Raw genomic sequence first — 57,831 nt, 5'->3', positions numbered from 1 at the left:
CAATTTGTGACGGGTTGCAATAATTGTATTGTGTGTCGAAACATTTTTGTATAATTAGTGCATTTTTAAAAAATAAATTGCAATGTTACTGTATGTCTTACTTTTGACAGTAAATGACACTTATATCATTGTCGCGAGGTCACAGGTTTAGGTCAAATATGAACACAAAACAACAGCCATATTCAATTTTACCATCTCGTGTACAGGTTAACCAAATCAAAATTACACACATGTAACAATGGCATACTTTAGATTGATGCACGCATTCATTCATTAAGCATTTATCATTGTTTATTTCCAGCATGTGATTCGCCATCTGTGATAAATGCTCGACTAATTTCATGCTCGAATGGTATGAAATATAACAGTAGGTGTACATATACTTGTAATAGTGGTTATACAGCAATGTCTTCTTTGGTCACAACTTGTGGACTCAACGGTCAGTGGTCAAGCATAATCAATTGTAGAGGTGAGAGACTTAATGTTAATCAATGTGACATAGAAGTGGTCAGTGCCCCCGTATTTTCTTTTTTTAATATACTTTCACATACATTAACACATGATTGACTTGATACCACATTATCTGCCAGTAGATATTTAATCATCCAGGAATTGAATTCAGCGACTGATGTTTCAACTACATATTAAACACATTATGTTTTGTTCGTTATTTACAGTTATTATCTGTGATATACCACCATCTGGGTCAAATACTGAATTGTCATCATGCTCAAATGGTGTGATGTATGGCAGTCTGTGCCGATACACATGCATCAATGGGTACGAAGCGTTCACATCGATGGTTACAACATGTGGGAGTAATGGTCAATGGAGTTTTACTAGTATCATATGCAACAGTTAGTCTTGTTTACATGCAATTTTGACGAGAGTAATCAATTTACAAACTTCATATATTACGCCAGGCTAAATACTCTCACCATAACCATAATATTACATTTACCATGTCCATGTCATGTCACAATGCCTATTGTATGTAATGGTGTAGCTATTGTTCCACTTGGCTTAAAATCCAATTGTCATTGTTGCATTTACGTCTTCTGCAATGAATTATTTCGTCATCCAGATCTCAGAAACGAATAATCAGACTCACATAAAACGTTGTCAATTTCCTAGGCCTTGACTTGATCGTGTACAGTGGCGAATTCCTTTCACTACCTTGTCGACGATCTTGAAAACACTTTTTATTTAAAATACTACGCCAACGCCAGAGAGTTTAAAAAAAAATCGAATCAGTCACACGATTTGGCCACCATCTGGATTTCATGAGTGCTTAACCAATCGACTTGAAATTGTGCATATAGTATCTATGCTGAATCTTCTTATGAGAAGAATAGAAACGAATTTGCACAGGTACATGGTTTTGCCCCTGTCTTGGATTATGTATTTGAGTACACCGCTGAACGTCATATTTCAGGAATTGGTGTGCGTATTGCCCCCTCAGTGAAGTGGTATCTGAGGTTCCAAGACCTGTCCGAGGTCCTAGGCATTTTGATGTGTTGTTGTCGCATTATTGATATATAGCTTTTTCGAAAAAAAAAAAAAAAAAAAAAAACATGTTGCAGCGTCTCGTATTCAAAATGTCTGTCTGTATTACAGATGTACAGAATCCTCTACGGTTTCATTTAGTGATATAATACATGAACTGGATTTTGAATTCTTTAAACTTTATATACACTATGTACATTGTCGTTCCGTATATACATACATTTTTTTCTTTTGTTGTAAGGCGAGTATCTGCCTTCTTGATACAAACATATTCTATAGAGTATTTGTTTATATTAAAATATATTACTTGCTACAACGTCATCATATTAATCCATTCTCGCACTTCTAGTTATGTTCCGCGGTTATACAAGATTTGTTACAAATAACACTTATATATGTTTGAACGTACACAGAAGACAGTGGCAAAAACAGAACTGGGTCGAACCACCCTCTTCGAGCACTGTGCAAAGCAGTGGCGGAGGTATATTTCAGCGCTCGTATCTACAAAGAAAAAATAGTAAAAAAATGACATTGACAGTCAATGTCGGATTGTACGTACGTACGTACAACGTTAATGTATGAAATATATTTCGAGCACTGTAAATGTGTTAAACATTTTTCGAAACATTTTTTTCAAAGACATTGTAGTTTCAAATATTTGTGATTGTTGTGAACCGCGTTATCTATTATGGCGGCACTCGCCTAGAATGAAATGTCTATTTTATTTGTTTCCGCATAAGCAAATAATATATCCGTGAGCAGAACTCCAGTAATTCACATTTTTAAAAAGATGTAATCCATGATTATTCCAATTATGATTATTATAAATTATTTAAATTATTCAAATTAAATTATTACTAATACTATTATCCGTTTTTGGACTTGTATCTACTTCTCCTCTAGTCATATTTAAATATCACGTAATTTTTTGTATTTTAAATACAGGTTACGTACCGGAAGTGGGAATATGACCTCTTTGAAGAGAAATAGCATATTTGCTGGGGCTAATTAACGTGTGTATAGCAAAATAGTCACCTTCTCCATTGACATTAGATGCCTTAGTGACTTTCGATCCACGAAACGCCTTGGGACAAAACAATCCATCAGATGTTCGACTGTGCTGAACTAATTTTTGTATTCACTATGTTAAGCAAGTCAATTGAAAGTGGAATGTTTTCTATTATGTTGAAGCGTGAAAACATTGTTCCGATAGGGCAAGATATTCTCACTCTTTTGTAAAACGTGATATTACTTTTTGGTATTAATTTTGAGGACCATACACCATTCTTTCTTTTGCGAATTGCAATTATTGTGAATGTTCAGCGACTGATCGTTCATCTCTAACACGACTATTGATTTTGGAATAATGGATGGAATAAATAGGGTATTTAACTAAAGGTTGCAACTCATGATTTTGATCTGTGATTACATTGGCATTTAAATATTTAACCAAGTGAAAACATAACAAGTTACTAATTGCAACTAATGGTTATCAACATTCAAACACATTAGTGTGTCTAATGCCGTTTAAATATAAAATTAAAGTAGTGTAAACTAAACTTGACAGATACAGTTGATGTGTACAAATAAGGGTATCCGTTTTGTGTGTGAAATTGTTTGATGCTAGCAGAGTGCTGACTATATTGCCTGTGTACCAACTGGTCATGTGACCTCATTACTTGCCAAGTTTTATAAATGTTATTATAAATAGTAGGCTATTATGTACAGTACATGTATTTGACCTCATTAATTATGCACACATGCTTTTCCCAGAGATACAATATAGACACACGTTTATTACTAACTTGGCACTATCGAAAAAAATGTAGGATAAGATGGCCGTGTGACCGATTAATTATGCATATACTAATTCTTAGATATTTTATAGATGTAAATTTTGTGGCAGATTTGAATAATGCTGGTCATGAATGATAGGCAAACATGCTTTTAATATTAAAATAACGTTTAGCCGAGAAAAGATCACTGGAAACCGTTAACATGTCCACAGCAACGTTGTTCAACAGCCTGTCTGAATTTAAAATTATTGATAAAACATAGTTATCACCGACATACACTGCATGTCATGTAAATTGTTTTACAAAATTGCATAAAATTAATCTAAACATCTTAAGAAACACTAACCACACTGATTTGGTTTAAATTTGGTTTGTAGCATGCAAATGCGAGTGCACAAAACTTTCAATTTTCAGAGTTGGTTTCATAGTTCGGCCTTTAGAAGTATCCTATTTCACACATTTCTTGTATCATCCGTGATCTGTTGTTATTGCATCATTGGCATATAAACTGAAAGTTGAATTAAATTTATTAGTGCAATAAATTCAACGATTTATCATGTTGTGACACTTTAATCAGTATTTGTATATATAAGTGGTTTGATAAGTGTTTGGCGGTCCCTGTCTTGAAATGCAGATACATTAGTATACATTATCTGGTTATGACACATTCCACATTTCAGACATAAGTTCGAAACAATGCATCTCTTAATGTTCTCATATTAACGGTTATCAATTAAAGTTAGTGTTATTACTTCACAGCATGAGATTATCCTGTTTGTACCAAGATCCAATTAATAAGCTAACACTATTACATTTATTATTAGGGATCACATGTGATGTACCGCCATTAGGGACAAACACCGGATCGCCATTTTGTACAAATGGAGTGAACTATGGTAGCCAATGTCAATATACATGTGATACTGGACATGAAGCTGTGACACTATTGGTTACATCATGTCAGTCAAATAGCGAATGGAATGTAACTAGTATCATATGTAACGGTATGTACAAAGGTTTATGTTTATTAAGGAAATACAAAGAAAGACATAATAATTTTTGTCAAAGGTATTCGTTGTTAGTTCATCCATATTGTTGACTTGATAATATCTGTAAGTTGTCTTCTTATCCATCGTCCGCCTGCACAGTGTTGTTCCGTTTTGACATTCCTCCCTCAGCAACTCCGTGCGGTAACTCCATTCATAACCGTGTATGTCACAAGGCCGGTAAAGCATAATAACGTAATGATTTACCATCTCCAGTGCAACTAATAAACGAACACATAAGACTTGGAAACTAAGTAGCTTGAATAGCTTTGTCTAAATATCCTCATGAAATACTTCAAGATGATAGTGCAGTGCTTTGCTGGAACATTCACCTTAAAAATTAAAATGCTTCTTATCCATTAGGATCTTGATTGAGTAGTCCGACCCAAGCCTTTACAATAATATATCTGTTTATTTCCAGTTGTCACATGTAATATACCACAACATGTAACTCACGCTAAACTATAACAGTCAGTGCAAATACATAGGTATAGTATCAAATACGTTAACACCTGCATTCACATTAAAGTGTCATCTGACGTATGTTATATTGGTTTTTCATGCCAAATATAATCCCGTGACATCAAACAATTACTTGCAGTTACCCATTGTGATATTCCGCCACCTGGGTCAAATACTGAATGGCCATCTTGCTCAGATGGTGTGAATTATGGTAGCCAATGTAATTATACATGTATTAGAGGGTATGAAGCTGTGACATCGATGGTTACAACGTGTGAGAGTAGAGGTCAATGGAATCATAACAACATTATATGCAAAAGTAAGTAGATGTTATATTGCAAAACTACGTTAATAACTTCGCCTTCCCTGTTTGAAATTTTACATTCTTATGACGATATTACCGACTTAGCTATATAACATGTGTTTGTGTCCATAGTTCGCATGCATTTGTATTTGATGGGTTTTAAAGGGCAGTAGCCGTCGCGCAATGCATGCGCGAGATATGGGTCTCGTATAAACAAAGATGGCGATTTTAACTGTAGCACACACCAACTAGAACAAACTGTAATGTTACCAAGCTTTAATTAAGTGTTTTGTTTTGGTGTCTGGGAGGTATCGAAGAAGTCGCCGGCGGTGATTAGTGCAAGCAACACTCTTATCCGTGATTTCATTAGAAAAAAGCATTGGATTGTGAGAAAATGAAATAAATATAAACATAAAATGTTGCACGAGTACCGCCCTTTTAAGCAGGGGTGTCGTCACCTACGCATGTGTCAGATGGTCATAGCGTGTCATTGTCTACAAACAAGCGTCTACCCATTTACGTTTTTAGCGTGTGTTATCATCGCTTGGGATTCAATTCCAGCGCGTGCGCAGGTGACAACCCTCCCGCTTCAAACGCAATTATTTTACCTTATTGCATACTTTGTATTTCTTCACACAGGAATAGTTACTTCAACATTGCACCAGAGTGAATATAGTTCACCGATTACAGATATACCACATTCAGAAGAAAGTCTTGGAACAGTATCAATAGGTTATAATGTATTTATTTCCGACACTCGAATACAATAGTTTGATATCTTAAGTGAATATTATTCAACTGATAGTGTTACTAGTATTCGAGTCATACGACTTACTTGTACCAAAACAATCAGTAGCTTATTTAATTTTGAGAGAGGTGAAATTCACTTGACATTATAAATTGTGATTTTAATCGTCAATATTATTCCAATAAATGAGTATAACTACTAACATTAAATATTTTAGAATAGAATATAGCGTAGTTAGTTCCCTCGAAGTACGTCGCCATCTATGTCAATTCCATTACTATTTCCTTCTGATCTTAAACTAGAATGGCTTAAACTTATGATTTGCACAATGGGATGAGCATTCATCATTCAAAGTATGAATATATACTGATAAAGGCAAATGTCATTACAAACATGACCAAATTGGGCAAAGCCTGATGCAATCTGGGAACTGATTTCTGTACTTATCTGAAATACCTTTCGGTGTAAAAGTATAATGGGGGGAGTGCATGTATTTACACATCTAATAAATCAAATAAATAAATCAAGTTTACACATATAACTAATTTAATATTTATAGACGTGATAATCTGAGGGATTGTCAAAAGTATGTGCACCTTAAATCATAGTGATATATTACTTCTTAGATGGGAAAGGTTTAAACTTCTTTTCTGTGATAACAAATGGCTACGTGTTGCATGTACCAAACATAATGTAGATAAATCAGTGATAAACGTGCATAGCTTATTGACAAATTTGCTGACAACTTTTCTAACACCACATATTTTAAAGACTAGTTCATAAATTACTATCCACATAAATTTAGTTTATTTAGGTCATTTTTGATATCAGTCGAATACATATTTTTGAAATTACAATAAACACGTAGACATATCATTAAAATATTGGTGGCGCTGGACTATAACTGTAGAAGCCAATTGTTTCGTAGTGTATTGACTCCAGTCGTACATTTATCCACATGAATTCAAATAACGTATGTAAATTACTGAACTTTGAACATTTTTTTTATCAAGCTACTGATCCGACTAGGCCGGCACACATTTTTGAAAACACTCGCAAAGGCTATTGCAGTGATACCACACATTATTAATAACCACAGTTGGTTAAGAAATGGACTTGATATATGACATATAATGTGAAGTATGACAGTTTCATCATAAAATGCGCAATTTTGCCAACATTCACAAATTATTTAGTCCTAAAAATCGTTATCCCAAATCAATTTATTAATTATTACCATTATGAATCAGTAAGTATAACCAAGCTTGTACAGTTTATAATCTGATCTAATTTATTATGTGTCCCAATTTCTTATCCATTTCTGGAGTTCGCGTTTGAAGAATAGACACAAACATGCACATTGCCAAGTTAATAATCTGCTTGACAATGACAATCACTTTTGTTTTGTTTACAGGCATGTTCGCTGGTGTGGCTGTGATGTGTCTGTGTTTGGGACTTGCCGTGGGCCTGATAGTCGGTTACTTTAAAAATCGGTAAGCATTATTTTAATCGTCTCTTGTATGTTAAATAATAATATATTATAGGTACATATTATAATACAGATATGTTCACACTTGCAGGTCATTTTCCAACTGTACTGTTAAGCTTGTGAATTAATCATTACTTTCAGAAATTACAAGGATACACCCACTCAAGCCGTCGATAAAAATAATGCTGTTGCTGTTGACGAAAATAACTATGCAACCCTCAACTTGCATGATATTGTGACAAATGTATATGAAACGGCACAGAAATGAGAGTTCCCCACCTCATCCAGTGCGTCCGATTCACGCGCTCCGCGATTACTACTACCACTTTCCTGGACAGGAAGCAATATTATAATAACACATATTATTAGTTGCAAATAACATATGTCTGCATTCAGGCAAAATTTCTATAGTTGTGTGATATCGAGGTTTTGCGATGCAAGTATTTTTTTTCTTCATTTTTTATTTGTTTGTGTTCAGCTATTACATTTTGACCCCTGCCTACAAATTGGTATGTTAGTTAAGTTTAGCATATAGTAATAGGTAATAACGATATTTTATACAATTTTCTAACCCTAATTTTCATCTTAAAGTTAAGACAAGAACCAACTAAACAATATTTCTTAGAGTGTATCTTAGCAAAATAACCAGATATGTTGTGTATTTTATATTTATTACATATGTACTGCAGTTTATTTTAATTCGTCCCTGAAATCAAAATCGATATTTCCACACTTCGTATGCAAATGAGCTTTGAAAGCAAACAAAGTAGTCCCTCTAGGAGTATCGTTTTTTGAAACATAACAGAAATAAACAATATTTAGAAGTACAATATTTTCCCCTTGGGTTACACAAATATACTTGCCGAGTGAAATTAAATTTTAACAACAGTAGTGGTACTTTTAGGCAGTCACTTATTTTGACTAAAACTAATTTTTACATCACCCATGCAATAATGTTTTCGGTATTTTCTCGGTCGATATGCAAATGAAATTGTATTACCATTGACTACTGAACTATTTTTAGTTTGTAAACACATTTTCGTGCGGTTTAAATCATTCAGCAACATTTTTGACATATTAGGTGTACATCACATGGAATACTACGATTGGGAGAACTTAATGTAGGTTAACAACCTGGAAACGTTGTGGCATTACTCAGATCCAAATAAAGATTACTAACGCCAAATGAGCAATATTTTAACCGGTAACCAAGACTCTTCAATCCACTGCCAGCAAGGAACATCACAAACAAAGTTTTAGAGTGCAGCTCAGCGACGACCGTTGTCGACGAAAGTCATCCCGTCAGTAGAGTACCGCAGTTGCACGGCATGTTTGCCAATGCACAATGTGGGCGACATAAACTGAGTATCATAGTCGTCCAGTTCAAGTTCTGTCGCGGTTCCAACTAAACGTCCACGAGTTATTTATTCGGACAGTGACTCAGATTTTATTTTCACAGTGACACGCGTTCTACACTGACACGTGTTGCTAGGGCGTAACACTATCTTGGAACTTATTAATGGGCAATGGGGTTTCCCGACCTAAATTCTATCCCGGTTTGTTGTTTGTTTGTTTCTTTAATATGAAATAATCAAATATGGAACATATGTAATAATAACAGAACCCCACACCCTCCCTGTGGCTTTCGACGTATAGAGATGTGGTGTATTCTGCTGTACTTTCACTCGCTTTGTTCATGAAAGTACGGCCGCAGGATACACAGCATCACTTGTGAAAATAACTTCCATACGCAATAAAAGCCACGGGGAGGGTGTGGGGTTCTGTTTTATTATTTCATTATAGCTGGTTTAAATGTTTTTGCCATCTCCTTATGTAATCACAGTTTATTACTTAATCGTTTGTACTATCATTTGTCAATAGCGTAATAAAAATAATTATCAGGACAAGCTATTCAATAACTGCTCAATATTTGATTTGATTGGATGAATTCACAATCGGGTGGAATTAGTATTCCATGCTACACTTATTCCAAATTTTGAAAGTACTATACACCCACTTACTGTCAGTAATAACCCAACTTATTCATATACAGAGCTGTGTGGTAATAATTCCATAAATTATGTAGCAGTTCATGTGTGTGATATGATACTACACGGTTAGGTTTGCTGCTACTGTGAAAACGTTAATAACGTCTTGAAACATGTGGGGTACAAAACAGAAAAAAATGAAACATGTGCAAAACTACTTATATATTTAAAATGTGTATCAAGTTGTGCACCCCCCCCCCCCCCGCGTGTGCTATCAGTTCTCCTACACCAGTTTCTTGATGTAATTTGTATATATACAATTCTCGTGGGATTTCACCAACAGAAATAATGACAATTCGGATATAATCAAAAGTACAAGACGGTGTGTTATATTTATTTATAACATTTTAATTATTTAAATTGTTTACATACAAATCATTGCAGACCTTGAAAAATCTACCTTTGAAAATGTAGTCAATCCGTCAAAACGTCTGTGGGCTAGCCCTTATGTATGGTCAGTCTGAGAATGCGTATTCTCATGATAATGCAATCAGCGATGTCGCAGAATTTTGTATAGTTTTTCCTTGGAAGGACTTTCTGAATGACTGCATTCTCGGCTAGCAAGCATGCAGCACATAGCCAGTAGCACAGTACCCTCTACAACGTGCAACGACACAACTCCCGTAAACATGGCAAAACCATGTGATTGCCCCAACTGTACTATAATACAGCTTGAATTATTGCAGCTTTTGTACTCATAAAAAAACCTACGATCAAGGAACTAGCAGCGTAAACTTACAATCTGATTAAAATAAGATCCTAGCTTGAACTATTTATTTTTTTCTTCTATTTTTTTCAAAATGTTTCTAATTATTTATTTTTATCATACACTTTTAATTAATTATTTATTTGCTGTCAGTTTTGGTAATGCTGAACACCATGGGAATCACGTTTGAGGAACAGCCAATCATAGCTAGCATTTCATATTGGCCAACGGCGTGCTTAGGGGAGAAAATGATTAACAACGTACAAGAAAAGAAAATCATATTGCGTGAAGACAAAAGTTGGCTACTGGATATTCCAGTAAAAGGTGGTTAGACACTTTGAAGGCTAAAAGGATTGTTCTGTCGCAAATTTGCACATGGTTACGTTACGGACCATTTATTTTCAATTTAACGTGTTTGTGATCATATTTTTTGTAAGTTGCACAAACCATGGCCAGGCATGAACTATCTAGATCGTTATTCGTCAACAAGCGTGAAAAGCGGGCATTTCCTATTGTTTGGCAACTTGAAGACTTCATGTTTTCCTCTGTGTTGGTGATAATTTGTTGATTTCTGTCATGTAGTATGTACTCTGCTAGCTGGAACGCAGTCGAGAGTTTTGACCATTAAATTAAACGACTATCAATTTTAATAGCGCAACCAACTACGTGAAATTACATATAAATATCTGTTCTATTTTTATAGAAGAACTTTCCCAAATAAAAGTCACTAAACCATATACTTTCACCTTCAAACAACATGTTGGTGAACTAGCCTTGCACTATGAGTGTTTTATTGTTTGCAGTCTTTAAAATACCATTTTTTCCACAAATTTAAAAAACAAAGAACTGCAGACCTCGCATCTTTATATTTATACATCTTCCACCCACCACAAACATTTTAGCCATAATTGAACAATCATAAAATCCTCCACCCCTCCCAATACACCCTACAGCATTATCGGTTCCTATACTCATTAGCATCTATGTACAACAAGTTTAGCCAATAGATGCACCTGACTGATTAAACTTTTGACCAACCACTCATTCTAATTATAGTTGAGTGAGGGCGCTATTTACTAATGAGAAGAATCTTTTAAAGGAATTGAAAAGAATTCTAATGTTATAAGCAGTAAACATCAAGTGATGCTTTAATTAATGAATCAATATAGTGCACTGACCTCAAGACATATTGCGACAGAACTTAGAACTTATACCCAGGGGTGTGCAGTCTAACCACAGCTGAATTTCTGCAATATACCATTTCCCAAGCAATGAATTACATCTAGTGTTGAAATTAAAATAAAATATTAAAACTAATTCATTACAACTGTTCTATTTTTTTAGAAGAACCTTCCAAAATAAAAGAAATTCTAATATTTAAAAAAAGTTAGTCACTGAACCATATACTTTCACATTCAAGAGACATGTTGGGTGAACTAGCCTTGTACTGTGAGTGTTTTATCAACACTAGTCGTTGATTGGTTGATGCGTCACAGTGGTACTACTTTCAAAGGCACCCACCAAAACAGTGAAATGTTTTAGAATCCGGCGAAAGCGTACGCGTTGTTTGTAGATTCTGACTGTTTTCCAATTTAGAAGCTCATTTTTTACTTTCTATAGCCGAAACGGAGTGGCAGTAAGGTCGAGTAAGGCCGTCAATACCATGATATGCTTTCTTTGGTTTATATTTTCTCGCCTGGAATTAAAGCGGGAGGGTCGTCACCTGCGCACGCGCGGGAATTTAGACCCAAACGGCGATAACCACACACTCTATAAACACAAAGGCTCATAGGCAGACGCTTGTTTGTAAACAATGACACGCTATGAGCATCTGACGCATGCGCAGGTGACGACTCCCCGCTTTAACATCTTAGTAAATGCGTGCGCGATGACTTTTTTGTAAATTATAACTATTTCACCCCTTTCTCTGCATTTACAAAAACATCATTGGTAGCTATCAGTAAAATATTTTGAAATTTAGAAAGAAATACGCGCAGTAAAATTCTTGTGGCGTCTCACCTCAGAGGGATGTGTGGTGGCAGAGATACTTTCGACGTTCTTGTCGCAAGGAACTCTGGGAAGGGGAATGACAGCACTACTATCATCACTGCACAAAGCAGATTTGGGAAGGATTTATTTTCAAATTCGAATATGTTCGAACTACAAGTCCCTGTATGCTAACGCTGTAACTTTAACATATTCTTACGCACTAAATCTGAATTTCAAAATATGCATATCTGCGTTAAAAAGTGTAGTATTCCAAAGTTGTCACACATTATATTACACAATAAATGATAAATTTTAATATGTAGCAGACATTGCCTGGCGAGCGAGCACAGCCGAGCAAGTTTCTTGGCGTAACCATAGAATGCCGTTAACTACGGAAGCCAAGTTGTTAGTTCACGCGCGAGTTGAGCAGGATTCATGATAGCGTCTGGCTGATCAAAATGACTCAAAGGACTATTCTATGTCGAAATATTTTTAGTCTGTTGTCAACATCCTAATGACTTTTTATCATGAATGAGCTGTATCGTCACGCATAATTTGTGAAACAACAAACGTAATGGCGGTGTCCACTGACCGGATTCAAACTTCTTAGGGTACTGTAAAATACTTTATTTTCGCTCGGAATTAATTTTCGCTGAAAGAGTGATTCAGTGATAATAAAATCGAGCGAATATACCCTTTTCCCTATATTTTACATTCAATTCACCAAAAAAAATCAGTGAAAATAAATTATTTCACAGTATATAGATTTATTCCACTCTTATATATATATGCACATGTTGTCTATAGAGATCGCTTCGCGACATTTGGCTGCTCTCGATGCGTTCGTTATAATCTAACAAAATGCATTGAGTTCTATGGCTGTTAGACAAACGCAATTCGAATTCATTCAAGCCAGAATTATTTTTACATTAATCCCCGGAAAACTAGACAACAGGAATTGTAGGACAATTATTTGAGTGAAATAAGTGTTAAATATTTCCTTCCTTATATACATACACGGACGTTGTTTCCCCACAGTAAGGTTACCTAGCACAGCCTAATTGCCGATCAAAATTATTTGTATTTACGTTTCAACAGAAGTTATACATTAATAAATAGTTCTGTTGTCACATACAATAGCTGTGTATAGTGAGGTGATTGACCAAATAATTGAAAGCTGTCTGTGGAAGATGTACTGTTGCTTAAAGCGATAAAACCTATAGGAAAGAGATTGATGTGGGATATGACGTGATTAACGACACATTCCAACTCGAATTGTCCGATGATAATTTAGACCGATTACATCATTATATAGCCATTTTGTTTCACAGTAACCTTAGTTCATATCCGATAGCGCTACCACCATCACAACATTCCTTCACATACATTTATATTTATTCATCACATTATAACTTAGCAGATAAATATGTGATACGAAGCACTATTAAGTGATACATAATACTCCTAAATATCCCACTGGGGAACAATATTGACTGTAATGATGTCACGTTTTGCGTTTTTAGATCGTTGAATATATATGTATACACACACATGATTTGCAGAAACGTTAGCCTGTGCTACGTTACGGTACGGGCTAAATCTAACCCATTTTATAGTCTACTAGCAAGGGTTAAAGAGTGTGTGAACGATTAGCTTAATAATATAACTATATTAGATTCATGGTGAGAGAATGTACCAGGTGATCTGTGATAACACATGCATGTGTCAGTTTTTTTTCAGAAATAAACACTAATGAGCAAGAATACACCTTAAATATAATAAAACCTGCAGCTTAAAATGTATTACAAAATGTATTTTACTGTGGTATCACATTTGTTCAGTTAATGATAATGTGGGAATTGTTCAAGTAATGATTTAAGTTTGGGGCTTTAGATTAGATTCCTGTACTTCATCAAGTGAATACTGCCGTGTTTGCTGGCAAAATAAGGTTGTTGTTTTTTTGCTGACAAATAATGTATTGTTTTTAGTATCAATGTGATATGTCGAGAAAACAAGATTAACATGCTCAACGTTCTCGTTAACTTATTTTGTCGGCATCAATATTGTCATTTGTCCCTGGAAGGTGAGTGACTCACCTCCCACATTTTGCTTTCCTAGACGTCTTTAATAAGTATTAAATGACTGAATTGGATAGCTTTGCCAAAAAATCCGTAGTTTTTAACGTGTGATCCAAAAGTGTTTTCTCTTCCAAGCTTTATTGCCAGTAGCAATATATACGCCACTACAAGTGCAGCGAGAATAGTAATATTTATGGCAACACAATTCTCACAACTCGAGGAGAGCTGTATTCAGATGAATTTTTCGATATAATGCGTGCAGATTTTGTTTGTGTGACTGAAACTGTGACCCAAATAGTAACACTTGAACCAATGTAATACGAGACATACCAAGTGCTTGTACATGTCTTTGCATGTACTGCATATGTAAAGTAGAGTTCAAAGTATTATCAGGTGACTCGTTCGTCTGCGGCACAATCTGAATTTGGCGAGACCACTACACAGTACTTAATTTCAGCAATGATGTTTCCCCCTTGTTGGTCTGCAGTGGTTTTGGTATTGATGTGTAGCTTAGAGAATGTCAACGCGACAGGTGAGTTTAGTTATATCATTTTTGTAAATGATGTTAACAATTTTTGTGAAAAAAAACACATTGGACATTGTTGAATGGAATCGTATGCAGTAGTTAATGAATAGTCGGGACGAAATTGTAAACTCCACTAGTATCATGTTTTCAATGAAAATCTCTTTCCGAGTCAACGGTCGTTTTTTAGATCATAGAAACGAGTAAACTCGGGTAGTAAAAACCTACGAAGCACTCTTAACGAAAACTGTTGTCGACATTAAGCACCATGCTTAGAACAATAGGCACACAAGTATAAGGATATACTGCAGTTTATAATGTTATTATACTGTCAAGTTGTAAGTATTGCGAAAACACATACAATGTAATTCATATGAAGTTGATCATCTATACTTATGATTCAATTGACGAGGACGTGACAACCGCAATAGTGAATAAGTCATTTTTTTACCCACCTGTATTTGTTAAAACTACAGAATAATCTTCGTGACGTAGGTATTTCTGACTAACCTGTGACCTGATAAAGAAACCTAGCCTATAAAATGCTCTCCTTGATCAAACACTCTGTTTGCTGTTGCTAATTTTTATTACCATGTCAATAAATTCACTGAATAGTTTCGTATTTACAATTTATAAATCATAACGGAAGGTTACTACTATAAGCGTTGGGTGCGGGTTCAGTTTTATTGTGCACAAACAATGTCTGACACGGATGCTATTTTTTGTGTGTTATTTTTTATTGACAATTTGTTTTTGGTTTTCATCGCTATACTGATACTAAAGTTATATGCATGAAACTCGGCCACCCACGGTGAATTGAGAGTCAGTGCAAAACTACTTACCCAATTAGCTACCCGGCCCACAAACAAATCGCTACTAGAAGTGTACGCATCGATGATATCACTATTCTTTATTCTTTAGTCAACGCAGTCTTGTAATGTACCATAATTGTGAAATGTAAGCAGGAGAATTTCAGTTACGGCGCAGTTTTTAGTAAACTATCCGAATGAATGTTTGTTTATGAAAATGTAACTCCAATTTCGATCTTAACGATGACGCCAATCACTGCATCACATACTTAAAGGGTCACAACAAGTTCCTTGTTAGTTTCGTGATAACATGGCGTTCACCATTTATACACATATTTAATTGAAAAAATCTATAAAAAAACATGCACGATATAATCGTGCATTACGATGACATTATTAATACTATAGTCGAAAAGTATGTGCGATAATAATGATAGTATAATTATAGAATTAAAATACAAAGTCAAGTTGTAGTCGAGTAATCAATAACATGTAATCTTCGGTAGAAGGTATTTTGTTGGTCTAAATCAGAGTATTTATTTTGTTTTTCAACCAATGCCATGGGCTGGCGTACAGAGAAATATACTCTATAATCTGCGAAGAGGGTCGCACCGTTGTGTTATCGTCTGGTTTGTACACCGGCGATGTCGCTCACCCCGACAGACGAATCATCATTCCACAAAACCATTTAGTTTTGCTTGGCCATAGACTTATAATTCGATGGCTTGGCAAAGCACTCAAATCGAACTGACACTTGCCGTCATTATGGGACCTATGTTGAACTATGTCGATAAGGAAAAGCGATGATTTCATAAACACAAATCTATCAAAATATATACTAACTTATTACATATTTTACAAGTAAAAAATAAATGATTTATGAATTTTACGAATACAACTGCAATTTTCAAAAACAAAAGCTATTTTGTATTACTAGTACAAATTAGTTTTTACGAATACAAACAAAGATTATATGAGCACAAATAGAGGTTTTAGGAATATAAATATGTCATTATTAATGTAAATTCTTGCACATAAATATTTTTGATTGTATTGACACGCTCGGCCTTCTGCAGTAGAATATATACATTAATTAAGCAAAGACTATGTTTATTGTTATTCCCGGGGAGGAGGCCACCCCACTGAACGTTTTATGTTACTTAGACGCGCACCACTGTAATTTTGATTAAACTGTATAAACTGTAAGACAATTCTGAGCTATACGACTATACCCAGCGAACATTGTCTGTGTCGTGTCATTACGAAACCGGGCTGTCACTCAAATGTGCTTTTAAAGATGGAACGTCCTCGATTGACCTTCACGCGACCGATGTGCCTATCACGTGATCGGCATATGACGGCGCGGCCCATCGAGTCCACCCAATAAAAACACGAGGTGTAATGATGCAAAGTTGCATTTTGACACAAGAATCAGCAAATATTTGAAAAAATAGATTGAGCATAATGCTGCTCTGGATTGACTGGTTAGATCTTCCCAGCAGTGGGGTGATGACACTGAAACAAACACGTCGTGAGACTCGAACTCAAAATTAATTTACTCTTCAATACTGAACATACAATGAGTGTAACAGGGGAGAACTCGTAAAACTAGAACGCAGCTGCTCCTAATACGAAAGCCAAAAACACACAACGTTCCATTGAATCCCGACGCAAAAATACATACAACGTTGCATTAGATCCCTACAAGTAACAATTACATGTTTAGAGCGGGACGTTCTCATTGACTCATAAGAAATGCTTATTCCGATGTTCGAACAAATATTGGCCAAATTACCGCTCGTTGTGCTAGTTTCCCATAGTACTACATGCATAAATGATATACTGAGAAAACATATAACTGTGAAAATGATGATTCTTTGAAATATACTGTCAGTAAATGTGAACACGAACATACAGTATACTATAAACAGTCAAGGTTATATATAAAAATCGAAATTTAGTACACTTATATAATTAACAACTACGTTCTACTTCGGGGCGGAGCTATGTCACAGAGCATTCTATGTTGCTAAGGCGTGCATCACTGTAAAAATCAAGCACTCTGCGATGCCAGCTTGGTTACTTTAATCGGAAACCCCCTTGTCAGCTAGCATGCATCTGTAGCGATGTCGCAAAATACGTTAAATGTGGTATTTCCAGGCTTTGTCGTCTTGTCTGTAGTTGAATGAAACCTGTCTTGATTTACAATAGTTTCCCTTCAATTTCATTTTCAGGACATCTGAGCTTATTCTTAAAGCTTTGAATACTCGTACAATAACATTCGAAGTGTGAAATACTGACCGAGATTGAATATACGGCACACATTCAGCTTGACGAACAAATTAAAACACAAAACTATATATACGCCTGGACGCCCATTTGTTAATAAACAACTGATACACGTTGTGTGAAAGCTTCACTTCAAATAAACAACAATTGTGAGAGCTAATTAGATTTGAATTTTTCTGGTAAACTGAAAAAAAATAAGTGGGGATAATGGCTAATTTGCATAAACAATCACTAAATAAGAAGAATGTTAATGCTCATAATTAAAATAGATGTTACAGTTCCAAATTTAAACCTATTATCGATTTGTAAAAAGCTAAATATAGTGCATAATATTGACATCTTGTAATTACTTTTTTGCACCATGTTTCTTTTTGATTATTTATGTTCAGCCTTGCTAAATCTTGCTAAGCATTCAGAAGAGAGAATATTTGTATCTGTTTTCTATATTTTATAATCATCTTTTGAGTATGTTCCACTATTCACAATGCTGCGAAATTTATAATACTTTGTTTTCACCAGTGTTGGTTACCAGGGAGTGAAAACGCCCGAATGTTCGCTCTTAAGAGTATTATTACTCAAATCCAATAGACATATTCATCTGTTTGCAACTTCGAAAGCCAGTAATATCAGTCAAAACCTATATTATATTACCCAGACTAAAAGCTATCACATTTGATTTGATTTCAACAATTCTATGGCAATAATGATTGTGTCAAACCAGTTCTGCAAATGATAAAAATGTATTACAGTGTTTCTGGCAATGAATAATTAAAATATTGGCTTTTTACGTAATTCTGTTGAAAGGTCAATATGTGGTCTTACATAAACAAAATAGAGAAGTTACATGGAATCAGGCAAGAGAATATTGTAAGTTTAGTAATGCTCACCTAGCAGACATCCGTTCTAGTCAGGAAAATTCAGATGTGAAAGCATTGCTGTCTTCAGCTGAAGGTAAGCTACACATCAACAATGCCCGGGTACATGCAAATATGACTGGAAATTGCAATCTACAAAAAATAGCAATGAACAACTGTATGCAACCAGTTCATTTGCAACAATATTCTGATCTATATTCTAACTTTCCGAGCCATCAAATCGTGATATATTTGCATGGTGCCAATTTGACTATGTTTAATGAATGTAATATAGTAGTATGTTCAATGAACAGTATTACTTTTTTTTTAAAGATTCAACATTTTGATAAATCAACAAACAGATTTAAACAAAATAACGGGTTTTATATGTTTATAGAAAAAAGAACGTGACACTGACACTCCGAAAATCCCACTAGCCTTACATCAAATTACTAAGTACACCTACTCTATTGTTGGGAAACATGTTAAATTTTTCGAGAATGTGTCTGAATGATCCAATACAATTATTGTTTGTATAATTTCGATACATGATATGATGTTGTTTGTCAGTTAGGTATTTTTGGCTTAGTATATTATTACAAGGTACCTTTAAAAATGTTTTATAGGCAATGTTTGGATCGGTGTAAATGATCTGTACAAGGAAGGTACATTTGAATACATGACAGGGGGTCGTGTAACATATACAGATTGGTATTATGGTGAACCTAATAATAGTGGTGAAGAAGATTGTGGTGAGATGAGGTAATTTTAATATATAAGATTTATATTTCATTGTTTAAGGATGAACAATTTGATTTCATATTGATGTTTCATATTTGTTTGATTTGTTTCATATTTACTGTATAGCGTTATTATTTTTATATTACAGAAGGGAACTTGGGTTTAAATGGAATGACGAGTCATGCACAGAGCAAAATTGGGGTTATGTGTGCGAGTATTACAGTGAGTCGTAATTTTAAACTATTTATCTTTAATAGTAATATAGATAATTGTGCAATACAAATTGCAAAATATAAATAGTTATTACAAAATCACAAGAATTGTGTATATAATATTTATCTATATACATGAGCACGCCAATCTCAAATACTAGAACAAATACAAAGCTTATACAAATATGATTTTCTGTCATATATCAGTGATTATTCTGTACATTCATTGGACTAAACCATTCCATCGTCCGAATCGCACATTTTCGCCAAAGCCGGCCGTTCATAACTGGCCCATGAATCCGTGAGTGATCGTGTTGCGAAAAACTGTATTTTACTGCGCCTAAATTGAGTCATTTCAATGGGCGCGCTAAGAAGCTCGCGTCACCAATCAGAGTTGCTGTATCATAAATGTGAAGATCGAGAAGCTCATCACAGATTAAAACAATGGTGGCGTGTATGTTTTGCTGATTCACCTGGAGTCAAGAACAGAAGATCTATATTCGTTGACACGTTTTCAAAATGTCTTATTCCAACTGTGGAAATTATTTGTGGGCAAGTGAATGAGCAATGAATGATGTTTAAATATTTGTGTAAACTGTGTTTTAGTAAACTGACAAAACTTTTAACATATCGACTTGTCCGATTCGGTATTTTCCTTGCGACTGTGTTTGCAACAAACACGTAATTTTCCACAGATACAGCACTAAGAGCTTTCTTTTGATGATCAGTAAGTTCGTTTAGAGAAAAAGCTAGTAACACCGCCATCTTCGTCTAATTTTCTTTTTCTGAGTCAATATCTAAATGCAATAAATATATTATTATTATTATAATTTCCGAGTAATGTGTTTCGTGAGTTCTGATTGGGTGATGCAAATGAGCCGAAGTGAATCTTATAATCGTTTGAGGGCGTGCGACATACAGTAAATCGTGGTGAAATCTGCCAAGGGTTAATGTTAAGGCTTAGGCAGAATAAATGGTCCTTGGCTGGCGAATATCTAGTTGTTTACTCTTAGTTGTTGAACTAAATTATACTATCATATGCTAGATGCTAACTGTGCACGGTTATAAAATAGCGTGTTAGCTTCTCTAAATAACTGGTTCTTAACGAAAATTGAAAGGGTGCATGTGTGAAGCAGAGTTTAGTTGTTTACCCGCTCGTCTTTGTAAACAAGATACAATTTGTGACGGGTGGCAATAATTGTATTGTGTGTCGGAACATTTGTGTATAATTAGTGCATTTTTAAAAACTTAATTGCAATGTTACTGTATGTCTTACTTTTGACACTTATAATATCATTGTCACGAGGTCACAGGTTTAGGTCAAATAATTTAGATTGATGCACGCATTTATTCTTTAAGCATTTATCATTGTTTATTTCCAGCATGTGATTCGCCTTCTGCGATAAACGCTCGACTAATTTCATGCTCGAGGGGTGTGAAATATAACAGTAGATGTACATATACTTGTAATATTGGTTATACAGCAATGTCTTCTTTGGTCACAACTTGTGGACTCAACGGACAGTGGACAAGCATAATCAATTGTAGAGGTGAGAGACTTAATGTTAATCAATGTGACATAGAAGTGGTCAGTGCCCCCGTATTTTCTTTTTTAATGTACTTTAACATACATTAACACATGATTGACTTGATACCACATTATCTGCCAGTAGATATTTAATCATCCAGGAATTGAATTCAGCGATTGATGTTTCAACTACATATTAAACACATTATGATTTGTTCGTTCTTTACAGTTATTATCTGTGATATACCACCATCTGGGTCAAATACTGAATTGTCATCATGCTCAAATGGTGTGATGTATGGAAGTATGTGCCGATACACATGCATCAATGGGTACGAAGCGTTCACATCGATGGTTACAACATGTGGGAGTAATGGTCAATGGAGTGTTACTAGTATCATATGCAACAGTTAGTCTTGTTTACATGCAATTTTGACGAGAGTAATCAATTTACAAACTTCATATATTACGCCAGGCTAAATACTCTCACCATAACCATAATATTACATTTACCATGTCCATGTCATGTCACAATGCCTATTGTATGTAATGGTGTAGCTATTGTTCCACTTGGCTTAAAATCCAATTGTCATTGTTGCATTTACGTCTTCTGCAATGGATTATTTCGTCATCCAGATCTCAGAAACGAATAATCAGACTCACATAAAACGTTGTCAATTTCCTAGGCCTTGACTTGATCGTGTACAGTGGCGAATTCCTTTCACTACCTTGTCGCCGATCTTGAAAACACTTTTTATTTAAAATACTACGCCAACGCCAGAGAGTTTAAAAAAAATCGAATCAGTCACACGATTTGGCCACCATCTGGATTTCATGAGTGCTTAACCAATCGACTTGAAATTGTGCATATAGTATCTATGCTAAAAGCTTCTTATGAGAAGAATAGAAACGAATTTGCACAGGTACATGGTTTTGCCCCTATCTTGGATTATGTATTTGAGTACACCACTGAACGTCATATTTCAGGAATTGGTGTGCGTATTGCCCCCTCAGTGAAGTGATATCTGAGGTTCCAAGACCTGTCCGAGGTCCTAGGCATTTTGATGTGTTGTTGTCGCATTATTGTTATATAGCTTTTTCGAAAAAAAAAATAAAAAAAAATAAAAACATGTTGCAGCGTCTCGTATTCAAAATGTCTGGATTACAGATGTACAGAATCCTCTACGGTTTCATTTAGTGATATAATACATGAACTGGATTTTGAATTCTTTAAATTTTATATACACTATGTACATTGTCGTTCCGTATATACATACATTTTTTTCTTTTGTTGTAAGGCGATTATCTGCCTTCTTGATACAAACATATTCTATAGAGTATTTGTTTATATTAAAATATATTACTTGCTACAACGTCATCATATTAATCCATTCTCGCACTTCTAGTTATGTTCCGCGGTTATACAAGATTTGTTACAAATAACACTTATATATGTTTGAACGTACACAGAAGACAGTGGCAAAAACAGAACTGGGTCGAACCACCCTCTTCGAGCACTGTGCAAAGCAGTGGCGGAGGTATATTTCAGCGCTCGTATCTACAAAGAAAAATTAGTAAAAAAATGACATTGACAGTCAATGTCGGATTGTACGTACGTACAACGTTAATGTATGAAATATATTTCGAGCACTGTAAATGTGTTAAACATTTTTCGAAACATTTTTTTCAAAGACATTGTAGTTTCAAATATTTGTGATTGTTGTGAACCGCGTTATCTATTATGGCGGCACTCGCCTAGAATGAAATGTCTATTTTATTTGTTTCCGCATAAGCAAATAATATACCCGTGAGCAGAACTCCAGTAATTCACATTTTTAAAAAGATGTAATCCATGATTATTCCAATTATGATTATTATAAATTATTTAAATTATTCAAATTAAATTATTACTAATACTATTATCCGTTTTTGGACTTGTATCTACTTCTCCTCTAGTCATATTTAAATATCACGTAATTTTCTGTATTTTAAATACAGGTTACGTACGGGAAGTGGGAATATGACCTCTTTGAAGAGAAATAGCACATTTGCTGGGGCTAATTAACGTGTGTATAGCAAAATAGTCATCTTCTCCATTGACATTAGATGCCTTAGTGACTTTCGATCCACGAAACGCCTTGGGACAAAACAATGCATCAGATGTTCGACTGTGCTGAACTAATTTTTGTATTCACTATGTTAAGCAAGTCAATTGAAAGTGGAATGTTTTCTATCATGTTGAAGCGTGAAAACATTGTTCCGATAGGGCAAGATATTCTCACTCTTTTGTAAAACGTGATATTACTTTTTGGTATTAATTTTGAGGACCATACACCATTCTTTCTTTTGCGAATTGCAATTATTGTGAATGTTCAGCGACTGATCGTTCATCTCTAACACAACTATTGATTTTGGAATAATGGATGGAATAAATAGTGTATTTAACTAAAGGTTGCAACTCATGATTTTGATCTGTGATTACATTGGCATCTAAATATTTAAATAACCAAGTGAAAACATAACAAGTTACTAATTGCAACTAATGGTTATCAACATTCAAACACATTAGTGTGTCTAATGCCGTTTAAATATAAAATTAAAGTAGTGTAAACTATTCTTGACAGATACAGTTGATGTGTACAAATAAGGGTATCCGTTTTGTGTGTGAAATTGTTTGATGCTAGCAGAGTGCTGACTATATTGCCTGTGTACCAACTGGTCATGTGACCTCATTACTTGCCAATTTTTATAAATGTTATTATAAATAGTAGGCTATTATGTACAGTACATGTATTTGACCTCATTAATTATGCACACATGCTTTTCCCAGAGATACAATATAGACACACGTTTATTACTAACTTGGCACTATCGAAAAAAATGTAGGAAAAGATGGCCGTGTGACCGATTAATTATGCATATACTAATTCTCAGATATTTTATAGATGTAAATTTTGTGGCAGATTTGAATAATGCTGGTCATGAATGATAGGCAAACATGCTTTTAATATTAAAATAACGTTTAGCCGAGAAAAGATCACTGGAAACCGTTAACATGTCCACAGCAACGTTGTTCAACAGCCTGTCTGAATTTAAAATTATTGATAAAACATAGTTATCACCGACATACACTGCATGTCATGTAAATTGTTTTAACAAAATTGCATAAAATTAATCTAAACATCTTAAGAAACACTAACCACACTGATTTGGTTTAAATTTGGTTTGTAGAATGCAAATGCGAGTGCACAAAACTTTCAATTTTCAGAGTTGGTTTCATGGTTCGGCCTTTATCGTCGATTTAAACAGACTCAGAAGTATCCTATTTCACACATTTCTTGTGATCTGTTGTTATTGCATCATTGGCATATAAACTGAAAGTTGAATTAAATTTATTAGTGTAATAAATTCAACGATTTATCATGTTGTGACACTTTAATCAGTATTTGTATATATAAGTGGTTTGATAAGTGTTTGGCAGTCCCTGTCTTGAAATGCAGATACATTAGTATACATTATCTGGTTATGACACATTCCACATTTCAGACATAAGTTCGAAACAATGCATCTCTTAATGTTCTCATATTAACGGTCATCAATTAAAGTTAGTGTTATTACTTCACAGCATGAGATTATCCTGTTTGTACCAAGATCCAATTAATAAACTAACACTATTACATTTATTATTAGGGATCACATGTGATGTACCGCCATCAGGGACAAACACCGGATCGCCATTTTGTACAAATGGAGTGAACTATGGTAGCCAATGTCAATATACATGTGATACTGGACATGAAGCTGTGACACTATTGGTTACATCATGTCAGTCAAATAGCGAATGGAATGTAACTAGTATCATATGTAACGGTATGTACAAAGGTTTATGTTTATTAAGGAAATACAAAGAAAGACATAATAATTTTTGTCAAAGGTATTCGTTGTTAGTTCATCCATATTGTTGACTTTATTCTTGATAATATCTGTAAGTTGTCTTCTTATCCATCGTCCGCCTGCACGGTGTTGTTCCGTTTTGACATTCCTCCCTCAGCAACTCCGTGCGGTAACTCCATTCATAACCCTGTATGTCACAAGGCCGGTAAAGCATAATAACGTAATGATTTACCATCTCCAGTGCAACTAATAAACGAACACATAAGACTTGGAAACTAAGTAGCTTGAATAGCTTTGTCTAAATATCCTCATGAAATACTTCAAGATGATAGTGCAGTGCTTTGCTGGAACATTCACCTTAAAAATTAAAATGCTTCTTATCCATTAGGATCTTGATTGAGTAGTCCGACCCAAGCCTTTACAATAATATGTCTGTTTATTTCCAGTTGTCACATGTAATATACCACAACATGTAACTCACGCTAAACTATAACAGTCAGTGCAAATACATAGGTATAGTATCAAATACGTTAACACCTGCATTCACATTAAAGTGTCATCTGACGTATGTTATATTGGTTGTTCATGCCAAATATAATCCCGTGATATCAAACAATTACTTGCAGTTACCAATTGTGATATTCCGCCACCTGGGTCAAATACTGAATGGCCGTCTTGCTCAGATGGTGTGAATTATGGTAGCCAATGTAATTATACATGTATTAGAGGGTATGAAGCTGTGACATCGATGATTACAACGTGTGAGAGTAGAGGTCAATGGAAACATGACAACATTATATGCAAAAGTAAGTAGATGTTATTTTGCAAAACTACGTTAATAACTTCACCTTCCCCTTCAAAAACAATGAATCAACATTTGATAAGTATTGTTTGATGGTTACTTGCAGTTACCCATTGTGATATTCCGCCACCTGGGTCAAATACTGAATGGCCATCTTGCTCAGATGGTGTGAATTATGGTAGCCAATGTAATTATACATGTATTAGAGGGTATGAAGCTGTGACATCGATGATTACAACGTGTGAGAGTAGAGGTCAATGGAATCATAACAACATTATATGCAAAAGTAAGTAGATGTTATATTGCAAAACTACGTTAATAACTTTGCCTTCCCTGTTTGAAATTTTACATTCTTATGACGATATTACCGACTTAGCTATATAACATGTGTTTGTGTCCATAGTTCGCATGCATTTGTATTTGATGGGTTTTAAAGGGCAGTAGCCGTCGCGCAATGCATGCGCGAGATATGGGTCTCGTATAAACAAAGATGGCGATTTTAACTGTAGCACACACCAACTAGAACAAACTGTGATGTTACCAAGCTTTAATTAAGTGTTTTGTTTTGGTGTTTGGAAGGTATCGAAGAAGTCGCCGGCGGTGATTAATGCATGCGACATCCAGGGAAAAACTCTTACCCGTGATTTCATTAGAAAAAAGCATTGGATTGTGAGAAAATAAAATAAAATAAATATAAACATAAAATGTTACACCCTTTAAAGCAGGGGTGTCGTCACCTACGCATGTGTCAGGTGGTCATAGCGTGTCATTGTTTACAAACAAGCGTCTACCCATTTGCGGTTTTAGCGTGTGTTGTCATCGCTTGAGATTCAATTCCAGCGCGTGCGCAGGTGACAACCCTCCCGCTTCAAACGCAATTGTTTTACCTTATTGCATATTATGTATTTCTTCACACAGGAATAGTTACTTCAACATTGCACCAGAGTGAATATAGTTCACCGATTACAGATATACCACATTCAGAAGAAAGTCTTGGAACAGTATCAATAGGTTATAATTTATTTATTTCCGACACTCGAATACAATATTTTGATATCTTAAGTGAATATTATTCAACTGATAGTGTTACTAGTATTTGAGTCATACGACTTACTTGTACCAAAACAATCAGTAGTTTATTTAATTTTGAGAGAGATGAAATTCACTTGACAATATAAATTGTGATTTTAATTGTCAATATTATTCCAATAAATGAGTATAACTATTCTACTAACATTAACTATTTTAGAATATAATATAATATAGCGTAGTTAGTTCCCTCGAAGTACGTCGCCATGTATGTCGATTCGATTACTATTTCCTTCTGATCTTAAACTAGAATGGCTTAGAATTATGATTTGCACATTGGGATGAGCATTCATCATTCAAAGTATGAATATATACTGATAAAGGCAAATGTTATTACAAACATGATCAAATTGGGCAAAACCTGATGCAATCGGAGAACTGATTTCATTACATATCTGAAATACTTTTCAGTGTAAAAGTATAATGGACATGTATTTACACATCTAATAAATTAAATAAATAAATCAAGTTTACACATATAACTAATTTAATATTTATAGACGTGTTAATCTGACGAGTTGTGAAACTCATGTGCACCTTAAGTCATACTGATATTACTTCTTAGATGTATGGGGAAGGTATAAACTTATTTTCTGTGGTAACAAATTGCAACGTGTTGCACGTATCGAACATAATGTAACTAAATCAGTGATAAACGTGCATAGCCTATTAATCAATTTGCTCACAACTTTTCTGACACCATATACTTTACAGACGAGTTCATAAATTACTCATAAATCCACATAGATTTTGATCCAATCTAAGTTTAGGTCATTTTTGATATCAGTCGAATAAATATTTTTGAAATTACAATAAACACGTAGACATATCATTATAATATTGGTGGCGGTGGACTATAACTGTAAAAGCCAATTGTTTCGTAGTGTATTGACTCTAGTCGTACATTTATCCACATAAATTCAAATAACGTATGTGGCCATTACTGAACTTTGAACATTTTTTTTATCAAGCTACTGATCCGACTAGGCCGGCACACATTTTTGAAAACACTCGCAAAGGCTATTGCAGTGATACCACACATTATTAATAACCACAGTTGGTTAAGAAATGGACTTGACATATGACATATAATGTGAAGTATGACAGTTTCATCATAAAATGAGCAATTTTGCCAACATTCACAAATTATTTAGTCCTAATAATCGTTATCCCAAATAAATTTATTGATTATTACCATTATGAATCAGTAAGTATAACCAAGCTTGTACAGTTTATAATCTGATCTAATTTATTATGTGTCCCAATTTCTTATCCATTTCTGGAGTTCGCGTTTGAAGAATAGACACAAACATGCACATTGCCAAGTTAATAATCTGCTTGACAATGACAATCACTTTTGTTTTGTTTACAGGCATTTTCGCTGGTGTGGCTGTGTTGTGTCTGTGTTTGGGACTTGGCGTGGGCCTGATAGTCGGTTACTTTAAAAATCGGTAAGCATTATTTTAATCGTCTCTTGTATGTTAAATAATAATATATTATAGATACATATTATAATACAGATATATTCACACTTGCACGTCATTTTCCAACTGTACTGTTAAGCTTTGTGAATTAATCATTACTTTCAGAAATTACAAGAATACACACACTCAAGCCGTCGATAAAAATAATGCAGCTGCTGTTGACGAAAATATCTATGCAACCCTCAACTTGCATGATATTGTGACTAATGTATATGAAACGGCACAGAATTGAGAGAGAACAAGTTCCCCGTCACGTCCAGCGGTCCGATTCACGCGCTCCGCGATTACCACTACCACCATCCTGGACAGGAAGCAATATTATAATACACATATTATTAGTTGCAAATAACATATGTCTGCATTCAGGCAGACTCATTGTAGTTAGGTGACATCGAGTTTTTTTTTCAATTTTTATTTGTTTGTGTTCAGCTATTACATTTTGACCCCTGCCTACAAATTGGTATGTTAGTTAAGTTTAGCATATAGTAATAGGTAATAACGATATTTTTTACAATTTTCTTAACCCTAATTTTCATCTTAAAGTTATAACAAGAACCAACTAAACAATATTTCTTAGAGTGTATCTTAGCAAAATAACCAGATATGTTGTGTATTTTATATTTATTACATATGTACTGCAGTTTATTTTAATTCGCCCTTGAAATCAAAATCGGTATTTCCACACCTCGTATGCAAATGAGGTCTGAGAGCAAACAAAGTAGTCCCTTCAGGAGTATTACTGTTCATCCTTTTTTTTATCGTGATTGCTTACACTTTAATATTTGTACTTAGTTAAAGCGGAGGAATCGTCACTTGCGCATGTGTCAGATGGCCATAGCGTGTCGTTATTTATAAACAAGCGTCTACCCATGAGCCATTGCGTTTTTAGCGTGTGTTATCGTCGCTTGGGACTCAATGCTCGCGCGTGCGCAGGTGACAATCCTCCCGCTTTAAGCTTGGTTCTTTTGTGATATTTTTGCTGTACGCTAATAAAGCACCACCTTTTCTTCCAAGATGTTGTAGTGTGTTTTGTTTATGTAATTATCTATTCACATACAAATCATTGCAGACAGAGAGACAGGGAGACGTCTATTATCATAAACCTTGAAAAATCTACCTTCGAAAATCCAGCCAATCTGTCAGAAGGTCTGTGGGCGGGCCCATATGTACGGTTAATCTGAGCATGCGAGTTTTCCGTGATAATGTTCAGACAATCAGCGACGAATCAGAATGTTGTAGTCTAAGTATGTACGTAGCGATTCATATGAGTCTTGTGTACCCTTGGAAGGACATTCTGGATGGATTCCAGGCTAGCATACATGCAGCACAGCATAGCCAGTAGCACAATATCGTCGTAATCATGGCAAAACCATGCGATTACCCCGACTGTACTATAATACAGCTTGAATTACAGCGCTTTTGGACTCGTGCAGAATTCCCACCAATCAAGGAACTAGAAGCATAAACTTACAATCTGATTAAAATAAGATCCTAGTTTGAGCTTTTTCCTTTCCTATTTTTTTAAATGTTTTTATTTATTTTTATCTTTTCTTTCCTTTCCTATATTTTAATTTATCATTTATTTTCTGTCAGTTTTGCTACAGCCAATTACCACTCGGATGTTGCAATTTTGTCCTTCAAACTGGCGTACACCACTTTCAATTTGGCGGCGTGGCGTGACGCATTTGACAAGCGGTCTTAGATTTTCTCAGCGTTTGGCTGTTTTTTTGCTGAATTAACCCGAACCTTTTCTCAGTGAGCGATATTTTGTTAGGGTATTTTGCTTTCTACTTCTCCTGACATGGGTGCAGTACGTATGATTTAAGCGTACTTTGTCCTAAATCTTTCTTGTTACGAGTTAAATGTAAACTCATTGTCTATTTTAACACTGCTGCGTTTTCTTGGTGCTTGTTTTCTGGAATGTCGATATTGAGCATTTTTTCTGAAGGTTGGATTATATATACAAGCCTAAATTTACTTGTTCGTGTTAGGATGAATATGTATGATAGCAGACTTGCACCTAATAATTTTGGATTTTTTGGGGGTTTCGAGTTAGGCGTATTATTGTTCGTATTAATTATCTCGTGTATTATTCATGGCCTACTACATAATATTAGCACTAATCGAATGGAAGCATTCATGAAACATGTCTGTCCTAGTGATAGTGACTTTTTCCTCACCAATAATAAATAATAATACTTGAAGATTCTAAAAATACTGCTGGCCGAATGATAACTTAATTTCATCATATATGTCAAATGTACTCAGACTATGGCGTTTAAAATAATTTGTAACGTGACCTATGTCTAATAAGCGGTCTCTGTGGCAGAGGGTTGGGTCCCAGATGTAGGGACTATCTTTCATGTACATCTCAATAAATTAATTTGTATTAAAGATTACTGGAAGATTATATCTTTTATTTACAAATGAGATTCCACAACAGTTTATAATTGTCACTGAATATTTTTCATTTCAAACAAATGTATACACTATATATGTCTTCAATGCTCATTTATTCAGTCATTACCTCAATAACTTCACACCAAACAGTGGATATAATTAACTGGAATGAAAACAGAAATCATAATAATAAAAAAAACTGTAAACAGCTATAGTATTATATATTCCCAAAACAATGCAAGATTTTCCAACAACTTAGTTGTAAAACGGTCTCAAATAGTCTAGCAGAAATTAATTTAATGAAGAGTTATTGTAAATTATGTTTTTAAATGTTTAATAATCGGCTTTTACAACTATTGCTTCAATAATGTTGACGATTTTGGCCGGATCGTCAACAAAACATCACTCATCTCCAGCGCAAGTGACTACAAAGTTACCAGTGTTTGGTAGAAGCGTGGACAAAGATCGCCACTCCCGGAGTAACCACACACAGTGACAGTAAGCAACAGTATAATTAGGTTTTAACACTCAATATTCTTCAGTATCATGCTTGTGCTCCTGATGCCAGAACACCTCTGCCAACCCGCAGAAGTTACTAGCTAGAGTCTCACTGCTTATCGGGTCTTGTGTTCCATTAAAGGGGGGTGGTCGTTGTGCCCAGTAGTGTTCGATATGGGTTTCATATCGACGTGCGCAGCGCATGTTTACATGAAATACAAACACCCTTTAAACATGTATAAAATGGTGTGATTGATCGGAATATGACTTCTTCGCCAATCACAAATCCGACTGCGTCGATCTAATGGTTCATAATAACGTTAATAAATAAAATAATTAATGGTCACAAAAATATGAGGTAAAAGAAATCACTGCTTATAAAACAATAAGGTAGCGACAGACGATATTATGGAATATTTTCGATTCATGACTGCCACATAAAGTGTCTCATTGCGATATGTACATCATTGTACATATCGCATATGTACATATGTCAAATAACGGGGAATAACCATTCTACAAAAGTCATGATTGGTAATCAATATATCACTCAATACATCTCACGCCCAATTTCATTTCTATTCTGTGAAAATTAAAAAAAAAATAACTAAATTTGGAACTATTGTGATATTGAAAACAAATGATCGAGTATCACTGCCGTATATGATTGTACAACTCATATACAGTATAATCTGGGAAACATTTGTTACGTCGTTCAGTAAACTTTTTTTCAGGATGCTCATTAAGTTGGCTATGAGGGTATCAAATTTGTCAATAACACCCCCGCCAATTGAAACCTAGAAAGAAACATGATTATTATTATAAAGTAAAAGCATGTAAAGAGTATATATTCAATGGGAATTCATCGGAGTCTATATACAAAGCTTTTCCAAGACGATATTATGTTTACTATTTCAAACCATTAGTCTACCACTGTAGCAAATGTATTACACAATGTGCATACCGTAGACAACAGTGTACTTATGTACTATAACAATCCACAAAGTCTCATTGAATGGACAATCGATTTAAATTTATGATGGATAGCACGCAAACTGAGCATAGAATGGACCAAGAATTAACGACATGGTTGAGAGGCACTGTTGTAGTTATACTAAATCAGGAGGATGAGTTTCGTTGTTAAATTGTCACATACATCGGATGGGATTTTTCACACGAGTTGAACATTGTAATGCATAGTGTGAGTTTTCTCTCACATCACCGCAAGATATGTAATTAAACATAAAAACATGACTGCGGGATGCAAGAAGACCCGAATGGACGGATTTTGAAGATTCTGCTGGTATCTTACGATTTATTCCATTGGATATTAAAGTGTGTGTCACTGTCGATGTACCATTATTATCAATTCAGAGAATGTTTTTTTAAAACTGTAGACGACACTGTTGACAGTTTTGTCACGTAGCTAAGCCTGATTGGTTTTAGATGGAAATCAATGTGTGTATTGTCTCTCTTGAACTGTATGAATACCAATATATTTTATTGTATTTGTTAACATCTTACCGGTGTTTCTTTTGTGTCAATCATATTTATTACAATCGTAGTGAAACTAAGACAAGGTCATCTTTACCCTGTTTTCTTTAGTCAGCATATCTCAGGGTAACATGTGCAGTAAAAAGGAGAAACATCATGTCAAGGTATTTAGTAGGTAATTCCGTCTCACATAGAACACATTTAAATAATAAAGTATCTTAAATTCAGTTTCAATTAACCACAATACAGTCGCTTAACATTGAGAACAGAGGACAAAAACGGGGAGAGGATAGCTTTCAAATCAATAAAAATGAATGTCCGTAGCATTCTGCGTATGTTTTATGGGTTCTAGCTTTCTAGATCTGCCACAAATCAAACAATTGATCGGAAATGTCGAAATTAATCTCTCGCTGAAACTGATGGAAAGATGTACAGTAAATATGATGTTCAGTTACAATGTAATGAAATATTGTCAACTATGTTGCGATGTATTAATACAACAACGTCACTTCTGTCTATAGGTGCAATGTATCATTACATTAACGTGTCAAATTTTGTGTGTGTATATATTTAATACTAATGCTCTAGTTTGTATTATGCAGACAACCTGTAAAGCACCATATGCTTGATAAAAATAAATATACACTGCCATGGCAACCAGTAATGATTTATATAGTGTAATACAGCACAGTACAGCAGCCATTAATGCTAATGGATACTGTGCTCACGGATTTTTTAATGAACTATTGCTGAAATGGCGATGTATAATAAATATAATAAGTAATGGTTCCTTAGAAAACGCCATTTAGGTCTCTATGAGCAATATTTAGTTTTAACGATAGTAATTAGCTAATTAGTTTGCTAATTTACACTCACTGATGTCCTTTTGTTACTAAAAAACCAGAATATGGCACAGAAGCTAAATTTACTAATATCTACAAAAATGCAAAGTCATCATTGTAGATCTTTTCAGGAAGTGAAATTAACTGCCATGGAGGAATATTTAACGTGTGTTGTGCAAATATAAATTGGTCATTTATTAAATAAAATGCATTTGCCAGGTTTTCCTTGTGCTTTAGTTTTCAACAATAAGATTTTGAAATGGACGGCAAAAATCAAAATCCTATTTTCATTTTGAGACGTTTAACTTTATTGAATCGCTAGGTGGTGCTTTCAGTTATTTGTACATTTTCAGTCAACGACAAGCCCTACAACAAATGATAACAGATCAAAGACAAACGCAGACTACAACTATTCATATAAATTAACAAATTCTCGGTTAGTACATGACGCCATATTCTAGAACTAAAGCTGCGCTAACTATTTCGTGGCCTTGCTAATTGAAATGAAGATCGAAAAAAATGTTGAAGTTGAGTATATCAGTGCTTTTGTCAAACAGGGGACTTCTCAAAGAGATCGGCCGTCGGTTGGCCGCTCAATATTCGGACACTAGTGGAATTTGTGAAGGAAGCGAGCAACGATTCTGTAATCATCGTGGTATACACCCTCTGATATGGATTGTAAATTGGGTTGTCTGTGAATAAAATTAGGACACTAAACATTGCACAATTCGAAGCCAACCCAAAAATATTGCATCACTCAACACTTTCAAGTAAAAAAAATAATGACATTGAACTAAGTTTCAACAAATGGTGTCGCTGAAATATTGCCACATGGCGACCAAGCGACAAATTTGATTAATGAACGATCGATCAGACAAATAGTAGTGTGGCAGTAGCGTGTTCTGTAATTGTAAATGCACACAAATTAGATATATATCGCGATGTTATAGTTATTTGTCAGCTGATAAAGCAACGTTTTTTATTGAATTCCTAATGATTAGCCAAGTTGTTATGTTCATATGTGGCTCTATACTTTATATTACGCTAGTGACTGCTAGTTGTAAAATCAATGGAACTCTGCACAAGACAAATTGAATTAAAAAACGGGTTGCTATTTGACGCCGAACAAGATTCAGTCGTAACAAGACATGTTGTGCCTATTTGGAATTTTGAAAACATCAAAACTGTAAACTGCCGCCCATTTACCAGTAATGTCATTGGATGTGACTTGTAGGAAAGTTTAATGTATGTCGCCTGTATGTTTCTGTTATGTCAAGCAACGACTCCCGGCCACGACGTCATGATTATTAAAACGGCTTTCGTGACTGTTAGAGGAGTTAAGTGTAAGTATGAGTGGATAATGTTGGCTCACTGACGTTGACATCAATCGTTCTCTGATTTGATACAGCGATACTAAAGTTCTATTATATTGTCTATCCATTGTATTGATTAAATGAATGTTTTATTACAACCAAACTTTATTCGTATCTTATATTCATATCAATCGTCTTGGTATTCCAATTATACTACGTGTCCACATATCCGCTTGTTTACACACACTACTTCGAGAGCGCCCTCATTTGGTAACCTTTACAAACAAATCTATGTTGTTTTATAGCAGATTTAATGTTTGGCTAAGTTGAAAGGGTTTTGAAGTTTATTGTCGCATGATACATCTTCAATTCGAATTGAGTATCGAAAAAGCATATAAAATCGTCAATCACTAATATTCATGTCAGAGTAAAGTATTTAAAATGACAGTCAATTACTTCAACAGCGAATCCAACGAATCAATGTTGAACCATCAAACACACCGAACCCATAAACTAGATCGGTATTGTCAAATTAAGTTGCAAATGTAAATTAAACCGGATACAAGACGCAAGTGTTCGATATTCAGTAATGTCACGAGGCAGGCAGTGAAATTAAAACCAATTTACATAAGAGAATCTTATTAGACATCAGTGTTTGAGTATCCCTATTCCAATGTACACTGGATAACATTTCAGATTATCACGACTTTATATTGGAATAGAAGCAACAAGAGGTGCATGATAGAAATTTATTTTGTCTGCGAGACTATGCACGCGTTGTTATTTGATCGATTATTTGATTTGACCCGGATACCACAGATATAAAGACTATTTGATGCAACAAAATAAACATGAAGGGGCAATAAACGACTTGATTGTAACAAGCGTATTTTTTGTGTTAAAATGGCGCCAATCACAGTTCACAGTATGTTGTCGATTGATGTCGAAACATTCAATTACGTCACTGTGGTTTGCTCATAGACTTACTCTTGTTACTAACATCCAAGATTTTGGCACCGACAAAAATGCCAATCTTTTACAGAAATATGATTCGTTGGGGTAATATTAAGCCAACCAATAACAACATTTGACCGAATTCGTCGTTTTTGTGTGGAAAATCTCTTAAATACGAACACCTAATTACACGAAGAACATTCACTTTTTTGGGATATTTGAAACCAAAAATTGTCATTCGAGCTCAACAGCAAATCAGGGATGGCCTCACAGTTAGACGACAATTCCGGTTTCAACATTGTCAATTGTACGTGATTCTCCATCAATACGATGACAAAGCGAATATATAAATAGCTCCGCTAGTAACTTTGTTTTTAATTTATATGTAGGTTGCCCTTAAGCGGACGTACCAAGGGAAACTGAATGCCTGAGAATATAAATGTCAAGGTATATTAACAACATCGTCGTCGTCTAAACTAAGAAACTTTCTTCATTAGTTAGTTGTAACCAATTACCTTGAAATAACACGTAAAAACCCGAAAAGCACAATTAAGGTAGAAATGCAGATTGGGGGAGCTAAATTGTCGTTTTTAAGATTTTTAAATCTACATATACTAGTCCTTGTTCTGTAAAAATTTGAAAGTTCTACTACAAGTGAAACATATAAAAAAGTGAGTAGATATTATTCAAAACAAACGCACGTACGTGTGCGTGTTATTGTAATTAATAGATTAATTTGCATACAGCGTTACTTGATTGACATTTCAACGTGTATCTGTATGTTGCTTTCTGCGTCTGCGCAACCCAACGTTTCTTCGCTGATTCAATCACTGCATTTCTTCTAAGCTCATTACTATTCATTATTACCGCGATTTTTTATTATCAACATTCTTGGTATCGAAGAGAAAGATTTCCAATCTGATGCCGGAAGAGAGAAAGTTGTGGCTGAAAAACTGTCGTTCGGATGGAATACGGGGCATTGGAAGTGACATGTCTTATTTCTCAAGCGACAAGTCCGAATACGAACACAATGCCTCAAATGACGAAAACACATAACCAGTGTCCACATCGGCCAGTAAACTGGTGTCCGCAAATGATACCAACATAAGTGAGATGCTCTTTTTTTTAGTATAATGGTACTGTGCCCTCAACGGCCAGTTTGGGTCAGCTTTCATTTTTGAATTATGTAGTTTTGGGCTAAACGAAAGTCCTACGATTTGCTAAAAATGTTGTTTTATTAATTATGAAGTTCTGATGTGTTATTTGTGATTTACCATGGTTATTTCATAAAAGTGTTGCCCCATTTCATGATGTATTTTTATTAGGTAAGTTAGGGAGGCGAGCGATCACTTGCGCTCTCTCTCTCTCTTTCTACAAATGTCGGCAGAGCTCATGTGAGGATTGAGCTGCTTCGTAAAACTAAGTATTAGTGTTGGATAGCTTTGAATCCGAACAGAGGACACTTATTGAAGGCGTTTTGACTTGATTTATAATTCAGTAATCACTGTAAAATAGCGTTTTTCCGATCTCTACTCGGACCGAGCTGAATTGAACTCCCGCAAAACGTGAGACTTGGTTTCCATGGGAAACAAGATGGCGGTGCCCATGAAGTAAACACGAAAGTGTGAAATCTCTCAACCGCAAGCCAGATAAGTGCGTTACGAATATAATCGATTGCTACCATTTCCTTATGTATACAACTAAAGCTGATCAGATCTGCAACAGGCCTGCACCATGTATGGTGCACATCGGACCAACAGGTCAGGCACATGAATATGGATTCAGGTCTGCAGCATAATGCTCTGCCAGGCCTGAACCAGTTCTGCTTCATCAGACCTGCAGCGTGCCAATTCTGTCAGGCCTGTAACAGGTCTGCTCCATCAGACATGCAGCATGCTAATTCTGTCAGGCCTGTAACAGGTCTGCTCCATCAGACCTGCAGCATGCTAATTCTGTCAGGCCTGTAACAGGTCTGCTCCATCAGATCTGCAGCATGCCAATTCTGTCAGGCCTGTAACAGGTCTGCTCCATCAGATCTGCAGCATGCCAATTCTGTCAGGCCTGTAACAGGTCTGCTCCATCAGACCTGCAGCATGCCAATTTTGTCAGGCCTGTAACAGGTCTGCTCCATCAAGACCTGCAGCATGCCAATTCTGTCAGGCCTGTATCAAGTCTACTATATCAGACATGCAGCATGTCAATTGTGTCAGGCCTATAACAGGCCATTCAGATATATATGCATTAGCACATTGCCTGCTGAAAGTTTCACATACATACTAAAATTTGGTGGAATAAAAAGTCAGCAGGCAAAGATATATCATTATATTGGGATGGTTTGTGCTAAACTGAATTATCATTTATTTAGCCGTAAAAATATGCAAGCATTTTCTTGGTGAGAAGACACTTTATTTGTATCATCTTTTTCATGTACATATTGAACTGTAGGCTAATAAAGTACACGACCATTGAAAAACACCAGATTGTATTCACTATTATATATAAATTTCAACAACAAAAAATACTCACATAACAACTCTATTTATGTCAAAAAATATTTATTCAATCTATAATATTTATAATGAAAATCATGAATATATTTTTCCCCTATTTTCCTGCACGTTGTATATTCACAGCAATGCTGGAAACAAACTTTGTACTGAACAATCTTATTAAGAGGAATAAATAAAATAATATTGGATAATTTAAAAACTTTGCAATTAAATTTATCATAACGTGGTGGCACACACTCTCCCAATTTCTTTACTGCACACATTTCAGTATCCCCTAACCGCATACCACATGATAACTTTCCATATTTTATCTGCAAAGATATAAAAATAAAAGTTTACAGTGGGAAACCAAAAATATCACCATAAACCGCGCTTTTGAAATTTTGAGTTCTATCAACCATTATAAATCAACAGTATCAGAATTGAAGGCTTTGCACTATAACAACTTTATATTATCACAAAATAATGTTAAATCTCTATTTGCTAGTAAATTCATTTCAACAAATATCCAAATTAGTTTATCATCGATGCTGATGATTTATAACAATGACCCACCCCTCACAGTGTCATATTGGGTGAAGAGAAGGGTCAAAGACTTCACACAATATCATTTTAATGAAAAAATCTTCGAGGTAGTATATTTTTTGGAGTCGTGTGGTAAGCCACAGTGCCAATAGTCTACCATTATACAAAATAATGTTGCAAACTAAACTTCAGTGAGTACAAAAATTAGTAGTTTGATCACTTATAGTACATAAAGAACATATTGATCATCACATGATATGCAATTTTTAAAATGATAAAATACCTCTCCTTCAATGTCATGGTATGCAATATAAGCACCCTTATTGACAATGCCATTTGTTGTATCAACTGATCCAAAGATTTCTACCATGTCTACTTTTTGTTTCTTGCATTCAATTGCCCAATATCTCGTGCTCCTACAAAGCAAGACATAATATCAATGTATTTTATTGTGGTTGCTGAAGTTGAATCATTTAAATTGCATTGTTCATTGGAATAAAATCATGTACAGCATAGCATTCACAGTCTACTATTGCTATTAATAAAAAAAGTAAAATAGAACCCCTCTATAAGTTATATTTTAGAAAAAAAATCAGTTGAGATTATTATGAATGAATCAATTCAATTGTTATGCATTCAAAAAATATTTTGCAATGACACAAACTCATTTAGTCCTCATTCAGTTTTAGTAACAATGTAAATTATAACATTATCAATACCAGTGAATTTGATGATGTCTTTGGTGCAGATTATTCACAATAATGTATCCCTTTTTTGAGCATCAAGGCTAGTACACCATGAGTATTAATACAAAATTGTGGTCAAATGAGGTTCCAGGGATTGATTTGTTTTTCCTCTACACATGTACTGTCTTAACACATAACAAATATTAACATTGATAGAATCAAATAAAGACCTAATTCTTACATATTTAAGTTGCTGGCATCTACTTCAGAAAGGTTTGTTACTTCTTGCAACTATATTTATTTTAAAAAAAAATACATGCGAGATATATAGTATTAAATACAAGTCACTATACCATACAAATGTAACAATAAAAAACAATCCTGCTACTTTGCACTTTTTTTTTCAAAATCAAAGCCTAGAATCACTCCATTATACATCAAGTATTTTGGGGGGTAAATATTGTTGTACCTGGTGGCAGTTTAGGACATTGAATGTCACTGTTGTTTTTGACTTTCTTTTCATGTGAATATTGGACATACTTTTATAGTATTGACAGTAGTAAATTTTGGTACAGAAAAAAGTATTCCAAAATCAGAAATTCATCTTCCTATCATAATGGCATTAAGGTATTTAATGCCCTATTCTGCACGAACAAACACAAGCATTAACAAAGGTCCCCCAAAGTTGCATCTGCCAGTGAGTGGAATTGGCCTTCCCATTTAGCCTATGGCACACAACAAAACCAATTACAATTATTCATATGTAAAATATCTACGACGATAGAGTACTATGCTTGGAATAACACTTGGTTACTTCGCTTCCTGAATGCCTCAACGAATAGGCAAAATGAATGTGGGAAATTCCTGTGTGCGGAAGATATTGGAGGCATGAAGTTAGCACACATGCGCTTTTATTCAAGCAAACACAGATTTAAAAATATAACTGGTTTAACAATTATAAATATTTAATGAAAATTTACTAATCATTATGCAAACTTGGTAATTAGTATGGGCATTGTCCCATAGGTTCGTTAGATATACGTGGAGCAATCATAGAACAGCTAAAAATTGTCATACAAATTAAGTAGTTAATATGCATAGATTCAAATCAAAATATAATCAAATCTGGGCATTAACCCAGAGCATCAACATATGGTTCTTGAGATATCAGTGGAACAGACGGACACACAAACACACACATACAGACTATCTGTAACTGCAAAGACTCCCATTGTGTTCTTTGCACACAGGAATGAAAAAAGGATTTTTGAAAAGAATTGCATTTGTTTGAAATATGTTTAAAATGAGGTTGCCATTAATTAATAATTTATTTGCAAATAGCTAAATTCACCCAACCCTTACAACATGAAGTAATCCAGAGTAGATGAATTGATATTGGTGTAACAAACCTTTTTCAGCACAACTTTATTTGAATACTTTCTGGACTTTCCATTTAGGAAAGTATAAGTTGCATCCCCAGAATACATTTTCACAACAGCTGCACCACATGATCTGAAACATAATTGAAAGGTTATTTAAGTTATAACCGGTATAATACACCATAATAGGATTCGTGCGATGATTGGTCAAGTTTCCACATTACACACCTACAGATGATGTTTTATTCCCAAAGTGACGTAATGTTTGGAATAGTCCAGTATTGAAAAAACAAATGACAAATAATGTTCTATGAAAATTCAATTTATGAACAAATATGCCAATAAAACTCAACATTATAAAGGACTATTTATCATATTCACATACTAGTAATAGACAAAACGAATGTGTTATTTCATGGTAAATGGCAGAGTAATCTGCAAAACGGCAATAACAAACAAGCAGCCAGTCGACTGAGATAGCTCCGCTGCTAGCAATGCATATTTCAATAAAAGAACAGAAGATATCATTAGAAAATGAACAATATGTATAGTATCAAAGCAATGGGACTTGCTGTTTTCAACAAGAATTCAAGAATATCACTTGTCACCAAAAATGACAAAAATAATCATCAAAATTAGATAATTGAAGATATCATCACGAAATGAACAAATCTGAGAGAGGTCCACATGTAGTACCTATATATGTATTATCAAAGCAATTGGGCTTTTGGTTTTCAACAAGAAGTCAAAAATATCACTTTTTACCAAAAATGAGAAAAATATTCACCAAAATTAGAGAATTAAAGATATCACTACATAATGAACAAATCTGAGAGAGTTCCACATTTAGTACCTATATATGTAATATCAAAGCAATTGGACTTGCGGTTTTTAACAAGAAGTTGAAAACATCACTTTTTACCAAAAATATTCACCAAAATTAGAGAATTAAAGATATCATTACAAAATGAACAAATCTGAGAGAGGTCCACATGTAGTACCTATAAATGTAATATCAAAGTAATTGGACTTACGGTTTTTAACAAGAAGTCGAAAATATCACTTTTTACCAAAGATTACCAAAATATTCACCAAAATTAGAGAATTAAAGATATCATTACAAAATGAACAAATCTGAGAGAGGTCCACATGTAGTACCTATAAATGTAATATCAAAGTAATTGGACTTACGGTTTTTAACAAGAAGTCGAAAATATCACTTTTTACCAAAAATTACCAAAATATTCACCAAAATTAGAGAATTGAAGATATCATCCTGAAATGAACAAATCTGAGAGAGGTCTACCCAAGGTACATATACACCAAGTATCAAAGCATTCGGGCTTGTAGTTTTCAAGAAGAAGTCGAAAAGATAAAACATTGACACGGACGACAGACGACGACGGACAATTACTCATATGATAAGCTCCACTCGACAAAGTCGGAGCTAAAAATACCTGTAGCGTCCATCTTCTTTCCAAACACCTCACCAAGTACAAACCGCAAGTTTTGTAAACTGCTAAATGAAAGTGAAATATCTCTGGATGGGTTGTGATGATTTGAAAATAAATACTTCATCCTCACTAACCCCATAAATGTTTCGCACCTGAAAAACAGTTGATTAAAATAATTCAAAATCAATAAAAGCGTACCTGTTGATACATGATGAGTATTAAATGTCAATGCCATTTCAGAATGATTTTTAAATTGGCCCAATCAATGCATGATAAACAGTACCCTTAAGACATGAAATATTATTTTTCAACAAAACTGCTTTCCAGTTAGTAAGGTAGGCAAAAATAATAACAAAAGTATGTGCCCATGTTTCCCATAATTGATTAATTATGAATAAAATCTATTCAGACATTTAGATGTAAAAGAAGTTGGATGAACAGAACAAAAAACAAGCTCAGTGATGGCAGAGACAATAAATTAATAATAACATGAAAGGTTTGTATTTACCTTTCTGTATCATAACAATCACAGGGACCAAACATGTTAAGGTCATCCACTATATGAGATAACATGTGTATCTTTGGTTTTCTTCTGACTTGAGGAAATGTTTGTGTTACATTAGTCAGAAGAGAACTCACAATTCCCCTTGAAACGCCCTCATCAGCTGTTTTGAATGTATCAGCATGAACAATAGTAAATACCTGAAAAATTATATTTATTTTTATCACAGTGTACAATTAAAAACATTAGAAAAGAATGCTCAGCATATTTTAATCCTTGTTTATCAAAACGATTACAAGTATTCGTTAAGCAATGCTTAAAGACCAAGTCTTATGATTAGACAGTCAAATTAGCGACATTTTGAAGGGGATAGGCGCCAAAGCCGAAAATAGAAATGTCCCAAATGTGGGGGGGGGGGACTTAACGCCAGTCGAGTACAGTATATAAGCAAATTTAAATACTAGCCAGATTTGAAAAGGATGAAAAAAATACACTCTTTTAACTTGTACTCGTATTGAAACAACATTATTGTTTACTACACTTAGTCCCTGTTCAAATGAAGTTTGAAAAAGGGACTTAAAATCAAAGAAAGCTTAGAAAGAACTCCTGTGTGCTGAGAGTATTGGAGACACATTCAAATTAATTCAAAATTTAATACCCAAATTTAATCACATCTGTGCATTAGTCCAGAGTATCTATGTACCAAGTTATATCAAAATCAAATGAATGGCTTTTTAGATATCAGTTGAAAAGTCAAAGAACAGCTAAAAATTAGCTAATTATCATGCAAATCAGGTAATTAATATGTATGGATTTCAACAAAAACCTAATCAAATCTGTGCATTGGCCAAGAGCATCTATTCACCAAGTTTCATTAAAAACCAACATACAGTTCTTGAGATATCAGTGGAACGGACAGACACACACACAAACAGGGTAACTACAAAGACTCCCATTGTGTGCTTCACACACGAGAGTCAATAACATGTCGTATTTTAGAGCCCTCTAGAGTTAATCTGTTCATTCTTTGCATGTGTCTAATACTTTATGTGGGACATATGCAAATGCACTGGTTTAGTGTTTCAAACCAAAATGGCTGATTGGCAGCCATTTTTTTATTGTTGAAAATGTGTTATCTTGGACATGCTTTGTCAGTTTTGTTCAAATTTGGTACATAAATTATATATCAAGTTTCATTAAAATGTGATAATCAGTACTTGAGAGATTAGTGGAAAAGCTGAAAATATACTGTTTAATGCAAATTATTAATTAAATAAGGAAAAAGTTTATGGTCAAAATATTTTTCAAAAATGGTATGAGGTGATTATTTTTACAAAGACACAAATTTTGCAGGTTTCAACAAATTTCAAATAGATTGTGCTGTACCCACTGCAAAATATAGATAGAAAAATGTGATGTGCATGTGGACCAGAAAAATAAATATTTTTTTAGGGCCTTACAAAGTTATTGAAAACCTAAAGGAAAATCTTCCAAGCCCAGGGATTGCACCAAAGAATCATGGGACACTATTGTTTATGTTGTTTACAATGTTAATCTATCTTTTGTTATCCATTGTAATTTTAATCCAGAAAGTAAATTTGTTGTGAGATTAGGCTTAAATGGAAGTGCCCCTTCAACATGTGTTCTTTACACTTATCATCTCTAAACTTGATAGGTGTGTTGTTCATAATGTTCTTGATAAGACATTGGATGAGGATTGTTAATTATAATGAAACTATAACAATGAGTACAACATACCTCACTTATTAGATGCCATAACTTAAGTTGATTTCTTGGGACAGTTTCAGCAAGGACAAATGGTGCAACCTGTGCAAAGATCTTGAAATCCCTACCCAAATAAGACTTGTACTTCCAAACAAAAGATGAAGGAAGTCTTCTTCCATAAGCAGACCAGTCAAATGCCTGTAAAACATTTTATCATTAATCTATATTGTACTATATTGAACATGTATTTGGTTATAAATAAAATTAGTTTATGTACCCAAATATAAAGTTTGCATACACAATGATTAATTGTACACATACCTCTAATTTTGAAGCAGATACTATTTGTTTGCTGGATGACATGCCAGTGAATGTTAAATCAGTGGCAATTTTCACCAAACCAAGTTCAACAGAATGTAACCTCTCAAAAGCAATAGATCTGAAAAAATATTAAATTCATTTTTAATGAAATAAGTCCCTGTTGGAATTAGAGGGAAATGTTATTCATGACAAAAATAAAGTCATATGCACCAAAAGTATAGTTAGTGAATGAGATTAGATAATTGGCTGGTTCAGTATCAACAGAAATTAGATTTATTGAATAACTCTTCCAAAATCAAAATGTATTGTGGAATTTGAACAGGATATGCTGTTCATGCCTTTTTTGTATCTAAACTGAATTTCCAGGCTCATGTAGAGATATATAGTGATATGGTCATATTTGATCTGATTGTGAAACAATCATAAGACATTTTCAAAAAACAAAATGGCTGCCAGTCATTTTGGATTGAATCAGTAAGCTACTGCTTGTGCATATGTCCCAGATAAAGTACTAGGCACATGCAAAGAATGAACAGGTTTGGTTCACAGAGTTTTGAAATAGAAACATAACTCTTTGTTTCTAACTTTGTTCAAACAGGGACTAACAAGTGACCCAATGGTTTAAATAGCTTTGCTGTCTTCTTCAAAACAAATTTGATAACATTCTATACAGTAAGATACATGTATTAACTATTTGCCAAGGAAATTAGTTTACCCACAATGCTCTTACCATATTTGGTTGTTGCCATGAAGCAGAAAATAGCATTCACAAAAAATAAAATATTTGTGAATATCATCAGGAAATAAACAAAATGTACTGAATGCAACTAACAAATTTGAGTATTTTTCTTTTTTTTCAATATTACAAAAGATGATTTTATTTTTGATAACCTTAGAATTTAAAGATGTATTTTTTTTACATACCTTGCATTATCAAATGAATTCAGCTCCATGAGTGGATTTTCATTCTCAGACACACCATACAGTGTTCTGATTTTCTTTTTTCACTATAACTATATTTCTTTAGTAAGAAAATTTCTTCCCCTTTTAGTTACCTAAAGGGGAACCACAGAATGTGCATCTATGAGCAAAATATTTGAATGATTAAATAAACGCAATTTTAGGTTTTTAGGCAATTATAAACAAACGTGGTATTTCTAGTTGCCCACGTTTCTAAATACAACGTACTAGGTGTGAATGAATACAATTTAGCAGGTTTCTGATCAAAATATGTGCGTTGAGATGTCATGAAAATTGGTAAATTATTTTTCAATATTTTGCCAATTTCCTACCAGAGTAGCAAGTTACCACAAACCTTTCTATTTCAGTACTTTTTATTTTAACAATGGCATTTTTAACATAATCCTTGCTTCTAACATCAGCAGAATGAGTCACATCATCATCAACCTGAGTGACCTTAAATAATATAATAAAACAGAAAAAAACATTTAGTAATTTCTTTCAAAAAACAACTGATATGACAAATTTAGTAACGTTTTAATACAACATCAAATTATTATTATTATAACCATTCATTGTACAAATTGAAAGAAATGGTATACATGTACATCTTAATTCCAGACACCTAATTGTTGTTACCATTTTATTACAAGGCCCACTTAGACAATAAACCAGTGCCAAAAATGATGTTGTAAAATTTCAAAATATAATATAAAATATTATTAAATGAATTTATAATTCACTTACTGTACATTTCTGACAAAATTTAGTAGCACAAGCTCCAAGATGATTAACCAATTCAGACTGTCTCTTGTCAGCTTTAATAAGTATAACAGGACTTAATACCAGTACTTCCTCCTTCAAATAGGCATCATACATAACAACACCTGATCTTTCTAAGATTTTTAGTTCAGAAACTAAAGGTTTAGAAAGTTCTAAAGCACTGACAGAGTTTGATGCATTCAAAAATAATATATTTTGAAGCTTGTTGTTGTCTTTTTTCGGTAAACCACCTAACAACAGACACCATTCACTGAACGAGTTCCACTTGTTGGTGGTACTTCCACCCACATCATCAGAAAATAGTACTACAAGAACACTAACAACCTTTTTTCCTCTAGCATTTTTTCTGAGGATATTTCCCTCACACAGAGACTTGCATGACTACAAGAAAATGATAAATATTAAAGTTACAAACTTGATAGGTAACGCATGTTTTTTTTCTTTCGATATAAACAGACTAATTGTCCATTGAAATTAATGTTAGTGTTTAGATAACTAAAACAGTGAAAAGTACAGACTAAATATCAAATGGTACATCAAGAACCTCTGGGTATTTAGTGTAATAAAACCATGAAACAGATATAAAAATATTTCAAATTTAAGACTGCACTATTAAACAAGAAATGTGAAATCAATATAATTTACAGAATAAAACTAACTAGTGATAATTTTATTAAGAAACTAAACAAATGTTTTTACTACTACAGTGTACTCACATTTTTGGATAGTCTTTCAAGTACAGATTGATTGGATAGTTTCCACCCCAATACATCATTATCAAGTGGCCCTTCATACCGACAAACCAGGTGCTGTGTTCGAACTTTAATGGTATCATCAGTTAAACATAAATATTTATTTTCATATAATTTACAAACAATTAACTTTGCAAATGTTTGAAATGAATTAGGCTCCTCCAGTGATGTCTAGAGAAAAAACAAAAATAGTAGGTTAGTGTGTATATTTTAATTTCCACATTGTAAAGGTATTCAAATATTCACCATTCAATTTAAGTCAAGCTCAACATTTATGTAAATTAGGTGATTAATAAGCACAGATTTTAACATATAACTATCCAGGTCTTTGAATTACTTTAGAGTCCTTACAGATACAGTTACACTGAAATCTGTAAATTAGAGGAACAGCTGATATTGAATAATTATTATGCAACTTAGGTTTTGGTTGAAATCTGTGCATAATAATTACCTAATAAGATCTGTGCATTAGCCCAGAGTCTTTTTTTTAAATGTTTTTGTGCCAGGCTACAGTTCTCGACATTGAATGTCACTGTTTTTTTTTTGTGTCAGTGCAAATTGCAAGTGCTGAAACATAGTGCATTTTGCCACAGAAGTCATTTCCTGTTTGGGACTACATGACAGGGCTGTGTGGCCCTCTCCCTATTAAATGGCAATTTTAATGCGCTATCCTGCCGTCAACCAGGCTCGGTCGAACACAAGCACCTGCGGTTCTTAGTATTTGTACTAAGTTGATGAATGTCTATTGAGGTATAGGTGGAACAGATATAAACACTGCAAGGTTGAATCTTGTGTTCCATGTTTATATATTTGTACATGTGCCTTTAATTTCAAAGACGTACACACATATATGCAGACTGCAAAGACGCTCACTGTGTTTTGCACACAGGAGTAAAAAATTATGTATGACAATTTTAAGAAAATGATACAGATCGTATCTCATTACATTAGAAATAATAATAAAATTGACCTACTTCGGTAAAAATTGCTGAAATGTATCCTAAAATCTTCTTTGACTTGTATGTGACCCACACAAAATCTTTCACAAAAAAGTCCTGCTCATGCTCCTTTATCATTGGAGTGTGATATTGTCTGTTGAGCATCCACTTCTGAGATTGGTACATTTCTCTAATAGAATGATAATTGCTGCATATAAATAATCATGATGCAAATATATCAAGAGGGTATCAATTTTTCAAGGTAATACTTTAGTAATATTAAAAGAAAATTGCATATAGGAACTGCCTTAGGGGTTGTTCTGCAAACTCCCTGAGCACAAGGCAATTGCTTTTGATGCTTTCTAGATGTTTAAGCCCTGTAATAGGCTGTCATACTTGTTTATTTTTCGACCAGGAGCACATGCAAAGTGACTAGTTGGCAAGAGCCATTTATTTATTTAGCTTTCACTTTTGAGTTACTTTTAAAATACTTTATTTTAGCTGGAATTAATTTTCATTGAAAAGACTTTTTTCTGCATTCTGCATTTTGTATGGAATTTAATTTCACTGATTTATGACGAGTTGAATGTAAAATACATGTCTAGTAAAAAAGGTATATTCGCTGGATTTTATTTTCACCCACCCATTCCCTCCCTTTAGTTTGGTAAATAATTTTCTTTGGAGCTAAATGGAAAGTCCTGCAATTTACTGAAAATGTTATATTATTAATGACGCTACGCTACTGATACATTATTTGCACTTTTAGAAGCTTTTTCCAAAATTTTTTTAAGATGTATCTTATTAGTTAAGTTAAATTAGGGGGTCAATCTCTCTCTCTATCTCTAAAAATGTTGACTGAGCACATGGGAAGATTTAGCTGCTCCAATAAATGAAATATTAGGGTTTGATAACTTAAAAATTTGAATCTGAGCTATTTGATTTTGGCCAGTCGACAGTGTCATTATTGGGAACGTCTCAGCCCAATTGCAACTCAGTAACTATAGAAAAATAGAGTTTTCCGGTCTCTGCTAAGAATGAACTGAATTAAATTCCAAAAAAACAAGATGGCGGAATCACAAAGTTAACATGGAAGTGTGAACTCTTGCAGTCATCAACCATACAAGAGTGTTACAAACATACTTGATTGCTCATGTTGACTTATATGAATTATATGATACTATTGTTATTATATACATCAATACTATTCATGCTGTTATTATTGTTCGTCATTGCTGACCATTTTGCACATATGGGTCGCATTACAGCACAATAAATAAATACCTTATAACTCCATCCAAAGGCTTCTGGGGGTATCGAGCCAATCTGGCTGCTGTATCTGGAGTTGCCATTCTTTGACGTATGACATCAATTATTGAAAGTGAGTGGTAACTTTTACCATTAGAATCTACAAACTAAGATAACAAAAAATCAAAGCTTAGGTATTTAAGGCATACACACACTAACTGCAATGACTCCCATTTTGTGTTTCGCACACAGAAAATGATTACCGATATCACCATACTTATCATGTGTTATATTAAATAACATCATATCATATCAAAAACACATTGTACTAGTATGTGATTATATAAACATGCACATTTAAACAGTCTGAAAAACATGTTAAAATAAGACTTATTGCTGAAATTAAAAAAATAAAAATATGTAATAGTTTTTTTTGCTGTTCTGACTATTTGCATTTGCTACATAAGTGATTAAATAACACATCTAAGGTATTACCTATGAGTATAGAAATTGAGTGCAAACTAAATAAGGTGATATATTTGTGAGAAATTGGACATGGACAAAAACAGATGATCACCAATCTACCATTTTTGTTAAAATATTGGAAAAAAATGTGACATGACCTGTATAACTCAATTTTCAATACACCAACTTCAACTGAAACTTAATTGAGATTATTTCACTGCACTCACCATATTTGGTTCCAATCTTCCTGGTAACTTTGCACACATTTGTTTTACTTGATAATAAGATGGAGTACTAGGATCATGTTTCCTCAATAAATGAAAAATAAATTGCAAGTTCGCATCACCCTAAAAAGCAATAAACTTGATGATAAACATATATTTGTTTATATTAATTCCAATTCACAAAAAAATTACAAAAGCGACAATGTTATTATCAAATTTGCAATCTAGAACAGAACATATACCGGTATTACAAAGAAATAGTAATGACAAATAATACATAGTAGGTTGTCCTTCAGTAATTCATTTGTTTAAATTTTGCAAATAAACATATGAGGCCTGCCTAACAAAAACAAAGTATAACAAAGATATGACTGACATGTGAATGTTGATATGTTGCTATAGCTGCTGATTCAGATAAGGAAAATGTAACACAGTACATACCAATGGACGAGGAGCATTTATAAGACAACTGAGCTCAGCATAATGCTCATTTGGAAATGGATGCCATGGATTAGGATTTGAAGATGGTATATCTTCATCCATTCCATACATTTCTGAAACAAATATATTGATAAATATTACAGTGTGTAGAAATATAAACATAAAATCTACTAAATATGTCCTCAGGATCTCACCAGCCGAATGGGAGTGCTGCTTAATCTTGAATATTAATGAGTCAATAATGAATAATAAGGAGCTACAAAATCAGTCACAAAGCATAGACTTAGCAAAGCATAGTCTTTGATTATTATGACTCCACTTAAACAAAAAAAAAAATGTTTTTTTTTTACAATTTATTGAGATATTTTCATCATTCCTTCACACAATATGCTCAAAAGCATGCACACTATTTTTGTTTGGCAGTATTTTAATGGCTGCTTATCAAATTTGCAGATATTTTGGCTTAGGAAAATGCTTTTATATAAATAATAAATAACAAAACTATGAGTAATATAAAATAAATTAACAAAATTATAGACCTGCAAAATATTGATCTTTAGACTGTTTCTAGCAATATAAATGTGGAAAAATAATATTAAGAGAGCAAATGCAAAACTCAAATCTTACAGTCTACTTAAAAGCGATATTAGTCCAGCTGAATACCTACAACTTTTAAATGATGGACAAGTTATTAAATTATTGTCTCAATTCAGTATTGCACTAGGTATTTGCATCCTACCATATTAGGAAATGTGCATTCCAAATATGGGATGACTACATGCGTAATTATAAAAACAGACATGGCAGCCCCCTAGGGTTTGACAAGAGTCCACCCAAAGAAGTTTAGCAAATCTGTTTGAAACTAGTGGATATCGAGGTATGTACGGTACCCTCTAGAAGGCATTTGAGACCAGTTCTGAGACTCTCCCACAGAGGAAGATGCCGTTTGAGACCGTGTTTGAGACCGATTTAGAGACTCTCGGATGCCACATAGACCGGGAATGAGACCGTGTCTGAGACCAGCTTTAGAGACCGTCAATTCGCGCAGTCTGATTGGACAACCCTCTGACATCCGAAATTGTATTCTCTACTCTTTTCACCACAGATTTAGGAACAGAAAAATTGTTGACAGACTTGTTATCTACGAGAAAATTGAGACGCTAAAAAAGAGAATAGTTTGACGACATACAAGACTGTATTATTATAATGTACTGTATTCTGAAACATGAAGCTCGGAATATTTAGTAACTGTGTTGATTGTTTGTAGCAGTTGACATAATCGTTAACAAACCCGATATCATCCAGAAAAACAGGCGCAAAATTCACCCAATTAGCCAGTTAACGGGTAGTAACAATGGTCTGTGTCCATCGATAACGATCGTATTTGAGTTGCAAGTGTTTCTTTATTTGTCAATGCTAGGTTGGGGCGAGTCGTGGAGCTAAAAAAAAATTTTTTTAGCTCCATGGGTGAATGGGAGTACGTCATAGTTTAGAGAAAAGTTCCGCGATTTGCGTTCCTTAAATAGTACTAAGTATCAACAGAGGTGCGTGAAACCGCAGCTACGGTGCCCAAAATAGTCGGCGTCCCGGCAACCAAGAGACGGCTGTTCATTTCCCTTTATCTGTAATTAGTTCTTGGCGCCATTGAGCAGCGAACGAAATTACGTTTGTTGAACGTTGGGTCGCATATGCACGAGTTCCTGTTGAGCGAGTTAACGTGTTTTTACCGATGATAACTACACTTCTGTGAATATTTCAACGCTGAGATGCCCATTTTCATTTTAACGAAACATATTACTACTGGTTTATATTTTGTGTCCATCTCTAATTTTATTTATACAAGTTAAAATGGTTAGGTTGAAGTGCTCGGGCTCGTACATCTATTTAGCCCTAAACCTCAAACCCAATACACAGCACCTCTATCCCGGTCAAGCAACGCCAGACATTTTTTTTTTGTTTGCAATCCGGGTTGCGGTTAAACAAACTTCTTGCCCACGACAGGGATAGAGAAATTCGTCACAAAACATGTACTTTATTTCTTCATATATTCTTTGACTTCGTGTTTATGGTTTATCTCGGAAATGTGTGCTCTGTGTCCGAACTACACCAGTAACAACCATTGTAGTTTTCGTGTTCATTGTGGCAAATTTAACACCTCTGTGAGGTGTGACTACTTTTGAAGCCTTCTATTGTTTTCACCACGGTTACTAAAAGAGACTGTAACCGTGTTTTCACGTAATCGGCGGCGCGTGACGCAGGAATAACCTTTTTACAGGCGTGACCACGTATTTTTACTGACGTAAAATAAAATATTTACCATGGCTGTCTGTACGCTAACAAATCTATCGACAATTTTTCTGTTCCTAAATTCATGGTGAAAAGAGTAGAATACAATTTTCTGATGTCAGATGGTTGTCCAATCAGACTGCGCGAATTGACGGTTTCTAAAGCTGGTCTCAGACACTGTCTCATTTCCGGTCTGCGGGGCATCCGCGAGTCTCTAAAGCTGGTCTCAGACACGGTCTCATTCCCGGTCTATGTGGCATCCGAGAGTCTCTAAATCGGTCTCAAACACGGTCTCAAATGGCATCTTCCTCTGTGGGAGAGTCTCAAAACTGGTCTCAAATGCCTTCTAGAGGGTACCGTACATACCTCGGATATCAGCATACCCATGATGTAGCTTTGGAAGGAAAAGATGTATAATAACAAGGTTATTACGAGGATACCACAAAAATCTGGACAGACCATTACCAACCAGCATACTGATGTCTTGTTACTAATACTATACAAACTTGTATTTATGCTTGCAACAGTCTAAATCTCACCTTCCTGAGTTGTTTCTTGGTTGGGTATACTGGTATCAGACTCACAAACTATTTCAAAGTCTTCAGAGTCTCTATCTAAAGGAGTATTTATCTGTGAATTAAATTACCGGTACAAATAATTAATTATACCACTATGACCATATATGACCAACATGACCTATTAATATATACTGTATCATTACATATAATTGCATGAAAATTTGTGCAATTTGGCTATTAAAGGTAAGTATAGTTTTAAGCAATATGATATTTGTTTATATGTTCAAAATTGAATAAATATTGATTAAATCATACCACACCTCATAACAAGATACTCTTGAACAAATATTGTAATTTGGTTTGTATCACTATAGATTTAATTTATAATTTTAAGGTAGCGAGACTATTATTTGTGTTGAAAATTACGATTTTCACATTTATTTATTAATTGATGAAATGCACCATAAACTTTCATATGATAAAGTCAATATAACATAGAATGTCATGTAAGTTGGTTAAAATATAGATTTTCTGAAGGGAAGCAAGGCAGCCTCAGTAGTGTTTTCCAAAATCAACAACACAGGTTTAATCTGTGTGCCTATAAGTTTCAAAGATAAACTCAAGACAAAGCAATGTTAGGATGTGTTATCAGTAGCTATCTGACACACAATGAGTGTTTCCAAACATTTGAGTGGTTTGTCTCCGCCTCTGTTTGTTTCACAGATTAGTCATTTGCATATGAATGTGTCAGATACAAGGTCACACAGCCACTGAAAAAAAATCATTGATTTTGGTGTTTTCATATGCCGAATTTATCCAATTATAGCTATCCCATTCCTTTATTTTTTGGTTTCCAATAGCCTTACACATTTGGATGTCCCTACACATGGTAAAACAGACCTTGATGGGAAAACAAATTGATTGTGCCGATAAACAAGCTTGAAAATCTTTGCTGTTACTTCATGGACGTTTTCTAGGAGTTTATGTTTTTCAAAATACAAGGTCTTTAACAAAAAATAACGTATACTTATTGTCGTCGGATTAACACCAAATTTTCACAGCTTTAAGGTGACAATGATAGGAACTTGAATGTGTCCAGACAAACTATTTCATCGATTATTTACCAACGAGTTGTGGTTTGAGTTGGGGGCAATGCGACTAAAACAGTAATTGAAATTCAGGACACTATTTTTTAAAACGCGTTGCTTGAATAAAACTAACCAGACACATTCAATTTACCAGACTATTGAACAACTAGGAAAAGTGAAAAAAATACTTCTTATCGCCAGCATAAATGCGTAATTATTTTTTTTACAGAAAAAGTAATTTTTCACCTTTGATTGAGTAACGCGTCGTAGATTGCAGATACGGGCATGCAAAATACACTTGTGAAAAGCTTCTAAAAATATATACTTTCCCGGGTCTATTTGTAGTCATTTAGTCACAATTAGAAGATGAAAACAAGTATGCAAATAATAGTCCCGCTACCTTAAATCAACCAAACCTCAGACGTATGAATAACTCATAGAAATTTGATTTAGTTTAGTTTTTTTCTAATTAAGAAATAATTTATGAATACATAGTGTATTAACTTACTTCAACTACTGAAGATTTTCCAGAGCACTGTTTTTGTGCCTGTTTCATAATAAAAATATTAAAATATTGGTATTCGGCTGAATTTATAACTGATTATTTATTACATATAACCTTAAGTCAATGTTGTTCTCATTCTATGAAAACAAATGGTATGAAGAATTTATGTACATTTTTTAATTAAAATACAATACAATTAAAGTACTGATAAACAGGAATTTATCTTACCTTAAACAAATCATCTTCATTAATTACCTGCACTCTCTCCCTTTTGTGACTCACAGAAAAGTAATGTCTGAGAAGATTATTGGGAGTCTCAAACTCCTTGACACAAATAGTGTAAACTTTATCTGATCTGTCAGTGTCAAGAAAGAAATAGTCATTAGATAGGGAATTATATCATAAATGTGCAATTGCAATACAACAATATAAAATTCAATTTTATGTGACACTTGCACTTTACAATAGTGATTTTGAATTATCCATGACTGTGTCAGGGTGGAAACAGTTATGGAATTTAATGATAGTTCACCTACTTCACGTTTGAATTCGGATTTCTAGTATCTCAGACCAGTACAAGTATCTAGTTTCTAAGACATGCTAAGACTAATGCAGTGGGATAAGAAGGTGCCCTCTGGCTTCTTGATCTGGCCATATAACCTCAAAATCAACAGTGATAGGAATCCTTACCACAGTGGAACACAGTTGTAAATTATGGCGATGTTTAGGACAAAACATCATTACGTGTAGTATTTTGCTCCCGAGAATAAGTCTGACACGCCGGCGAAATCATCGCGGAACTTCAGGCCAGGTGGAATTATACCCATCGTTCGGTGTTATGATTACTGTCATACAATACTCAACCAATTTCAAAATAAAAACATCCCTTCGCAAACAAAAGTAAGACGCTAGCCAGTTAGTTACTATAATAATTGACAGGCACGAATGCTTCACCCAATCGAGGAGCAGCATTTACGCAATCTGACCTGGCGCGGTTCGCGTCAGGGGTCAGACTCGTTCGAAATGTTAATTTTCAAATCAGCTGGAGGAAATTGAAGTGCTGTGTGAACCACAGAGGATAGTCAACTTACAGAATCCAGATATTATTACACTTTATTAAGAATGGAGTTAATTTTAATAGTATAAATGGGGATCGCCGATTATATTGTTAAACCATGGAGCTCCAACTACCGGTACATGTAATATCTGTTCGTAGAGTACATAACAAGTTACAAGGGCAGTTACATGTATATTCAAAGCCCTGGTCTGAACACATACCCCCACCCGAGGGACTGTTGCCTAAATTACTGATTTAATGATTAAAAACAAGTTGTTGGTTTCGAGTGATCAGTATTAGCGCTGCAGCTGACCGGGACATTCTAAGTACTGAGGGGGCAAGGGCGGTAGCTGGTACAGTTTTACGGGAAATAAAAAGGGCTTTTTACAATTTACAAGGAAAAAAAAGACGTTTTCACAGTTTCCAGTAAAAAATGAATTGTGTCATATCTAGTCGTTTTACAGTTTCGAAAATGTAATTTCCCTGGATTATTCTTTACGACTTTATTTATTTCGAAGTAAATTCTTGTACGTTCCGAGAAAAATGACACATTTTTAGTATACGAAAAAAATATTTGATTGATTACGTTGTACGACTAGCCTGTGAATACAGAATTTATTTTTTCAATTTACGTTGTACGAACAAAAAAATATTCCAATTACGTTGAACGAAAATAATCCTTGCCCCACCCCCCTAAGAACGTCGTCGCGGCGTTTCATCCGATTGTTGTTTTGATAAATAACCAAATCAAGGAATATTTAAATACAGAAAAAACACTTACCGTTGAGTATTTTTCTCAGACATCCTCGTTTGTTAAATTCATGTAAAATTTCCGTCAAAAGTCAGTATTTGAAACCAGACGTAACTTCACGAAGTGTACTGTCTAATCGTCAGCAAAATTATGAGAACAAGTCGCGACAGCGAAGTCAGCTGCTTTCTTATTGGTTGCCATAATAAAATAACGTTATGATGCCATAAAACCTATCATGACAGCTGTCACATTTGAGTGGCATTTGACTCGCGAGAATGTAAACACTCGTTTTCGCGGCGTTTGTAACTACACATGTTTTCGTTATTTGTTATTTTTTTTGAAAATAAAGTCAATTTACTGAAGCAACACCCTAAAGACGCAATAACTGGATTTGATTTACAAGAAACTTTACTGGCAAATTACATTTTTATTGAAATATATATAAAATGTGCCAATTGAATGACGTCATGTCGTTTAATCAGAATTTCTATGCAGACGACATAATCAGTTCATAGTTGGCCGTCTTAGGTGAAACATGGCGTCAGGGAACATTCATATTTACAAAAGTTTTGTAAACAAAAGTAGAGGTCACGGTGACCAAAGAAGTCCGACTTTCCCGTTAACAGCGCCACCGGCAAAGAAAGCTAGAAAAGGTGAGTGAAAATCACTTGACAAAAAATTCCGGTTTCCGAAGTCCCGAACCACAGTTGAGGAACGTCGACTTTGCCTTGACTAAATATCTCGAAAAATCATAAAATAATTTAAATTTAACATTTTTTTCGTTTTTCCTTGTAACAGTTAGTCTTAAATACATGTAT

The 57,831-nt window shown here is 34.3% G+C and overlaps 1 protein-coding gene and 1 pseudogene across 1 annotated transcript; one reads left to right on the top strand and one right to left on the bottom strand.

Annotated features, from left to right (window-relative positions):
* The first annotated feature begins 10,278 nt into the window (after positions 1 to 10,278).
* On the top strand, positions 10,279 to 28,629 carry LOC146733731 (E-selectin-like). The gene is made up of 11 exons (XM_085490924.1): positions 10,279 to 10,432; positions 18,598 to 18,744; positions 19,274 to 19,409; positions 19,537 to 19,610; positions 21,358 to 21,537; positions 24,819 to 24,998; positions 25,649 to 25,828; positions 25,931 to 26,110; positions 26,743 to 26,835; positions 28,286 to 28,364; positions 28,503 to 28,629. Exons 1-11 carry the CDS (start codon positions 10,279 to 10,281, stop codon positions 28,627 to 28,629), a joined length of 1,530 nt encoding a protein of 509 aa, XP_085347050.1.
* A 9,807-nt stretch (positions 28,630 to 38,436) lies between these two features.
* Positions 38,437 to 57,066, bottom strand: LOC144360418 (uncharacterized; annotated as a pseudogene).
* Between the last annotated feature and the right edge of the window lie 765 nt (positions 57,067 to 57,831).

Source organism: Saccoglossus kowalevskii, chromosome 16 (assembly GCF_978046115.1).
Source record: "Saccoglossus kowalevskii chromosome 16, keSacKowa6.1, whole genome shotgun sequence".
Classification (NCBI taxonomy): domain Eukaryota; kingdom Metazoa; phylum Hemichordata; class Enteropneusta; family Harrimaniidae; genus Saccoglossus; species Saccoglossus kowalevskii.
Note: the sequence above shows the minus strand (reverse complement) of the source record. Positions and strands in the feature narration are given on the sequence as shown.

Excerpts from the sequence above, each read along its gene's own strand:
- LOC146733731 (XM_085490924.1), top strand. The coding sequence starts at position 10,279 with ATGGGAATCACGTTTGAGGAACAGCCAATCATAGCTAGCATTTCATAT. Across the intron at positions 19,410-19,536 it reads GAAGATTGTGGTGAGATGAG|AAGGGAACTTGGGTTTAAAT; the intron begins GTAATTTTAATA and ends TTTATATTACAG. Across the intron at positions 21,538-24,818 it reads TACTAGTATCATATGCAACA|GGATCACATGTGATGTACCG; the intron begins GTTAGTCTTGTT and ends ATTTATTATTAG.